This window comes from Nicotiana tomentosiformis, chromosome 2 (assembly GCF_000390325.3).
Source record: "Nicotiana tomentosiformis chromosome 2, ASM39032v3, whole genome shotgun sequence".
NCBI lineage: Eukaryota > Viridiplantae > Streptophyta > Magnoliopsida > Solanales > Solanaceae > Nicotiana > Nicotiana tomentosiformis.
Window position 1 is genome coordinate 85251409 of NC_090813.1, and position 72089 is coordinate 85323497.

The window sequence follows — 72089 nt, forward strand, 5'->3', positions numbered from 1 at the left end:
GTATCAGTTTGCAACTCTCGAGCCATGCATATTTTAATATCATAATCGAGCCCCTCAATGAATCTACGTACCCGTTATCTGATTGTAGGAACCAAGATAGGTGCATGACAGACTAATTTACTGAACCTGACAGCATATTCTGACACTGTCATAGTGCCCTGACGCAACCGTTCAAACTCTGTGCGCCACGCATCTCGGAGAGTCTGGGGAACAAACTCTTTCAAGAACATTTCCGAAAATTAGGCCCAAGTTGGTGGTGTTTCATCGGCTAGTCTACCTTTTTCATAGATTTGCCACCACTGATACGCTGCGCCTGACAGTTGAAATGTAGTAAAGGCAACTCCGCTCACTTCCATAATACCCATGGTGCGGAGAATACAGTGACAATTTTCTAGAAATCCTTGGGCATCCTCTGTAGTTGTGCCACTGAAAGTAGGTGGACTTTACCTCTTAAACCTCTCAAGTCTCTTTTGTTCTTCTTCTATGCCTCTGACCTAACCTCAGGCCGAACTGGAATAATAGGTTGTACCGGTATTACGCCCGAAACTGACCAATGTGAACTTGTTGCTCTAGAGTTGTGGTAGGAGTCTGAGCTATTCCCCCAATCTGCGAAATATTTGGTGCAACAAAGATCAATCTCGCCTGAGTTAATATACCAAACATACTCAGGAACTGTGCTAAAGTCTCCTGAAGTCCGGGGATAACAACAAGTGCTTATGGTACCTGTCCCCCAACTGGAAATTATAGCGGCTCCTCAACTGCTATTCTTACAGGTGCTCTAGCCGCGGCACATGCCCTTCCTCGGCCTCTACCTCGGCCCTGGCCTCTTGCGGCCCTAGCAGTATGCACGGGTTTCTGCTCCGCTGACCCGGTAGCACGTGTCCTCACCATCTGTGAGAAAAATGGAGATACAAAGGCTCAAATTTCAAATCCAACAAATTCCGCACTACAAGAATGAAAGATGTGGAAATTTCCTAACAGTTCTGTAGCCTCTCGAAGATAAGTACAGACGTCTCCGTACCGATCCGCAAGACTCTGCTAGACTCGTTCGTGACTCGTAGAACCTATGAACCTAGAGCTCTGATACCAACTTGTCACGACCCAAAATTCCATCACAGGCGTCGTGATGGAACCTAGTCTCTAAGACTAGGTAAGCCGATTTCCATTACATTTCGAAGCTATTTTTTTTAATAGAATCTGAATTAAATAGATTATAAAAACCAACAGCGGAAAAAATATGAATATAACAACCTCCCAAGACTGGTAGTACTGAGTCACGAACTCTAACTGAATACATGAAATGATCTCAAGGATCGAATACTCAATACTGTATGATTAATAATTAACAGTACAATAAAATGAAAAGACTTCAAGGGACTGCGATGACCAAGCAGCTCTACCTTGAATCCTTGCGATCACACTTTAACTCTGTCCGAGTTCGATAGCTCCAATACCTGGCTCTGCACAAAAATATGCAGAAGTGTAGTATGAGTACACCACGGTCGGTACCCAGTAAGTATCAAGACTAACCTCAGTAGAGTAGAGACGAGGTACAATCAAGACACTCACTAGTCTAATAGCCTGTGCAATAAGATATACAAAATAATAGGAAATAAATAACAATAAGTGCAACAAGAACACCATTAATAATTCTCAACAATTTATAAATATAAGTACATCCAATTAAATCAAGTATTTCAAATAAATATCTTTCACATATAATTCTTCCGAATAAATCCCTTTCAAATATAATTCCTTCAAATAAATATCTTTCAAATATACTTCCTTTAAATAAATCTCCCCTAAATATAATTTCTTCAAATAAATACCTTTCGAATGTAATTCTTTCAAATAAATCTTTTTGAATAAAAATCCTTCCAGATAAATATTTTGTATATAATTCTTTAAATTAAAAAGTCACTATGTGACACTTCATTTCATAATTATACAACTACAGGTCTCAGCCCATTTTTATATTTTTCATAAACACGGGTCTCAACCCACTTTCATATTTCCAAGGCACTTCGTGCCTATAATTAAATCATCATATTTATCCGGCACCTCGTACTCTCATTTCATATCACAATTGCACGGACAATTCACGTGCCAAAATCATCATTATTTACTCACGACACTCGTGCCCACATTTCATATCATAATCCGCTGGCAATGGCCACAGACCCCAATTTCAACATAAATCAGACTATTACCAATTTACCAACAACAAGACCAATTGCACAAGATATAAAAATAAACACAATGAAAATCACAACAACACATAAATATTTCCAACACAACAATCCCACATCATCACATATCATCCCTGACAATAGCCACCCTTATCTCTCATATAGCCACCCTTATCACTCCTATAATAGCCTCCCTTATCCCTCCGCCCTGACAATATCAATAGCCACCCTTATCGCTCTTATAGCCACCCTTATCGCTCCGCCCAGACAATACCCCAACACACATAACAACAATGAAATGCCTCCCTTATGCCCATATAATATCAACAGTGAGATGCCACCTTTATATCCTCAAAATGATAACTCAATTAACACAATAATTTACACGGAATATTATCACGGCAACGTAACAAAAATCAATTCATATCATAATTTGCCCAATGGCCACAACCAATTCCAAGGATATAACAAAATTAATTAATTTCACAAAAAATAGCCAATGGGTCCACACAATGTATATAAAACCTCAAAAACAATCAACAGAGATAGAAAAATAATCAACATAGGGCACACCTTCATTAATCCAAATTTAGATATTTATATTAACACTTCTTCTTAAGCTTGTTTAATTAATTATTTGCATAGGGACAATTCATAATGAAATCAAATTCCAAGAAATATCAAACCATCAAACTCACAGAAATCGCATAACTATACAAGTAATAATTACATCGAATTATCATATAAAAACAAGTTCAATAATTGTGATTTGAGGTATGCCAATTAGATGATTAAATATATACCAACAATTATCCAATTTACTACACAATATGCCCAAGACTTTAACTCAATAAATTTTGCACATATAAGCCCGAGTACGTACTCGTCACCTCGCGTACACGGCTTTTCACATTTCACAAATGGCACATAAGACTCGATGCCTAAGGGGTAATTCCTCACTCGAGGTTAAGCAAGACACTTACCTTTTTGAAGTTAGGCCGATATTCCAAAATAGCCTTCTTGTTTGAATTGACCTCCGGACAGCTCAAATCTATCTAAATTAATTGTATAACTTCATTAAAATTCATCGGAAACAATTTCGGATAATAAAACGTCGACTTGAAAATTTATTCTAAAAAGTCTACAAAAGTCAACGCGGGGCTCGCCTCCTGGAACCCGATATAATTTTCACGAAATCCGAACACCCATTCCGATACGAGTTCAACCATACCGATTTTATCAAATTCCAATAACTACTCGACCTCCAAATCTTAAATTTTTGTTTTTGGAAGATTTTGCCAAAATCTTGATTTTTCTTTTATAAATTCACGGATTTATGATGTAAATGAGTATGGAATCATGAAATATAATCAATATAGGATAAGGAATACTTACCCCAATATTTTCCCGTGAAAATCACCCAAAATCGCCCAAGAATCGTGCTCCAAAAATTCAAAACGAAATGAAGGAAATCACCATTTTTTGGTCCTTAAGTTTCTGCCCATCCGTCACTAAATGTCCATTTTCCGTCACTAAAAGTCCACACCAGAACTTGCTTGCACTAGCCTTCATTCAATCGATCATAACTTTATGTAAAAATGTCCAAATTATGAATGGTTTAACTTTCTAGAAACTAGAATCAAAAGACTACAATTTTGTGTTTTGATAATTTTCGGATTCCTTATGAATTGCAAGATATAAGCTTCTAAAGTCGGCTCCACGTATCAGAAATTTCTGGCAAAACTGCTCTACTAGCATTAATTCAATCCATCATAACTTTCTGTACAAATATCCAAATTATAAATGGTTTAACTTTTTGGAAACTAGAATCAAAGGGATACAACTGTGATGTTTTGTAAATTTTCAGATTCCTTATAGATTGCGAGATATAAGCATCCAAAATTAGCTCCACGCACCAGAAATTTTTGGTGAACAGCTCTGCAACAGAAATTTTCAGCAACCCTCTTTGTCCGAAATCCATTCCGTTTACCTTCCGAAATCCACTCGAGGCCCTCGGGACCTTAACCAATTATACCAACATGTCCCAAAATACAATATGAACTTAGTCGAGGCTTCATACTTTTATATTTTGCGCCGAAACGTATCAAATCAATCCGGAATGCAAGCCCCTTCCATTCGGCCCAAGCTTTCTTTCGATTACGTCTGCTTCTGATATTTTGCACACAAGTCATAATTGACATAAAGAAGCTATTTCAAATTTCCAGAATAGGATTCTGGCCCCGATATCAAAAAGTCAACCCTCCGGTCAAACTTTTCAAAAATTCATCTTTCGCCATTTCAAGCCTAATTCCACTACAGACCTCCAAATAATTTTTCGGATACACTTCTAAGTCCATAATCACCATACGGAGCTATTGACATCATCAAAATTCTATTTCGAAGTCGTTTGCTCAAAAGTCAACTTCCTGATCAACTCTTTCCATTTAAACTTCTAAATAAGGATTGTTCTTTTAATTTAATTCCGAATCTTCAGTAAATCATACTCGACCACACCCGTGGGTCATAATACATATTGCGAAGCTGCTTGAGACCTAAAGTCACTGAACAAGGCGTTAATTCTTAAAACGACAAGTCGGGTCGTTCCAGCTCGCACCTGCGCATCTCCTTTTGCGGATGAAAATGCGCGCCTGCGGACACAGCCAACCTTCCAAATCCTCGCATCTGCGACGCCCTTTTCGCATCTACGGGCTCACAGATGCCCATTCCTCTTCGCACCTACGTACGCCCCAAGCCAGCCCCAGTCTCGCATCTACGCCAACCCCGCCACACCTGCGGCATCGCACCTGTGGTCAAGACCCTCGCAGGTGCGATCACACCAGAGGCAGCAGTTTCGGCATTTTTCTTATGTCCGAATTTGATCCGTTAACCATCTGAAACTCACCCGAGACCCCAGGACCTCAACCAAATACACCAACAAGTCCCATAACATAACACAGACCTACTCACGGCCTCAAATCACATCAAACAATATCAAAATGACAAATCGCACCTCAAATCAAAATCTATGAACTTTGAAACTTCAACTTCCACAACCGATGCCGAAACATATCAAATCACATCCGATTGACCTTAAATTTTGTACACATGTCACATTTCACATTATGGACCTATTCCAATTTCCGGAATTGGAATCCGACCCCGATATCAGAAAGTCCACTCTCGGTCCCTTTCCAAAATTTTAACTTTCGCCATTTCAAGCCAAATTCAACCACGGACCTCCAAATCACAATCCGGACGCGCTCCTAAGTCCAAAATCACCCAACGGATATAATGGAGCCATAAAAATTCTAATCCGAGGTCAAATGAGAAAAAGTCAAACTTGGTCAACTCTTTCAAATTTAAAACTCCCTAGTTGAGAATCATTCTTCCAAATCAGTCTAGAATAATATGAAAACCAAAACCGATGATTCACTCAAATCAAAATACATCATACAGATCTACTCACGCCCGTAAACTATCGAGCGAAGTACAAATGCTCAAAACGAACAGTTGGGTCGTTACACAGCCAACTAATGCCTCCTTACTGTACCACCAGTGCATCTCTGTCAAAGGGTTACCCCTGTTATGAAGTATAGCTCTAATAGCATGAGGACATGGGATTCCTGTAAGGTCTCATGCCCTGTAGGTGCACTTCTTCATGCTTAAGTTGACACAATGCTTGTCAGACCATTCACTAACTTCATATCCTCCTTCTCCATTGAAATTAACTTTACACACTTGAGCAATCTCCATGAATTCATTGTATAGTTCTAGGCTCTTTGGACTGAACTCATTGCTCCATGTCCTAGCTTCAGCTTCATGTTTTGTCATCATGTTCATAACTTTGAGTATAATGTCTTCCAACATCTTAATGATTGGCTTTTGCCTTGCTTCCAAAATCCATGAATTGAAGGATTTAGTCAGATTGTTATCAACTGACTGATTCTTGCAAACTGTATCTAGATAAGCTCTGCACCAAGATTGTGGTGGGTACTTTAATAAACTCTCTGCTGCATCTTTGTTCAACTCTCCTAGCTTGCTTAGTTGGTCTTTGAAGTCTTCTTCATAAGTGCACCATGAACACCACCTAAGCAATTTTTTTGCTTTCCCCAGTATTATATGTCTTGCACCAGTTAGCCTTGATATGTCTAACACAAAACCTATGATGTGCTTGTGGTAGAACAATTTTAATTGCCTCAATTAATCCCTATAACAAATTCAGAAAATATGCAGTTAGAAATTGACAAAAACAAAAACTGGACAACATATAGTAAAGACAAAAATAGAAAATTGTACAGCAATAGATGACAGAAAACTGGACAACAATAGAAGTAGAAAAAAAATCAGAATGACAACAAAAACATTACTGAAGACTGGACATCAATAGAAATAGCAAAAAAAAGAAGAAGAGATGGACAGAAGTAGATGACACAGAAACATTACTTAAGACTGGACAACAATAGAAATAGCAAAAAAGAAAGAGATGAAGAATGGACAGAAGTAGATGACAATAGAAAAATATTCAGAAATATTACTATGAGCACCTAATTTTTTACCATAATCGGATTTTCACCACTTTTTAGTATGTAAATATTCTTTGAGTTTAATCTACATATTTTACCTTTTGTTTTACCTTTTATAGATTTTTCTTAGGAAATTCAAACTCACAAAAGATTCATATTTTTGAATTACTAGCTTTGTTTTAATTTAAAAAAGAAAAAAATTCACAAAAATATGTTTTTCCTGCTAATTTTGGTAAGACTAGCAATTTTAAAACTTTTTCCTTAATTGTTTTTTTTTTTATATATTTCTAGCTTTTAGTTTTAGTGTAGTATCTTTAATTTTGATTATCTTTAATAAATAAAAAGGAAAAAAAAGAACCAATGCAAAAATGCCACCTAGCAAGATTCTTCTATATCTTTTGTTACAAACTCACATGCTCTCACTCAAAAATAACATGACATGCTTGCGGACTTCACGCCCAGATTCTAAGACGCTGTCAGACCCCGAAATAATGAATCAAGAAACAGAATATTTTGAAGACAAGACTTGTAAGAAAATAAATAGAAAATTGGAATGAAGTTGAGATTCCCTCTGTTCGGATCATTGTTGAAGCCGAGATTGAGGATAAAGATTGGGTCCAAAACCAATTGGAATAATTGACACTAAATGATAAAAAATAATTAGCCGCAGTTTTCCACGGGCAGTTGAACCAACAAAGAATGGATCGTGTCTACAACAAGAAAGTGAGGCCGAGGAAATTTGAAATAGGACAACTCATTCTGAGACGTATCCTCCCACCCCATGAAGAAGCTAAAGGAAAATTGGCTCCAAATTGAAAAGGTCCACACATGACCCTCTACGTAACATTAATGTTCTCTGATTGGGATGACGAAGGCTTTCATTCTCGCTATCCAAAACTCATTAACCCTTTTGCTAACCCTTTTGAGCTGGTTACCTTTCTTTGATTACCCTCTTTGGAACCTGAAGATGTTATTAAAAAAAAGAAACAAAAAGAAAAAAGAGAAGAAAAACAAAACAAAGAAGAAGAAAAAAGAAGAGAAGAAGAAAAGAAGAAAAGAAAAGAAAGAAAAAAAAATAGAAAGAAGAAGAAAAAGAAAATAAAAAAAACAATATTCATTGAACTACGTTCGACTTGATTCCGAAAGGATACGTAGGTAGCCTCTCTCTGGGGTTCAGTCACAGCAAAACAAAAATTCACATTCCCCCAAAAGTTGAAACTAAGGCAGATGTTACAATGATTCGATAATGGTTTCGCCTGAAAGGTTCCAAAGTTGTAACTCAATCCTAATTCTTTTTACCCAAATCCTTTTCAAGTCCTTCCGATCAATTGACGAGAATGTTCAAGAATCGGAGAATACAGTTACTTGGATCTGATGCAACCAAAATGAGAGAAATAAAATGAGAGAGTCTTATTGGTGAAAACCCTCACGGGCACTGTAAGGCGATGGTGAGTAAAGAAACCAAAATGAGAGTCTTGTTGGTGAAAACTCGGAAAGAGAACTATAAGGCAATGGTGAGAAGAGAAATGAGAGAGGTCAGCTGGTGAAAACCCGCAAAGGGCGCCACTGATCGAAAAGAGGATCCTCACAGCCATTGGCATCGACACAGTCCTGGTCAAGGTTTCTCGGTTTTGAGGCAAATGTTGTGATGAATTTCTGAGAGTCGGACGGTTTACACAGATCAGGCATCCAGTCCAAAAGGCATGTCATGTTCATTGAAGTCCGCATGTACTCCAGATAAGTCCTTCTTTCCTTTCCCCGAAAGGGATACCTCTTGTCAAAATTCGTTCTCCATTCTATTGCTTGTTTTTCTTTGAATCCTCTCGGTCTAACTTTGTTCCAAAAACTAAGGCAAAGAAGAAATGGCAAGACTGATTTACAGGGCTCTCGTTTGATACATGCTAATATGCAAAAAAGGCACCCAGCCTCAGCAAGGGCATCAAGTCGACCTCGACTGGCCATGGCGGCCGATGCTTCGAAATCAGAAACTCTTGGAAGAAGGAAATCAAATTGAAGTGCCTACAAGGGAAAAATAAAGTTAAAAAGGTTAAGTACCAAGTGGCTAACCGTCTTGGCATAGTTTGAAGAGCCAAAGGTTCCCTAATGCTCTGAAATTAAAAATCGGAAGAAAGAAGTCAAATGCCCACAAAGGCAAAATAAAGTTAAAAAAGGTTAAGTTCCACACGACCAACTGGCATGGTAAAGTTTTGGAAAAGCCAAAGGTTCTCTGGGGCCAGAAATGCAATCGGTATTCAGGAAACTATCAGTTGCAGGTGAAATTATCATAAAAGAAACCGGCCAAGATCAAGCGACTGAAACACTCAAGGCCGCAAAACCAACCACCGTTTAAAACTAACAATTGTTCTTTGTTTGAAAAATAGGAAACATGTGCAATCCAAAAGCAACCTTGCAAGAAGCAGGTGCAACCAAAAGAAACTGCGCGGGGGCTAGAAATAGCTCTACAACAGCAACAACTCCAAAAGGGAAGTCTTCTCCAAATTCTTTCCCGCATTTACTCATTCTCTAGAAAAAAAGAAAATGATGAAAATGATGGGGAAAAAAGAAAGAAAAGAAAGAAAGTTCAAAATCATGGTAGTATAGGGTACACCAATCCCTAACTGCGTTTTCCAACATAGGGTCTCTACTCCCTAGTTGATCTTATTTTAGACATAGGGTCTCCACTCCCTAGTCTTCTTTTCCAACATAGGGTCTCCACTCCCTAGTTGATTTTATTTTAGACACAGGGTCTCCACTCCCTAGTTGATTTTATTTTAGACATAGGGTCTCCAATCCCTAGTGTTCTTTTCCAACATAGGGTCTCCACTCTCTAGTTGATTTTATTTTACACATAGAGTCTCCACTCCCTAGTATAATTTTCCAACATAGGGTCTCCACTCCCTAGTTGATTTTATTTTAGACATAGGGTCTTCACTCCCTAGTCTCTTTTCCAACATAGGGTCTCCATTCCCTAGTTGATTTTATTTTAGATATAGGGTCTTCACTCCCTAGTCTCCTTTTCCAACATAGGGTCTCCACTCCCTAGTTGATTTTATTTTAGACATAGGGTCTCCACTCCCTAGTCTCTTTTCCCACATAGGGTTTCCACACCCTAGTTGATGTTATTTTCGACATAGGGTCTCCACTCCTTAGTCTCTTTTCCAACATAGGGTCTCCACTCCCTAGTTGACGTTATTTTAGACATAGGGTCTCCACTCCCTAGTCTTCTTTTCCAACATAGGGTCTCAACTACCTAGTTGATTTTATTTTAGCCATAGGGTCTACAATCCCTAGTCTCTTTTACCAACATATCCACTCCCTAGTTGATTTTATTTTAGACATAGGGTCTCCACTCCTTAGTCTCTATTCCAACATAGGGTCTCCACTCCCTAGTCTGCTTTTCCAACATAGAGTCTCCATTCCCTAGTTGATGTTATTTTGGACATATGGTCTCCACTCCCTAGTCTCCTTTTCCAATATAGGATATCCATTCCTTAGTTGATTTTATTTTAGACATATGGTCTCCACTCCCTAGTCTTTTTTCCAACATAAGGTCTCCACTCCCTAGTTGATGTTATTTTAGACATAGTGTCTTCACTCCCACGTCTCTTTTCCAACCTAAGGTCTCCACTCCCTAGTTGATTTTATTTTAGACATAGGGTGTCCACTCCTTAGTCTCTTTTCCAACATAGGGTCTCCACTCCCTAGTTGACGTTATTTCAGACATATGGTCTCCACTCCCTAGTCTATTTTCCAACATAGGGTCTCCACTCCCTAGTTGGTGTTATTTTAGACAAGGGTCTCCACTCCCTAGTTGATTTTATTTTAGACATAGGTTCTTCACTCCCTAGTATCTTTTCCAACATAGGATCTCCACTCCCTAATTGATTTTATTTTAGACATAGGGTCTCCACTCTCTAGTCTCTTTTCCAGCATAGGGTCTCCACTCCCTAGTTGACGTTATTTCAGACATAGGGTCTCTACTCCCTAGTCACTTTTCCAACATAGGGTCTCCACTACCTAGTTGATGTTATTTTAGACATATGGTCTCCACTTCCTAGTCTCTTTTCCAACATAGGGTCTCCACTCCTTAGTTGACGTTATTTCAGACATAAGGTCTCCACTCCCTAGTCTCTTTTCCAACATAGGGTCTTCACTCCCTAGTTGATTTTATTTTAGACATAGGGTCTCCACTCCCTAGTCTCTTTTCCAACATAGGGTCTCCACTCCCTAGTTGATATTATTTTATACATAGGGTCTTCACTCCCTAGTCTCCTTTTCCAACATAGGGTCTCCACTCCCTAGTTGGTGTTATTTTAGACATAGAGTCTCCACCTCCTAGTCTTATTTTGCAACATAGGGTCTCCACCCCCTAGTTGATTTTATTTTAGACATAGGGTCTCCATTCCCTAGTCTCTTTTTCAACATAGTGTCTCTATTCCCTAGTTGATTTTATTTTAGACATAGGGTATACACTCCCTTGTCTCTTTTCCAACATAGGGTCTCCACTCCCTAGTTGACGTTATGTAGACATAGGGTCTCCACTCCCTATTCTCTTTTTCCACATAGGGTCTCTACTCCCTAGTTAAGGTACCTTTTTGATACTCAGGGTACACCATTCCCAAAGAATCATGTTTCCCAGGGTATGCCAATCCCGACCCTTTTATTGCTTTTAATAAAGAAGTAGTATATAATTTTGTTACAATAACTCACAAAATTTTCCTAGTGAAAACTGGGGCAGAAAAATTTTGTTCGTTTGTTTGTTTTGGTGTCTGAGTAGGTTTTACCTCAAGGCACAGGGTTCAAGATGACCAAAAGAAGAAGTCTCAATCCAGAATAAAAGAAAATGAAAAAGAAAAAGAAGTGAATCCAAAATGCAGAAGCAGATGAAATGATGTGGACTACTCAAGACATGACTGAAGTCACGAGCATTGCATTTCCCGTTTTGATCAGAAGAAGCCTTAGAAGAATGAACTAACACATGCAACTAGCAAGCATCAAGGTTCATATCAGAGTATGCATGAAGAACCAGTCAAGACTTAAGATCAAGTTTTAGAAGACTTATAGATAGGAATCTTGTAACTCATAGCTGATAGGCTTGTTTAGTTTTTTTGGTTATGATTTTGATGTAATAATAGGACCACGGACCGGAGCCTCGACAGAACCTCAATCGACTCTCGAATTCATCATTCCATCATTCTCCTTGAACTACTGTGACCCGGTTCCCTTGTAACCCGGGATATGTAGGCTGTCCAAAACCAGGACTCGGTTGCACTCTCTTCCTTTTTCTTTGTTTCTTTCCTTTTTGAATAATGGTATGCTCAAAAATTAGTCATACGACTCACCTTGTCTTTGCCTGAAAACTCTTCATGTTTCCAAGCAAAGAGGGGCATGCTGTGAGTACCTAATTTTTGACCATAATCGGATTTTTCACCACTTTTTAGTATGCAAATATTCTTTGAGTTTAATCTACATATTTTAGCTTTTCTTTTACTATTTATAGATTTTTCTTAGGAAATTAAAACTACAAAAGATTCACATTTTTGAATTACTAGCTTTGTTTTAATTTGCAAAAGAAAACAAATTCACAAAAATATGTTTTTTCTGCTAATTTTGGTAAGACTAGCAATTTTATAACTTTTTCCTCAATAGTTTCTTATCTTTTTCTAGTTTTTAGTTTTAGTGCAGTATCTTTAATTTTGATTATCTTTAATAAATTAAAAGGGAAAAAAAGAACCAATGCAAAAATGCCACCTAGCAAGATTCTTCCATATCTTTTGTAACAAACTCACATGCTCTCACTCAAAACTCACATGCTCTCACTCAAAACTCACATGCACATACACACTCTTATTTTCTTGGCCACCTATTAATCCTATAACTACACCTATATATCTTCCACTCACTCACACAATTAAGGCAACACACACGAAAAGGGATGGGGAAAACAGAGTAGAACACTCGATCGGAAAAGCAAAAAATTGAGTCTACTCGAAAATGCAGACATTTCCAAAATCAGCTTTTTAAAACTCCCCGAAACAGCCTTGCTCCATGACCAACCTTCAGTATCTTTTTCTCCATTGAAACAGTTCTTAAATCTCTTCAAACCCACCCGAAAACACCAAAAATCAGCAGCAAACCCATCTGCAAAAATGCACCTAAACTCCAACCAAAAACAACCCCCCTAAACTCAGCTAAATTCCATCCCCAAACTGCACAAAAAATGTAACGACCCGACCGGTCATTTTGAGACCTAGCGCATCGTTTGGTAGTTTAAGGGCATGGGTAGCTTCACTTCAGGTATTATGACTGGTACGCGTGATCAAAATTGAAATTTCGGAAGTTCAGAGTTGATTTAAAAAGAAAATTCTCATTTCAGAAGCTTTAAGTTGGAAGAAATGACTAAGGTTGGATTTTTGAGTAAACGATCTCAGAATCAGGATTTGAAGGTTTCAACAGGTTCGTATGATGAATTCGTACTTGGGCATATGTCCGGATCGGATTTTGGATGACCTGGGAGCGTTTCGGCGCCTATTGTGGAAGTTGGCATTTTGGAAGAATTTCATAAATTTGGGTTGAAGTGCATTTCAATATTATCAATGTTCTTTTAGGATTCCGAGTCTGGGAATAGCTCTGTATGGTGATTATGGTATTGGGAGCGCATCCAGAAGTGGATTTGGAGGTTCGTAGGTCATTTTGGGGTCATTTGGCTAAAGCTAGAAATTTGAAGGTTTTTGAGAAGTTTGACCGGAAGTGGACTTTTTGATATCAGGGTTGGAATTCAATTCCGAAAGTTGAAGTAGGTCCGTAATGTCAAATGTGACTTGTGTGCAAAATTTGAGGACAATAGGACGTGATTTGATAGGTTTCGGCATCGATTGTAGAAGTTGAAGTTTCAAAGTTCATGAAGTTTGAATTGGGGCGCGATTCATGATTTGGATGTTGTTTGATGTGATTTGAGGTCTCGAGAAAGTTTGTGTTATGTTATGGGACTGGTTGGTATGATTGGACGGGGTCCCAGGAGCCTCGGGTGTGTTTTGGGGTGGTGTCGGATCATTTGGAGCTGCTTGGGAACTGCTGTTGCTGGTGTCTGGTGTCCTTCTTTGCGAACACAAAGGAAGTCCCGCGTTCGCGAAGAGGAAAATTGTGGGGCTGTTGAGATTGGCCTTCGCGAACACGGTGAGAACTTGAGGAACCTACGCGAACAAGAGTGGGGAGTCGCGAACGCGTAGAAGGAAATGAGGACTGGGCCTGAGGATATTTGGCCTACGCGAACGCGAGACTGGGTATGCAAACGCGAAGCAGTGAGGGCAGAAAACTTTGCGAACGCGAAGGAGGTTTTTTGGGCGAGGGTTGGCTGAAGAAAGAGTCGGACTGGGCAGTGAGATGTTTTAAAACGGGATTTTTGGCCATTTTCACTTCATTTTCTCCATGGGAGCCGGTCTTGGGGCGATCTTGGAGCTCCATCTTCATTATCTATGTCGAGGTAAGTGATTCCCACCTATTGCAAGTTAAATACATGGTTTATATATGGATTTAGACATGGAAATTTGTAGAAATTGTGGGGTTTTGGTAGGAAACCTAGAAATTGGCATTCTTGGATTTTGATCACGAATTTGGGCATGAAATGGAGAATAGATTATATATTTGAGTTCGTGGGGTTATGGGTAAAGTTTATTTTCGAACATATTCGGAATCCGGGCACGTGGGCCCGAGGGTGATTTTATCAACTTTCGAACGAAGTTGGAAATTGTTATAAAATAATTAATTACGAGTATTAGAGTATATTTTGATTCGGTTGCATCATATTTGACTAGTTTTGGAGCGACGGGCATCAGTTTGAATTGTCGGAGTGGCCTTGGAGCCGGTTATGGAATTTCGGAGCAACGTAAGTCTCTTTTATAACCTTATAAGAGGCAATTAACCCCATAGGTGAAATAAATTAATATATGCTTCTAATTGTGGGGGCTACGTACCCATAATTGTGCCGAGAGTCCGTATGTAGCTACTAGTTATGCCTATGTATGCACGAGGTGACCAGAGTCCGTACGTAGCTACTAGTTATGCCTATGTCCGGGTAGTCTAGGTTTACATCATGCCTTGTTAATATTGCTATCGATTTATGTTATTGTTTTCCTTGAGAAGAAGCAAGATTGAGGTAGAGTAATAATTGTCTTGAAAGAACGGAAATATGAAGAATTTAAGATTTAAAAGGTTTCATTTGAACTTCGTAATTTCGAAAAGAATTGAGGAATATTATAATAGCTTAAGAAATCTATGTGTAACCGCGTCGCATGTATGATTCGCGAGCGGGGTAATTTCCTTAAAAAGCTTCAAGTTGAATTTTCCTTATTTTGAAAAGAATCAAGAAGGAAATATGGTTTAAATGATAAATGTATGTTTGACCGCGTCGCAGGTATGATTCGCGAGCATGGTAATAGATGCATCTATGGTTCGCGTCGTTCGACCCTCGGCAGTGCACAATTTATTTTTATTGTTGGATCGGGACGTACGACCTTGACATGACTTGCACATGATTGTATTAATTGCTTCGGAAATTATAATCATTGATATTGCCTCATTGTCCTGAGATATAAAGTGTTAAAATGATGAAAATGAATTTGGGAAAAACTTCTTGTTAACAAAAGAATTGTTTACTTACTTCATGATATCGGGCTTACAACCATTCTACGTGATCCATGCTTAATCATATCATTGGTATATTAATTATAGCCCATAGTAAGTGTCCGAGTTGACCCCTCGTCACTACTTCTTTGAGGTTAGGCGGGATACTTACTGGGTACGTGTTGATTTACGTACTCATACTACACTTGCTGCACATTTTTGTGCAGGTACATATATGACTAGTGGCCTTGTGGGCGCGGAGGCGCGGTTATTACGAGGACTTAGGTGAGATGCACTCTATACTACGATCCGCAACCAACACAGTCTCCTTCAGGGGTATTTATATTTCTCTTGTCCAAAATTTATATTCCGGACAGTTATTGTATTTTATTTTAAATTCCTAGAAAATGCTCGTGCAATTGTGACACCGGGTTCTGGGATGATTATGGGATGTTTACTATTGGAATTGGAAAACATTATTATTTATTCTGTAAATTCATCTTTTACTAGATAAATTGAAGTAAATTTATGATTTCAAAAATATTAAAATGAGAATTTAATTAACTATTTAGCGTTGGCTTGCATGACAGTGGTGTTCGTGCCATCATGACCTTTAACGGATTTAGGGTTGTTACAACATGGTATCAGAGCTCTAGGTTCACTTAGGTTTCATGAGTCATGAGCGAGTCTAGTAGAGTCTTGCGGATCGGTACAGAGACGTCTGTACTTATTTTCGAGAGGCTACAAGGCTGTTAGGAGAACTTCCCTTCTTGATTCCTCATCGTGCGATTTGATTCCTTTGAGGCTTATGCTTTTATCTCTTTGTCATTCAATCTTATGCGACGTGAAGCGCTGGTTATAAATCGGGAATTGAGGAATTGTAATGGTACTATAGATGTGGTGCGGGATGTTTCTCCCTGCGTAGTTGATTGGGCTATTGTCGTCGCCTTGTGGAAGGATATTCTATCATTTCAGCCAAGTAGTTGTACTTCTGAGAGCTTTGAGGCTATGCAAAGGTTGCTATGATGCTCATGAGTTGTTATCGCATAGTATTGATGTGAAGGTAGGACGCTTGCCTATGTCTCAGGGCAGTGAATGAATTGAAAGGAGGTTTACTCAGTGCATGATTCAGATTAGGTATTTTACTTCCGACGAAGGAAAGGCAATTGAACTAAGAATGTTCAGACTTGGGTTGATGGAGTAGCGGGACTCGATATTTTCGAGCGTGGCAGAATCTTCGCCTGTGATGTGGCGTCATCGTCCTTGATCGGTTATAATGTGTTAAGTTAGACGGTGTTATGGTTTCCTTCAATTCGCCTTGGGGCCGAGTATTATAAATGGTAATGAGAAAGCGGCTGTCAGAGGTCGCAGTGTGCAGGGGTTCAGGATCGAATCGGCATTCCTGGTATTGATGGCTCGAGAAATATGATTTTTGGAAAGGTTTAAAGTTGGTAGCAATCTATCGGTTCAAGTTCTACAGAGGTAGATTTTGATTTAAGGAAACAACTGTGCAGGGAAGGATGAGGAAGGGTATGTGGGAGGTGCCTTGTGGTGGATAAACTTACAGAAGGCCAAGCGTGAGAAACAAGAGTCGGGTAGTTACTTAAAAGAGTGAGTTTGACCAAAGTGGGAGAGTGGCAGAGTAGCATGTGGGTTCTGTGGTAGGATGACTACACGCCTTGAGAAAGTTTAGAGTGATTTGGGATTCATGGTGGACCGTGACTAGGTCTACAGACTTAATTCAAAATATTGGCTATTATACAGCGGGAGATTTGGATACAACAGAAAGGAGTTGCTTGATATGAAGAAGGATACACCATGACTTTGGATTTGAAGGTATTGTCGCACCTTCAGTTGAAGTTCGTGAGGAGTGGACGAATTTGTACTACTGGTGAATGAGGACAGGCTCAGATGGGTTATCTCTTGTGAGCAGGTTAGCGGTTGCATGGTGTTGATGGGGCTATTACGAAAGAATTCTATTGGTTATACAGCAAGAGGTCCAATATGTGAATGTGATTAGTGATTCAGAGTGTTCATGAAAGGTCAAATGGAAGGATTTCGAGGAATTTGGCGAGTTGGTTGTGCAAGATCAGTTCAAAGATGAAGAAAGAATCTTGGCGGGTTCTAGAGTTATGCAATGGTAGCTTCATGCTAAGTTGGAGAGTTCCACCGCCTATGGTTGGATTTCATGGTCGGCTAATTGTGAGATTTTTGGTTATCGACATATTGGTGGGATATTATGACTAAGGAAGAGGGTTATCAGTGGTGATTTGGGCAAAGAATTTGAGGAATGTGTGCTATAATTGGCCTTATCGATTCATGTTCAGGCTTTGGGAAGACTCGGAGTTTATGTTTCGTGTAGATGTGATGTACAAGCAAAGAGATTCAGTCGGATGCTTATTGAGAGAGTGTTCATGTGCTAGCAGAGGCTTGGAGTTGATTATATTCGGGACCAAGTCAGAATGGGTGACTCTCAACAACGGTCCTAGTGGATTCAAAAGTTAAAGTGCGGTGCCTAAGGATTTCGAGCCAGTAGTATGGTTGAGTATCGAGCTTTTGCAGATTATGAAAAGGGGCTTGGAGTGTTCTATGTTACCTTCGGTCTGCGGTGTAGTATTGGAGGAATGAGAGAAAATAACTTCGGACTCATATAGGAATTATTAGAATGGGTGTACCAGTTGAAGATGTGAATATGCGCACAAGGAGGGTATGAGATGGTTCGTGGGATTTGAGACAGCATGGTCTCGTGATTCAAGGCCACTCAGGATGAATGCGGATTGAGTTTGTTATATGTTGACTGAAGTTATTATTATTTCTAAGACAAGTTAAGGATAAGTTAGAAGTAGTCAGATCGGTTAGCCATGGTTGAATTGGCATGATAGTGGCAGTGATTTATTCCTCCAGCACGATTAGATTATGCATGTGATTTATGGCGGGACGTGCGAGGCTTGACAGCCGCCGTAATTGATTGTATTTGGATGCATTCGAGTATTATGGCATGTTATGTGTAGGCGGATCCTGGAAGGGTTATGGTGGTTTAGACCACTACTTGAGGATTTGTGTGTTCTACGGTTATGAGAATTCAGTCATGTGTTGCAATGATTCTCTTAAAACGAGTAAAGTGAAAGGTTTCTACAAAGTGAAGTGTGCATCCTATTAGTGGTTTAGGAGCTATGATGCAATTCTTGGGTCCTCGCGTATTGGTAAGATAGGTGCGGTGAACGACATAAAATTTGAAAGATTAGGGATTAAGGTTGCAGTTCGGTATTGACAAGGATGTCACGAGCTCGGATGAGCAGGAAAAGGAATTTAGATATTTAGAATAAGCTGGTATTGTCTCCAGCATCACCTGAGATCTGTGTCCTGTGTAAGAGGCTTTGCGTACTGATTGCAGATTCTTGATATGCTTTACAGCATTAGTGTGACTGGAAGTATGTATGTGCTGATTTGTTACCTGATGCGGAAGGTCGTGGGAGCGTGTCCCACGAAAAGATTGTGTAAGAGTGGCATGTAGTCACTTGATTGAGTGAAGATTGAAACCAAGTATGAAGATTGTGGTAATATTGCTGATTCGAGAATTTATGCCTGGAGGGCGCTCGGTTCACTTTGTTGTGGACTGTGGAAGTTTGTTCCGGTTATGATGGCTGCTCTTGTGTGTTATGGGGAAAAGGGTTATTATGGATCCTTGAAAGGTTATTAGCCTAGTACGGTGCGATCAGAATCGGCTTGAGGTCTGTGGATGGATTTAAATATGAATATGGGCTCTATATCAGGCCGGATGTGTTCATTTCAGCATAGCGCTCCTTATGGAGGAGTATTCAGACGTTGGATGTCGTTTCGTCGTCGGCTATTTCATGTAATACTATATTGTGCCGTGTGAGTTGTGAAACGGCTTGGTAAATTTCTTATGTGTTGAGGTTCCGCATAGCGATAGTGTTATGTGAGAAGGATGGCTCTCGAGATTCAAATCATATATCGCACCTTAGTTGTGCTTGAGTTTTGTAGCGTATGGCGCTATCTGTCTCCCCAGGGATGGTATTATGCACTTAGTGTGCTTGTGGCCGATATTCGGGTATTTTGTAGTAATGAGCATTCTAGCTCGGTAAGTATCTCTTTATGTAGATTTTATGTGTGGATCGGGTGGCACGCCGCCACAGGTATGTTGTTTGGATCGGGTTACACGCCGCAATAGTGGGATGTTGATTACAATCCCCTATATCTATTTTCGTGTGTTTTGTTTTCCATTTTCTAGGGAAGGTTCATAACACCTTTTCGATTGTCTAATTAGTTACGCTGGTTGAGTAATCCTTTCTAGAGTTCATTTTCCTTATGTATCACGTTCGGGTTCGTAGCTTATTGGCACATTATGGCATCATATGAGACTTTTGGCAGTGCCTGAGGTGGCTTATTGCTTGGGAAACTTATACTAGGTGAGACGAGATTTTTGGATCTGGGATCAGTGCGATCAGATTTCATATGAAGCACATTAGAGAGCAAATATTGTTAGTCAGTCTTGAATGAGGTAATGGCTCTTGTCGGGAGGAGAGACTCCATACCTCGTGAGTCGGCAGGTGATCATGAGTTCTACACATCTTCTCTGTCATGGTAGTATGGAAAGAGTTAAAGCAAGGCTTAATTAGTCATGAGGTACGCTACAGGCTTCGGTCAGTGGAAATTTTAGTTGTTGTGCTTTGGAAAGATTGCCTTGGGCAAATGGGTTATGTGGTGCATGGTATGAATTCAGTAAAGGTATGCAATCATGTATTGGTGCATCGCGTAGTGATTGAAATAGTGTTCTTATGTTGGAAGCAGGCCTAGTAGAAAATTTCGGATGTTGGAAATTGGATCTAATGCTTATTTGCCTAAATAAAAGGGAGGATCTTCTGAATTGCTCGAGCTAATATGCTCAGCTGGGTTGTGGTAGCACAGGTAGGTGCACGAGGTGTTAAATAATGATTTCAGACATCTTCAGAGCAGTTCTTAGCACGTTCGAGGATGAACGTATTTTTAAGTGGGAGAGAATGTAATAACCCGACCGGTCGTTTTGAGCCCTAGCGCGTCGTTCGGTGGTTTGAGGCCATGGGTAGTTTCACTTCGGGTATTATGACGGGTACGCGTGGTCGAAATTGAAATTTCGGAAGTTCAGAGTTGATTTGAAAAGAAAATTCTCATTTCGGAAGCTTTAAGTTGGAAGAATTGATTAAGGTTGAATTTTTGAATAAACGATCTCGGAATCGGGATTTGAAGGGTCCAACAGGTTCGTATGATGAATTCGGACTTGAGCGTATGTCCGGATCGGGTTTTAGATGACCCGGGAGCGTTTTGACTCCTATTGTGGAAGTTGGCATTTTGGAAGAATTTCATAAATTTGGGTTGAAGTGCATTTCAATGTTATCAATGTCCGTTTGGGATTCCGAGTCTGGGAATAGCTATGTATGGTGATTCTGGTATTGGGAGCGTGTCCGGAAGTGGATTCGGAGGTCCGTAGGTCATTTTGGGGTCATTTGGCAAAAGCTAGAAATTTGAAGGTTTTTGGGAAGTTTGACCGAAAGTGAAATTTTTGATATCGGGGTTGGAATCCGATTTCGGAAGTTGGACTAGGTCCGTAATATCAAATGTGACTTGTGTGCAAAATTTGAGGACAATCAGATGTGATTTGATAGGTTTCGGCATCGATTGTAGAAGTTGAAGTTTCAAAGTTTATTAAGTTTGAATTGGGGTGAGATTCATGATTTCGATGTTGTTTGATGTGATTTGAGGTCTCGAGCAAGTTTGTGTTATATTATGGGACTGGTTGGTATGATTAGACGGGGTCCCGGGGGCCTCGGGTGTATTTCGGGTTGGTTTCGGATCATTTGGAGCTGCTTGGGAACTGCTGTTGCTGGTGTCTGGTGTCCTTCTTCGCGAACGCGAAGGAAGTCCCGCGTTCGTGAAGAGGAAAATTATGGGGCTGTTGAGATTGGCCTTCGCGAATGCGAAGGTTGAGACGCGAACGCGGTGAAGAACTTGAGGAACCTACGCGAACGCGAGTGGGGAGTCGCGAACGCGTAGAAGGAAATAAGGACTAGGCCTGAGGATGTTTGGCCTACGCGAACGCGAGGCTGGGTATGCGAATGCGAAGCAGTGAGGGCGGAAAGCTTCGCGAACGCGTCGTGAGGAACGCGAACGCGAAGGAGGTTTCTCGGTCTGGGTTGGCTGAGCATCGTGAACGCGAAGGGGTTGCCACGTTCGCGAAGAAGGAGTCGGATTGGGAAGTGAGATGTTTTAAAACGGGATATTTGGCCATTTTCACTTCATTTTCTCCATGGGAGCCTGTCATGGGGCGATTTTGGAGCTCCATCTTCATCATCTATGTCAAGGTAAGTGATTTTCACCTATTGCAAGTTAAATACATGGTTTATTTGGGCTTGAAATGGAAAATAAATTATATATTTGAGTTCGTGGGGTTATGGGTAAAGTTTATCTTCGAAATTTTTCGAAATCCGGGCATGTGGGCCCGAGGGTGATTTTATCAACTTTTCGAACGAAGTTGGAAATTGTTATAAAATGATTACTTATGAGTATTAGAGTATATTTTGATTCGGTTGCGTCATATTTGACTAGTTTTGGAGCGACGGGCATTAGTTTGAATTGTCGGAGCGGCCTTGGAGCCGGTTATGGAATTTCGGAGCAAGGTAAGTCTCCTTTATAACCTTATAAGAGGGAATTAACCCCATAGGTAAAATAAATTAATATATTCTTCTAATTGTGGGGGCTATGTATGCACGAGGTGACCAAAGTCCGTACGTAGCTACTAGTTATGCCTATATCCGGGTAGTCTAGGTTTACATCATGCCTTGTTAACATTGCTGTTGATTTATGTTATTGTTTGCCTTGAGAAGAAGCAAGATTGAGGTTGAGTAATAATTGTCTTGAAAGAACGGAAATTTGAAGAATTTAAGATTTTAAAGGTTTCATTTGAACTTCGTAATTTCGAAAAGAATTGAGGAATATTATAATAGCTTAAGAAATCTATGTATAACTGCGTCGCATGTATGATTCGCGAGCGGGGTAATTTTCTTAAAAAGCTTCAAGTTGAATTTCCCTTATTTTGAAAAGAATCAAGAAAGAAATATGATTTAAATGTTAAATGTATGTTTGACCACGTCACATGTATGATTCGCGAGCGGGGTAATTTCTTAAGTTTACATTTGACCGCAGCGCAGGTATGATTCGCGAGCGGGGTAATAGATGCATCTATGGCTCGCGTCGTTCGAGGCTCGGCAGTGTACAATTTATTTTTATTATTGGATCGGGCCGTACGACCTCGGCATGACTTGCGCATGATTGTATTAATTGTTTCGGAAATTATAATAATTGATATTGCCTCCTTGGCCTGAGATATAAACTGTTAAAAAGATGAAAATGAATTTGGGAAAAACTTCTTATTAACAAAAGAATTGTTTACTTACTTCATGATATCAGGCTTACAACCGTTCTACGTGATCCATGCTTAATTATATCATTGATATATTAATTATAGCCCATAGTAAGTGTCCGAGTCGACCCCTCGTCACTACTTCTTCGAGGTTAAGGCGGGATACTTACTGGGTACGCGTTGATTTAAGTATTCATACTACACTTGCTGTACATTTTTGTGCAGGTACATATATGACTAGTGGCCTTGTGGGCGCGAAGGTACGGTTATTACGGGGACTTAGGTGAGCTGCACTCTATACTACGATCCACAGGCAGCAAAGTCTCCTTCAAATGTATTTATATTTCTCCTGTCCAAAATTTATATTTCGGACAGTTATTGTATTTTATTTTAAATTCCTAAAAAATGCTCATGCACTTGTGACACCGGGTTCTGGGATGATTATGGGATATTCACTATTGGAATTGGAAAACACTGTTATTTATTCTGTAAATTTATCTTTTACTAGATAAATTGAAGTAAATTTATAATTTCAAAAATATTAAAATGAGAATTTAATTAACTATTTAGCGTTGGCTTGCCTGACAGTGGTGTTCGGCGACATCACGACCTTTAACGGATTTTGGGTTGTGACAAAAAACGCACCAAAACGGCTATGAAAACCACCTCTAAATCCAGCTGAAAATTCGCCAGAAAACCCCGTTGAAACCAGCCAACAACCACCAAAAAACAACCTCCAAAACTCAGCAAAAATCCTAGCCAAAAACTCCATTGAAACAGGACGGAGAGATTGAGTCGAGGTCATTGTTCGAGCTCCGGCCGACGATCTTGGTTGGAACGTGTCGGTGTCCATTTTCAAAGTTGAAGCTTTTCTTGAAAAGGTTAGAAATCCTTCAAACTGAAAGGTCCACTCATGTCTTATCTTATTTTTCATTAATGCAGAACTTTGAATCCTTATGTATCTGGATGAAATTTTTCTTTGGTTTCATAATTATCTCTTCTTGTTGCTGCTTATAATAATACTTATCATGGATTAATATGCTAAAAATAATTTTTAAAATTTGAGGCTCAAAATAGTAAAAGGGCATATGTGTTTGAGCGGGATTTATATGGTATTCACAAGTTGCTATTTCTTGTTGAATTTGTATGATATTGAAGTTTTGCCGTGAAATTGTTTCCCTTTGCTTCGTGTTTATTTTTAGTGTTTTGATTTCTTTTGTTTATAGTGTTCTTCTCCAGATGATTCTTTTATTAGGTGTTTAGTTTAATTGAACAATAAAAATTTAGTTTTCGATATTTATGGGCATTTGCAGCCATACCCTATATTTGTGCTTCTTTTTAACCAGTGTCCTATTTTTAAAAATTATTGATTTGGTAGCCAGCTTACAAAACATCCGTTGTAAAAAGACAATTATACCCCTGACAAAAGATATAAAAAATGCATCACGCATTAATCGCGTTACCGTTCTCCTCCATCATTCCGTCCCTCCTCAGATCTCCTCTCCTCTCAGCAGCTTTATCAAAAAACCAGAAAGTGTTGAATCGGATTCAAATTCCGAATTCAAAATTACATTGTAAGTATTGCAATTCATTTTCAGAATACGAATTAATTTTTTGAAACTGATTGATCTACAATTATTTTCGTAATTCATCATGCTGTTTAAGTTTTAAACTTAAAAAACAAAATCGGAATTCAATTAACTCCTATCGATATTTTCACTAATACTCATTTAATTACACTGGCATGAAGTTGTTTGACGGAGGAAACATGAAGTTTTCACTTATAGATCTTCAAAAATATTTTACATAGGGAATATAGAATAAAGTTGTTTCACGTTGAATTATGAAGTTTCAATCAGATATAAGCTAAAAATTTGATACTAATGTAGCGTGGAGTTGTTTCACGTTCAAGCTAAAAATTCATGCTAATGCATACTGAAGTTATTTAGTTCATTTGCTTAAATTTCAGACTAAACATTCTTAAGCTTTTATCATGCAGCATGTAATTTTCTAAAGAATTTAGCTAATGCATGCTGAAGTTATTTAGTTCATTTGCTAAAACTTCATACCAAAACATGCTGAAGTTTTGTCCTGCATTCAACAGTTTTGTCATGAGCTTTTTCCTAAAACTTCAGTATAAACAAGCTGAAGCTTTTTAGTTCATTTGCTAAAACTTCAAGACAAACAAGCTGAAGCTTTTTAGTTCATTTGCTAAAACTTCAAGACAAACATGCTGAAGTTTTTTAGTTTATTTGCTAAAACTTCAGACTAAACATGCTTAAGTTTTTGTCTTACAGTATGTAATTTTCTAAAAAGTTTTGTCCTACATTCAACAGTTTTGTCATAAGCTTTTTCCTAAACTTCAGTCCAAACAAGCTGAAGCTTTTTAGTTCATTTTCTAAAACTTCAGGACAAACATGTTGAAGTTTTTGTTCTGCAGTATGTTAATTTCTAATGAATTTCTGCTAATACATGCTGAAGATATTTAGTTTATTTGCTAAAACTTCATACTAAAACATGCTGAAGTTTTGTCTTGCATTCAACAGTTTTGTCATTAGGTTTTTCCTAAACTTCAGTCTAAACAAGCTGAAGTGTTTTAGTTCATTTGCTAAAATTTCAGGACAAACATGATGAAGTTTTTCTCCTGCAGTATATTAATTTCTGAAGGCTAAAACTTCATACCAAACATGCTGAAGTTTTTTAGTATGCTGAAGTTTTTAGTTCATTTGCTAGAACTTCAGACTAAACATGCTTAAGTTTTTGTCATGTAATATGTAATTTTCTAATGAATTCTTTTGTTCATTTTCCTAACACTTGACACTAAACATGCTGAAGTTTTCATTCTGAAGGATGACTTCGACTTGCCTTGTTATTACTTTCAATGGGAGGTGGACTTTTGATTACAAATACTTGAATCGTGATACAAAACTTGTTCCGCTTAATAAACAAGTATCATTCAATACTTTCCTGAAGAAAATTAGTGAAGTTACAGATTTTGATTCAACCAAATATTCACTAAAAATATGGTTTGATATCAAACTAAATACAAGTAAAGGAATGCTTGTAACTTCAGATGAAGAACTCAGAACCTGTATACATTTGCTAACAACTGATTCAGCCTTCAAGAATTGCCATTTTGTCGTCGAAAACATTCAACTACTTTCTGACAATATAGCTACATCAGAATCTGCAACATTCATACCATCTCTTACACATACAATAGATTCAGAACAACTTGCTGGTTATCAACATGAACTAGAACAGCCAATAATGGAAGTCGACAATGAGCGACAACCTTCTAACATTACAGCTGCTTCAGAATATGGAACGCTGCAAGAATTACGTGCCGCTACAATAAATTCATACCACTTTGGTGAGGCCCAAGAAGAAGAACGACAACTAATAATGAAAATAGACAACTAACACCAATCCAACAAAGTTTTTTGTTATCTCCTACAATGATAAGCAACAACGAAGATGAAGCAAATACAGAAATTATACCGATAATATTAGATACAATTGAAGAAATTGCTGAAACTTCTACTGCTTCTAAGAAATCAAGAAAAAGAGTGAGGAGAAAGCTGAAAGAATCTCCACCATGTAAAATACTTAGGCACGATGCATTGCCTGAGGAAGTAAAAGTAGGATCAATTTTTGAGAACAAAAAGAGCATGACTAAATTTTTCTGCAGCTTGGAGATAAACCAAAAAGTTGAATTCACCGCTGTTAGATCATGTTCAAAGAGATACAAGCTGAAATGCATCGTGGAAAAATATGATTGGAATGTACGTGCTACCAGAATAAAAAATTCCACACTTTTCTGGGATAAAATTTCATAACAACCATGAATGCTCGGTTGATGCAAGATAATCGGATCAAAAGCATGCTACATCAAATTTTATAAGTGAGCAAATTCGGGATAAAAAGATTGAGGTTACACCAGCCTTTGTACAAAATGAAATGAAAAAGAAATTTGGAATTGACATTGGATATCATAAGGCATGGCGCGTAATTCAAAGAGTTATTGCTTGCATAAGAGGAACACCGGAAGAGAACTACCAGTTTCTTCCTTCATACCTACTGTCATGGGCTACTTTCCATCATCGACCCATGACCCCTTGGACGCATCCCGTGGCATCATGGCAAGCCTCCCAACGCCTAGCACCACAGTTGGCCACGTGGTCTCGGCAGCGCCAAGTGATAAGCGCGAATGCGCCTCTGTCGCCCCACCGATAATCAGTGCCAGCGCCCATCGGCTAGCGAATGCCAAAGTGTCACGTGCACAGACAATGCCGCGCGCACAGACCATCATGTTGCCAACAGTGTCACGCGCACAGAAAGTGCCACACGCACAGATCCAATGCCAAGAGCCTGCATTCAGCCGCAGGCAGATCCAAATAGTGCCGCGCGCGCCATTAGCACAACGCGCGCAGACCTTGATGCTTAAGACAAAGTTGCTGCCATCGGACTTGCTTCTACCTTGTAGAAGATTAAGTCCTTTTCATTGTAATTATAGAGTAGATTTACATCATTTTCCTTCAGTGTGATTTTACAGCTTTCATAGGTCAACTCATGTAACTTTGGTTTATTTTTTTTAAGCATTATGAAGGGGGACCAAAGCATTCAAACATTCAAGCAATCAATCATTTCTCTGTATTGGTGTCTCTCCCCCCCGACACCGCATAGCATTTTGTAATAGCTTTAATCATCATCAATACAATCATCAGCTTTTATCATCAATTGCTCATATCCGCTGCTCAATTGATCACGACATTGGTTTTCTCGTACGGCACTGACAATCTAGTCTAGCGTACGGAGGGGACCTCAGTGGACGGACAGCAACCGCACTGACATCGATTTCTTAGCCTTACGTCGCCCTTCCAAGGAAATTCAGGAAGGCGTCGCGTAACAGTTGGTATCAGAGCCTAAGCTCGACATCGGATGAGGGAACTCATTGCCATCATCACCATTTCTGACCATGGTGAATTACGGGGATCACATCGCGACCCTTCAAGAGACGGTTGACGTATTACAGCCCATCGTGGATATGGTGCCTGATCTAAAAACCAGCCTAGTGCAAAGGTTGGATGACCTGGACCGCAGAATGCGGCATGCTGAAGTTGACATAGCAAACATTAGTCGTGACTCTGAGGAAGACCGGAAAACGACAGCTGTCGAGGCAGCCAAAATTCATGGCAAATTCGAGGACCTCCAACAAGAGTGTGCCGAGGATTTAGCCCATCGGGAACTAGAGGCAGACAAACTGACTGCCATGCAGCAAACCATAGATAACTTGACAGGTCAGCTCAATATTGCCAATGCTTCCCTTCAAAGCCTCCTCAAAGGAGGCAAAAACCAAATCAGGGGTGCCATGAACATTGCCCCAATGCCACAAAAGCTGAAAATTCCGGAGCCAAAGCCATACAACGGAGCCCGGGATGCTAAAAAAGTGGAAAATTTCATCTTCGACATCGAACAATACTTCGATGCCGTAGGACAATTGGAAAAAGCCAAAAAGGTAGCAACTACTGCCATATATCTTCAGGGTGATGCAAAACTCTGGTGGCGAGTGAAATATGAAGCCATCAGGGTCGGTGATGATACTCTCCAGACATGGGCAGAACTGAAGGTAGTCATACACCTGTAGTTCTTCCCCGAAAACGTGGAATACAATGCACGGAGAAATTTGCGTGAACTCCGCCACACCAGGTCAGTGTGGGATTACGTGCGAGAATTCTCCGCACTCATGCTAAACATACGGTATATGGGGGACAAAGACAAACTATTCACATTCATAGAAGGTTTGAAGCTGCAAAGACAAAGGGTAGATACCCTGCCCAAGGCCATTCAAGCTGCAGAGTGCCTTGGGGATTATCATTTGGAAACTCAGAAGGATAGGTCCCAGCCGCCTGTCCGAGGGGGATATAACGGGAGCTAGCCTAGCAACGGTGGCCCTAACAGAAACGGAGGAGATCGAGGTGCATCCAAATCCAAGACTCCTTCCTCAAGCAGCAACAGTGCTGCATCAATCAACAACAATCAGGGGAGAAAGCCCCCTTCAGAATGCCGTCATTTTGGCGGGGAACATTGGAACAATCAATGCCCCAATGCACAGATCAATGCTTAACAGACTGTTGAAGATGAGTCAGATCCTAACGACTCAGACGGCGCAGAGCAAGTAGGTGCCTTCAACGCATTAGTTGGCTCCATTCATAATACCTTAGCGGGAACCAGTGCTGGTAACCCTAAGAAGAACGCATGCCCAATCACCAAGAAAGGGAAAGAAAAGGCAGATGGAAGGCCTCCCACCACACAAAAGAGGACCTTAATGTTCGTCGACATGAAAGTAAATGACAAACCTATTCGTGCATTGATAGACATGGGTGCTACCCATAACTACCTAGCCTCAACTCAGGTACATCGCCTCGGTCTAGCGATGGAAAAGAGTAGGGGTCGTGTCAAGGATAAAAACTCTCCCTCTCAGCCAGTGAGTGGAATCGCCAAAGAAGTGCCAATGAAGCTTGGCCCATACAAGGGAATATTCAACTTACGCATAGCTATCATTGATGACTTCAAATTGATAGTGGGATTGGAATTCCTTAGGCAGACCAACACCATCCCGGTATCATATGCCAACATGCTCCTAATGATGAGAGACAACGGGGCCAAACCCCGCACCATACCATGTATACCCATAAAGATGGCCACTAAAAACATCTCGGCCATGCAGTCAAAGAAGGGAATCAAAAGACCTGAACCTACGATTTCGGCTGCCCTCAACATTATCAATCAAACATCAGATCACCGGCGTCCAACAACTCATAGCGCCCCTCAGTGTGTGAAGACTTGTCAAGCATGCCAAAAGGACAAGTCGGATCACTCAGCACAAGTGGGACTCTTGGAACCGCTACCTGTTCCAGAGAGACCTTGGGAAAGCATTTCCCTGAATTTCATCACAGGATTACCCAAGGTCGGAAATCTTGCAACCATCATGGTGGTAGTAGACCAGTTTTCCAAGTATGCTACCTTCATAGCAGCCCCACAGAACATATTGTCAAATATTGGGGCATGCCCAAAGACATCATTAGTGACTGCGACTCACGCTTCACTAGCAAATTTTGGACCTATCTCTTCAGGTGCCTCGTATCCAAATTGAGTCATAACTCAAACTTCCATCAACAAGCAGATGGACAGATAGACCGGTTCAATGACATGTTAGAGGAATATCTTCGCCAATTTGCAACCGGGTCACAAACAAATTGGGTGAAGCTTCTGGATGCTGCTCAACTGTGTTTCAATTCTCAAAAGTGCTCCATTTCAAACAAAAATGCCTTTGAAATTATTATCGGATAGCAACCGCTACTCCCACAGACGGTGAATGCACCAAACATGCCAACATCACCTCGAGCCGCCAGCTTCTCAAAAGAATGGGAGAAAACCTTGGAGATAGTGCAGAGCTATCTTGCTAAAGCCCAAGAGAGATCAACGAAGCATGCTGAACAAAACCTTCGCTTTGTCCAACATCAAGCAGGAGACAAAGTGATGGTAAGAGTCCCAAAGAGATACTTGTTTGTAGCGAGGACCCATGACCCTCGCCTATTGTAAAACTACATCGGACCCATGTCCATCGAAAGATGCATTGGGAAATCCACATACCAGGTAAATACTCCAGCATGGTGGGAAATCCATCCAGTCTTCCACGTCAGCCGCCTCAGGTCATTTCAGAAATACACAGAATGTCATTCAGAAAGCCACCTCACAACACCGAGGGGAACAGACCTCCCAGCCAATAAGAGCCTGACCAATCATCATCATCCTGCAGGTAAGGCTCCGAAGACGTCGCCAACTCAGGTGGGGGAGAATGTCATGGACTGCTTTCCATCATCGAACCATGACCCCTTGGATGCGCCACATGGTGTCCTAGCAAGCCTCCCAAGGCTTAGCGCCACAGTCGGCCCCGTGGTCTCAGTAGCGCCAAGTGACAAGCGCGCATGCGCCTCTGTCGCCCCACCGATAATCAGTGCCAGCGCCCAGCGCGCACAGACAATGCCACGTGCGCAGATCATCATGTATCCAACAGCGCCTCACGCACAGACAGTGCCGCGTGCACAGATCTAATGTCAAGCGCTTGCGCCCAGCCGCAAGCAGATCCAAATAGTGACGCGTGCGCCATCAGCACAACGCGCGCAGACCCTGATGCTCAAGACAAAGTTGCTGCCATCGGACTTGCTTCTACCTTGTAGAAGACTAAGTCCTTTTCATTGTAATTATAGAGTACTTCTACATCATTTTCCTTCAGTGTGATTTTACAGCTTTCATAGGTCAACTCATGTAACTTTGGTTTATTTTTTTTAAGCATTTTGAAGGGGGACCAAAGCATTCAAACATTCAAGCAATCAATCATTTTTCTGTAGTGGTGTCTCTCCCCCCGCCACCGTATAGCATTTTGTAATAGCTTTCATCATCATCAATACAATCATCAGCTTTCATCATCAATTTTTCATTTCCGCTGCTCAATTGCTCACGATATTAGTTTTCCCATACGGCACTAACAATCTAGTCTAGCGTACGGAGGGGACCTCAATTGACGGAGAGCAACCGCACTGACATCAGTTGCTTAGCCTTATGTCGCCCTTCCAAGGAACTTCCGGAAGGCGCCACGTAACACTACACATGATGGTGCATAGAAACCTAGGGACATACACTAGCATAAAGAGAGATGAACAGAATCGGTAAGCAAAGAATTAGTAACCATCAGTCTAAAGTTTGAAATGTTTCTATTTGAAAACTTCACACCTTATGATTTGTTTTTATGTGTTTCACCTGTACAGTTTTACTTACATGTTCTTTGCTCATGCGACATCAATAGCTGGTTGGTGTTACTGTAGACTCGTCATCGCAGTTGATGCAAAATTTTTAAAGTCAAAATATCGTGGTGTTCTATTTGTTGCTGTATATCTATATTTCCTATGCTACAGAAGGAAAATAGCATCTCTATACACCAGAGTCAAATAAAAGGAATACAGAAAGTGTTTGACATAGAAGAGAATAAATGGGGACTCCTAGGTTTGCGGACACGAGATGATGTACCTTGAAGTCTCCGAAACATCAGCAAATGCACAATTAATAGTGAGGCTGGTATGATGAACCTGGATCTGCACACGAAAACATGTGCAGAAGAATAGCATGAGTACACCACAATGGTACCCAGTAAGTGACAAGCCTAACCTCGATCAAGTAGTGATGAGGTTAGGTGAGGCCCATTTAAATAATAAATAGGGCAGGAGAATATACAGTATAATGAGACACTAGAATTTAACAAAAGGAAACACAACGAGACAAACATACAACACATAGGGGTAAATAACAGGGGATCTCCCGAGATACCATATCTTAGTCCCAAAATAAATATACAGGGAGAACTTCCGAGGTACTGCCTCGTAGTCTCAAAAGTAAATATACAGGGAGAACTCCTGAGGTACCGCCTCGTAGTCTCAAAAGTAAATGTGCAGGGAGAACTCCCGGGGAACCGCCTCATAGTCTCAAAAATAATGTGCAGGGAGAACTCTCAAGGAACTGCCTCGTAGTCTCAAAAGTAAACACACAGCTCAAACCGATAAATACAACAGTTAACAACAAGATTTCTACAGTTATACTGATAAAGAACAAGGAAAGGCAGGAAATCAACTAGGCATGTGTAACGACCCGCCAGTCGTTTTGAGTATTATAACCCCGTTCCCCCATTTACTACTCAATTTATGCTTTAAAGTTGTTTTATCACTTACCAGGTTAGTTGGTTCAGGTACAGAAGGATTTGGGGTGAAATGAGACACTTAGTCTCATGATTGAAAACTTAAGTTGGAAAAGTTAATCGGACATTGACTTATGTGTAAACGACCTAGAATTTGAATTCTGATGATTCCAATAGCTCTGTATGGTGATTTTGGACTTAGGAGTGCGTCCGAAAAATTATTTGGAGGTCCGTAGAGGAATTAGGCTTGAAATGAAAAAAGTTAAATTTTTGGGAAGTTTGACCGGGGGGGGGATACTTTTTGATATCAGAGTCAAAATCTGATTATGAAAATTTGAATAGATCCGTTATGTCATTTATGACTTGTGTGCAAAATTTAAGGTCAATCGGACGTGATTTGATAGGTTCCGGTGTCGTTTGTAGAAATTGGAAGCTTCAAAGTTCATTAGACTTGAATCTATATGTGATTCATGTTTTTAGTGTTGTTTGATGTGATTTGAGACCTCGAGCAGATTCGTGTTATGTATTGGGACTTATTGGTACGATTGGACGGGGTCCCGAGGGCCTCGGGTTTGATTCGAGGTGGTTCTGGACCAAGTTTGGGTGTTTTGATGCTGTTGGTTGCTGGTTCTGGTATTGTTCTTCGCGTTTGCGAGGAGCCTCTCGTGTTTGCAAAGAAGGATTTTGCTGTTGGGACTATGTTCTTCGCGTTCACGAGGAGCCTCTCGTGTTCGCGAAGAAGGATTTTGCTGTTGGGACTTTGTTCTTCGCGTTCGCGAAGAGGCTCTCGCGTTCACGAAGAAGGAATTTTTGTTGTCCGTCATTTGAATTTGGAGGCTCATATCTCATAATCTATAAGGTATTTGGAGCTGATCCAAATATGAAAGTTGTAGCCCTTTGTGTCTAGTTTTCAGAAAGGTAAACCATTTATCATTTAGAGTTGTGTACAAAACGTTATGGTGGATACACTACAGGTTGTCGGGGAAGAGTTTGAAAATCTCTGTTGCACAGGGCTGACTTTGAAAGGATATATATCGTAATCTATAAGGAATTGGGAGATGAGAAACAAATTAAAGTTATAGCCCTCGGTGTCTAGTATTCAGAAAGTTAAACCATTCAACATTTGGAGTTTTGTACAAAATGTTATGAACATTATACTAGAGGCTATATGAGAAGGGTTTGAAAATGGCTGTTGGAGTTTTTGTTCATCGCGAACGCGAGGGGAGGGTCGCAAACGCGAAGAACAAACCCCTGGGCAGCAGAATAAAGTCCAAATTCATTTCATTCTTCCATTTTTGGACAAAGGAAGCTCGGGTGAGGCGATTTTTCGAGAGATTTTCAAGGAAAACATTGGGGTAAGAATTCCTAACCTGATTTTGGATAAATTACATGAATCTATTATTGTTTTTATCACTAAATTAGTGAATTGAGTTGAAAAATTTAGAAAGCCCTCTTGGTTTAATTTGAAGATTTGAGGGTTGAGTTGAGGTCAGATTTTGGTAAAATTGGTATAGTTATATTCGTGGTTGAATGGGCTTTCGGATTTTGTAACTTTTGTCGGGTTCCGAGACATGGGCCCCACAAGCAATTTTTGAGCTAAATTTTAGATTTTGTTGGAAAATTTGTATTTTCTTATGAAATTAATTTTAGTAATTTTTATTTACTGAATCGAATTATTTGTGACTAGATACGAGGCTTTCAGAGACTAATTCTAGAGGCAAGGGCATAACAGAGTGAGAAATTACACGGGTTAAGGTAAGTAACACTTTTAAAAGTTTTCAGAAAGGTAAACCATTTGTCATTTGGAGTTGTGTACAAAAAGTTATGGTGGATACACTACAGGCTGTCTGGGAAGAGTTTGAAAATCTCTGTTGCACAAGGCTGACTTTAGAAGCATATATCTCATAATCTATAAGGAATTGGGAGATGATAAACAAATGAAAGTTATAGCCCTTGGTGTCTTGTTTTCAGAAAATTAAACCATTCAACATTTGGAGTTTTGTACAAAATGTTATGACCATTATACTAGAGGCTGTCTGAGAAGGGTTTGAAAATGGCTGTTGGAGATTTTTTTCATCGCGAACGCGAGGGGAGGGTCGCGAACGCGAAGAACAAACCCCTGGCTAGCAGAATAAAGTCCAAATTTGTTTCATTCTTCCATTTTTGGACCAAGGAAGCTCGGGTGAGGCGACTTTTCGAGAGATTTTCAAGTAAAACATTGGGGTAAGAATTCCTTACCTGATTTTGGTTAAATTACATGAATCTATTGTTGCTTTTATCACTAAATTAGTGAATTGAGTTGAAAAATTTAGAAAACCCTCTTGGTTTAATTTGAAGATTTGAGGGTCGAGTTGAGGTTGGATTTTGGTAAAATTAGTATGGTTAGACTCGTGGTTGGATGGGCTTTCGGATTTTGTAACTTTTGTCGGGTTTTGAGATGTGGGCCCCATGAGCGATTTTTGAGCTAAATTTTGGAATTTGTTGGAAAATTTGTATTTTCTTATGGAATTAATTTTAGTAATTTTTATTGACTGAATCGAATTATTTGTGACTAGACACGAGGCTTTCAGAGACCAATTCTCGAGGCAAGGGCATAACAGAGTGAGAAATTACACGGGTTAAGGCAAGTAACACTTCTAAAATTGGTTCTCAGGGTATGAATCCCCGAATTGGTGTTATATAAATTGTTTGGAGGTGACACACATGATAGTTGACGAGCGTGTGGACGTGCACCATATAAATTGACTTGAATAAATCCTGTGAAGTTGCAAAGTTAAAAAATTATGTTATTATCTGAACGTGCCACACGTGTTAGAGGAATTGAGCTGAGACTCATAATAAAGATCATGTTTAGGCTATGTGCTGATATTTTGGGACCCATAGGGTCGTGTTGCTGTTGAATTAATTATTTTAAAATGTACATTTCATACTCAGTCATGCTCATCCATTGTAAGGATATTTATTGAATCGGGGATGCCCGCCTGCAGTAGGCCATATCAGCTTTATATATATTATTATTATTATAGGATCGGGCTGCACGCCGCAACAGGCTTTATAGGCTTTATTACTATATGAATCGGGGCTGCCCGCCAGCAGCAGGCCTTATAGGCTTTATTATTATTATGGGATCAGACTGCACGCCGCAGTAGGCCATATCGGCTTTATATAGTGCTTGGGCTGAAGGAGCCCCTACAGAGTCTGTACACACCCCTAGTGAGCGCAGTTGATTTATAGAGCTTGGGCTGAAGGAGCCCCTCCGGAGTCTGCACAAACCCCTAGTGAGTGCGGTTGATATATATTGAGGGATGGATCTTCCATGGGCATGGATCTTGCCCGAAGCATTTATATTGAGGGATGGATCTTCCCCGGACATAGATCTTATCCGAATCATTGATATTTGGGGATGGATCTTCCCCTGGGCTGGATTGGCCTTATACAGTACTGAGTGACTGACTGTCAGTTGATAGATATACATATATATTTGGGATGGATCTTCCCTGGGCTGGATTGGCCTTATACAGTACTGATTGACTGACTGTCAATTGATGGATATACATATATATTTGGGATGGATCTTCCTTGGGCTGGATTGGCCTTATACAATAGTGAGTGACTGACTGTCAGTTGATGGATATACATATATATTTGGGATGCATCTTCCCTGGGCTGGATTGGCCATATACAGTACTGAGTGATTGAGTATTTTAGACTGTGAGTACATAGAATTTTCACTAAGGTGCATCACATACAATATGTACATTGGCATGTAGATACAGAGATGTCATATTCCTCATATTGTTCAGAATTGATCTATTTTATTTGTACTGAAAGCAACTGTTGAACTTGAAAGCATGCTTACATTTCTGTATTGTCATTATTTATACTAGATTGTACCTGCGGAGCTCGTCATTACTTTCAGCCCAAAGGTTAGTCTTGTTACTTATTGAGTTAGTTGTACTCATACTACACTCTGCACCTCGTATGCAGATCCAGGTGCTTTCGGACACGGCGACCGTTAGATCTCAGAGTGCTATCAGTTGGAGACTATCAAGGTAGATGTATGGAGTCCGCTGACCTTGACTCCCTTTCTTTCAGTTATTGTACTGTTCTATACTTTCAGACAGTGTTTTGCCAATCAGACTTTGTATTCATATTAGATGCTCATGTACTCAGTGACACTGGGTTTTGGGAGTGTTTATATATGTAATTATGAGATTTTTTTTGCTGAATTTAAATATTATGTTTTCAAACTTAAATGATATGGTGGTTTATTGAGATTGTCGGCTTGCGTAGTATTGAGATAGGCGCCATCACGACAGGTGAGATTTTGGGTCGTGACAGCATGCTTCACAGAGTTCAAATAAGCAGTTAAAGCATGAAGACATGCGATATTAGACTAAACAGGGTAACTACACATATTGGAATAGCTCAATTAAGAATGAAAATAGACTAATACTCATTTAAACGGTATAACTTAAATTAAAGGAAAAACAGGTTGCTACTCAGTAAAACAAATCATGTTTTACAACAAATAGCTCATGTACGTACTCGTCACCTCACGTACACGATGCTCACATATCACAAAAGTACCAAATCCTAACGGGATTTTTCCCACACAAGGTTAGGCAAGCCACTTACCTCGAACCAAGCTCAATCAATCGATAACAATACCTTTTCCACGAATATCCGACTCCGAATGGCCCAAATCTAGCCAAAATCAATTACATACCATAAATACAACTATAAGAAACTAATCTAATTAATGAAATCAAAGCTAAAGCAAGAAATTACAAAATTGTCCCAAAAAGCCTCCCCGGGCCCACGTCTCGGAATCGGGTAAAAGTCACAAAATATGAAAACCCATTCACTCATGAGCCCGGTTATGTAATTTGTTTTGGAATCCGACCTCAATTTGAGGTCTAAATCCCCATTTTACAAAAATCCCTAATTCTACCCCAAAACCCCCAATTTCCACCATGAAAACACAAGAATTTTGGTTGAAATCTTAGGAAATGTAGTGAAAGATTGAAAGAAACTAGTTTAGAATTACTTACCAATGATTTGGGGAAGAAGGGTTCTTTGAAAAATCGCCTCTAGGGTTTCTTGTTTTGAAAATTTGAGAAAATGAACCAAAATCCCGTCTAAGTCCCACTTTGATCAGTTGTAGATGTCGCATTTGTGACGATTTGCGAACCCCGCAAATGAGAAGAATCAATCGCAAATGCAAAGACCTTCACATCTCTGCTTTCATCGCCTTTGCAATGAATTATTCTCAAATGCGAACTCTGACCTTCCACAAATGCGACCACCTGATCGCAATTGCGATCTTGTACCCCCTGACCCACTTCGCAAATGCGAACATAAGGTGGACCAGCTACTCTTCGCAAATGCGATGAGTTGCTCGCAAATGCAAACCCATCAAAGGTCGCAAATGTGATGCCTGATCTCGCAAATGCGAGATCAGAGGCCTGCACCAAAACTGAAACAACAGTTGAGTTTTCTAAGTCCAAACCACTCCGTAGACTATCCGAAACTCACCCGAGCCCTTGGGGCTCTAAACCAATTATGCACACAAGTCTAAAAATATCATACAAACTTGTTCGCGTGATCAAATCGCCAAAATAACACCTAGAACTATAAATCGGACACCAAAATCAAATGAAATTTTCAAGAAACTTTAGAATTGCTATATTAACAACCGGACGTCCGAATCACGTCAAACCAACTCCGTTTCTCACCAAATTTGACAAATAAGTCATAAATGTAGTATTGGACCTATACCAGGTTCCATAACCAAAATACGGACCCGATATTAATAAAGTCAAATATTGGTTAAACTTTCAAAGTCATTAAGCTTTCAAACTTTCAAATTTCAACAAAGTCCGATAACTCGGGTTAAGGACTTCCGAATTCGATTCCGAGCATATGCCCAAAGTCCCAAATCATGATACGGACCCACCAGGACCATCAAAACATGAATCTGAGTCCGTTTGCTCAAAACATTGACAGAAGTCAACTCAAATGGATCTTAAGGCAAAACTTTCATTTTTTTAAACATAAAAGCCTTTCGATAAAACACCTGGGCTGTGGACGCAAATCGAGGAAGGCTAAAATGAGGTATTTACGGCTTCAAAGCGCAGAATTAGGTTCTAAAACATAAGATGAACTATTGGGTCATCACATTCTCCATCTCTAAAACAACCGTTCGTCGGACGGGCATAGAAAAGTACCTGGGCTGGTGAAAAGGTGGGGATATCTACTCCGCATGTCCGACTCGGACTCCCAAGTAGCTGCCTTAATGGGCTGACCTCTCCACTGCACTTGGAATGAAGGACAACTCTTGGACCTCAACTGACGAACCTGCCGGGCTAGAATAGCCACCGGCTCCTCCTCGTAAGTCAAATCCTTGTCCAACTGGACAAAGCTAAAATCTATCACGTGGACCCGGTGGAAACGCAAGCCTGTAAGCCACCCCACTCTCTCAAGAATCTCAAAAGGCCCGATATACCTAGGGATCAACTTGCCCTTCTTTCTGAACCTCATCACACCCTTCATGGGTGACACCCGGAGCAAGACCTGTTCCCCAACCATGAATGCAACATCGCGAACCTTCCGATCTGCATAACTCTTCTGTCTGGACTGGGCTGTGCGAAGTCGATTCTGAATCACCTTAACCTTTTCCAAAGCATCCTAAACCAAGTCTGTACCCAATAATATAGCCTCGCCCGGCTCAAACCAACCCACTGGAGACCGACACCACCTACCATACAGCACCTCATACGGTGCCATCTGGATGCTCGACTGATAACTGTTGTTGTAGGCAAACTCCGCAAGTGGAAAGAACTGATCCCAAGAACCTCAAAAATCTATCACACACGCACGAAGCATATTCTCTAATATCTGAATAGTGCGCTCAGACTGTCCTTCTGTCTGAGGGTGAAATGTTGTGCTCAGCTCCACTCGAGTACCCAACTCATGCTGTATGGCCCTCTAGAACCGTGATGTAAACTGCGTACCCCAGTCAGAGGTGGTAGATACTGGTATGCCATGAAGCCTGACAATCTCGCGGATATAAATTCGAGCCAGCTGCTCGGAAAAATAGGTAGTCATCACAAGAAGGAAATGAACTGACTTAGTCAGCCTATCCACAATCACCCAAACTGCATCAAACTTCCGTTGGGTCCACGTAAGTCCAACCACGAAATCCATAGTGATCCGCTCCCATTTCCACTACGGAATCTCTAACTTCTGGAGTAATCCGCCTGGATGCTAATGCTCATACTTTAACTGTTGGCAATTCAGACACCGAGCTACATATTCCACTATGTCCTTCTTCATTCTTCTCCACCAGTAATGCTGTCTCAAGTCCTGATATATCTTCGTAGCACCCGAATGAATAGAGTACCACGAACTGTGAGCCTCCTAGAGAATCAACACATGCAACCCATCTACATTGGGCACATATAGCCTTCCCTGCATCCTCAATGCACCATCATCCCCAATAGTGACCTCTTTAGCATCGCCGTGCTGAACCGTATCCTTAAGGACAAGCAGATGGGGGTCATCATATGGACGCTCCCTGATACGATCATAAAGAGAAGACCGAGAGACCACACAAGCCAATATTCGACTCGGCTCAAAAATATCCAATCTTACAAACTGGTTGGCTAAGGCCTGAATATCCAACGCCAATGGCCTCTCTGCTGCTGGTAGATATGCTAAACTCCCCAAACTCTCTGCCCGGCGACTCAAAGCATCGGCCACCACATTGTCCTTCCCCAAATGGTACAAAATGGTGATATCATAGTCCTTAAGTAGCTCCAACGACCTCCGCTGACGCAAGTTAAGATCTTTTTGCTTGAACAGATGCTGCAAACTCCGATGATCAGTGTAAATCTCACAAGGGACACTGTACAAATAGTGCCGCCAAATCTTCAAGGCATGAACAATAGCTGCTAACTCAAGGTCGTGGATAGGATAGTTCTTTTCATGCACCTTCAGCTGTCTGGATGCGTAGGCAATCACCCTACCGTCATGCATCAACACTGCACCGAGACCAATCCGTGACGCATCACAATATACAATATAAGACCCCGAACCTGTAGGCAATACCAATACTGGCGCCGTAGTAAAAGCAGTCTTGAGCTTCTGAAAGCTCTCCTCACACTCCTCTGTCTACCTTAACGGAGCACCCTTCTGGGTCAGCCTGGTCTGGGCCAAATCTGAACATGCCACACGTGTTAGAGGAATTGAGCCGAGGCTCATAATAAAGATCATGTTTAGGCTATGTGCCGATATTTTGTGACCCATAGGGCCGTGTTGTTGTTGAATTAATTATTTTAAAATGTACATTTCATACTCAATCATGCTCATCCATTGTGAGGATATTTATTGAATCGTGGATGCCCGCTTGCAGCAGGCCATATCGATTTTATATATATTATTATTATTATAGGATCGGGATGCACGCCACAACAGGCCTTATAGGCTTTATTACATATGGATCGGGGCTGCCCTCCTGTATGCCTTATAGGATTTATTATTATTATGGGATCGGACTGCATGCCGTAGTATGCCATATCGGCTTTACATAGTGCTTGGGCTGAATGAGCCCCTACAGAATCTGTACACACCCCCAGTGAGCGCGGTTGATTTATAGCGTTTGGGCTGAAGGAGCCCCCCGGAGGCTGCACACACCCCTAGTGAGCGCGGTTGATATATATTGAGAGATGGATCTTCCATGGGTATGGATCTTGCCCACAACATTTATATTGAGGGATGGATCTTCCCCGGGCATGGATCTTGCCCGAAGCATTTATATTGAGGGATGGATTTTCCCTGGACATAGATCTTGTCCGAATCATTGATATTTGGGGATGGATCTTCCCCTGGGCTGGATTGGCCTTATACAGTACTGAGTGACTGACTGTCAATTGATGGATATATATATATATATATATATATATATATATATATATATATATATATATATATATATATATATATATATATATTTGGGATGGATTCCTTGGGCTGGATTGGCCTTATACAGTACTGAGTGACTGACTGTCAATTGATGGATATACATATATATTTGGGATGGATCTTCCCTGGGCTGGATTGACCTTATACAATACTAAGTGACTGACTGTTAGTTGATAGATATACATATATATTTGGGATGCATCTTCCCTGGGCTGGATTGGCCATATACAGTACTGAGTGATTGAGTATTTTAGATTGTGAGTACACAGAGTTTTCACTAAGGTGCATCACATACAATATGTACATTGGCATGTAGATACAGAGATGTCATATTCCTCGTATTATTCAGAATTGATCTATTTTATTTGTACTGAAAGCAACTGTTGAACTTGAAAGCATGCTTACATTTCTGTATTGTCATTATTTATACTAGATTGTACCTACGGAGCTCGTCACTACTTTCAGCCCAAAGGTTAGTTTTGTTACTTATTGAGTTAGTTGTACTCATACTACACTCTGCACCTCGTATGCCGATCCAGGTGCTTTCGGACACGGCAACCGTAAGATCTCAGAGTGCTATCAGTTGGAGACTATCAAGGTAGCTGTCTGGAGTCCGCTGACCTTGACTCCCTTTCTTTCAGCTATTGTACTGTTCTATACTTTAAGACAGTGTTTTGCCAATCAGACTTTGTATTCATATTAGATGCTCATTGTAACGACCCGACCGGTCGTTTTGAGAATTAGAGCCCCGATCCCCTAATATCTGCTTTCCCCATATCTATTTTATGCTATTGTGACTTGCCGGGATGATTGGTTTTGAGTTTCAGAGTGTTTTGGGACACTTAGTCCCTAAATGAGAGCTTAAGTCTTAGAATTTGGACCGTAGTTGAAACTATGTGAAGATGGTTTTGGAATGGAATTCCGTCGATTCCGTTAGCTCCGTTGGGTTATTTTGGGCTTAAGGGCTTGTTCGGAATGTGTTTTGGGGGCCTGTAGCTCATTTAAGCTTGAAGTGGCGAAAGTCAAAATTTTTGGAATTTTGGACCGGTAGTGGAAATGTTTGATATCGGGGTCCGAATCTGATTTCGGAAGTAGGAGTGGGTCCGCAATGTTGAATATGACATGTGTGCAAAATTTGGGATCAATCGAACGTGGTTTGGTTGGTTTCGGCATCGGTTGTTGAATTTGGAAGTTTCATGTTCTTTAAGATTGAATCGGAGAATGATTTGTGATTTTTGCGTTAGTTGATGTGATTTGAGGGCTCGACAAAGTTTGTATGGCATTTTAGGATTGGTTGGTATGTTTGGTTGAGGTTCCGGGGGCCTCGGGTGAGTTTCGAGTGCTTAACGGATCAAAAAGATGGATTTGTGTTGCTGCTGAAGCCTTCAGGCATCTGGTATTTTCGCACCTGCGGTGGAGAGACCGCAGGTGCGGGATCGCATGTACGGAGAGGCAAGCGTAGAAGCAGAAAAGTGGAGGAGTTCCAGGGGTCGCAGGTGCGAGGTGAATTCCGCATCTACGATGCCCGCAGATGCGTTAGGGTCATCGCAGGTGCGCAAAGTCCGCAGAAGCGGAAGGGATTTCTGCAGGCGCGCACGCGCAGGTGCGGCCCTTTAATCTCAGGTGTGGTGGCAGAGGAGGTATGTGATTTGCGCAGATACGCTGTTGGACCGCAGGTGCAAGGATCGCTGGGCTGGGCAGAAAAGGGGATTTCGAGGGTTTGAAATTTCATAACACAAAAGTCGATTTAGAGCTCGGTGGGAGACGGTTTCTCGAGGGATTTTGAAGGATAACTATTGGGTAACTAATTCTAACTCTATTTTGATCGTAATACATTAATCTATTGTTGTTTTCCTCATCTAATTAAGAAATTTGAGGGTAGAAATTTGGAAATGGGGGAAAAGGTTCCCCAATTTAAAATCTGAGATTTGAATGGGAATTTGATGTCGGATTTAGATGATTTTTGTTCAACTGAACTCGTGAGTGAATGGTGTTCATAATTTGTAATTTTTACCCGATTCCGAGACGTGGGCCTGGGGAGACTTTTGGGCGCTTTTTCTAATTTCACTCTTTAGCTTCGAATTGATTAGTTAAATTAGTTACTTGTAGTTATATTTACATTATGCAATTAATTTGAATAGATTCGGGCCATTTGGCGTCGGATACTCATGGGAAGAACGTGATATCAAGTTGATTTGAGCGGTCGAGGTAAGTGGCTTGCCTAACCTTGTGTTGGGGACTTTCCCCTTAGGATGTTTGATATTAATTGATGTGTGGGCGCCGTGTACGTGAGGTGACGAGTACGTACACGGGCTTTTATTGCAAAAATCCCATTTTTCCTTTCTAAATCATAAACTGTTTTCCTTTATTAAATTGCAATAATACGTTTAATTGTTTAGCTTAGATTAGAGAAGCATGCTTACGTGTTTTAACTGCCTATTTGACATTTTGTGCGCCATGCTTAGTTAAGTCCCTACTTTCCTTATCTGTGTTCAGTGTAAACTGTATAACTCGATGCCATACCTATCATTTCATCTTGCGTTGCATATTTAAATTGGGACTACAGACGTATTCCGGGAGATCACCCTGACTTGCATATTTAAATTAGGACTACAGACGTATTCCGGGAGATCCCCCTATCTTGCATATTTAAATTGGGACTACAGACGTATTCTGGGAGATCCCCCTATCTTGCACATTTATTTTGGGACTACAGACGTATGCAGGGAGATCCCACAGCACTGTATATTTACTTTGGGACTATGGACGTATTCCGGGAGATCCCCCTGTACTGCATATTCATTCAGAACTACGGGACGGTATCCCGGGAGATTCCCCATTGTGTTTACCTTGTTCTGAGCCGAGGGCTCCCTTAACTATTAAATTTTGAAAATTTCTTTAACCGTGTTACCGTAAACTTTACTTATATCTTTTACTGTTTAATTTATTATATTTACTCCGGTAGGGCCTTGACCTGACCTCGTCACTACTCGACCGAGGTTAGGTTTGGCAGTTACTGGGTACCATTCTGGTGTACTCATGCCCTTTCCTGCACATGTTTTCATGTGCAGATCCAGGTGCGAGCTCTCAGCCTCGGGGTTAGTGCGTGCTGATGATTCTATGAGACTTCAAGGTACTTCTGCTTGCGTCCTCATATCCTTGGATTTCCCTTCTACTCCCTCACCTAGAGACTTTCTTTATTATATTCAGACTGTTATATAGAGCTACATAGATTATAGCAGCTTGTGACTTAGTGATATTCTGGGTCTTGGGAAATTATTTTGTATATGCCGAGTGGTACTACTTTTGGTTATTCACAATATGTTGTTTATCTTTAAAAATATTGTGTTTTCTTTATATTTTTTGTAATATTAGTCTTACCTAGTTGTAAAGACTAGGTGTCATCATGACACCTTACGGAGGGTTAATTTGGGTCGTGACAAGGTTGTATCAGAGCACTAGGTTCATAGAAGTCGCGAGTCACAGTGTTGACCACTTATTCTTCTGAGAGGTTTGCTGAGATTTATATCAGAGAGATTGTCTGCCTTCATGGTATTCCAGTATCCATCATTTCAGACAGAGGTACACAGTTCACATCACGCTTTTGGAGAGCGGTACAACAGGAGTTGGGTACTAGGTTAGAGCTGAGCACAACCTTTCACCCTCAGACGGACGGGCAGTCCGAGCGCACGATTCAGATTCTTGAGGATATGCTCTGTGCCTGTGTGATGGAGTTCGGAGGGCCATGAGACCAATACTTGCCACTTGCAGAGTTTGCTTACAACAACAATTACCAGTCCAGCATTCAGATGGCACCGTATGAGGCTTTGTATGGTAGGCGGTGCCATTCCCCACTAGGATGGTTTGAGCCAGGCGAGGCCTGATTGTTGGGTGCAGACTTGGTCCAGGATGCCCTGGATAAGGTGAAGGTGATTCAGGAGAGACTTCGCACAGCCCAGTCCAGGCAGAAGAGTTATGTGGACCGGAAGGTTCGTGATTTGGCATTTGTTGTGGGTGAGTGGGTCTTGCTTCGGGTATTCCCAATGAAGGGCATCATGAGATTCGGGAAGAAGGGCAAGCTGAGCCTGAGGTTCATTGGTCCTTTTGAGATATTGCGGCAAGTTGGGAGGTTTCTTATGAGCTTGCCTTGCCTCCAAGCCTAGCAGGAGTTCACCCGTTATTTCACGTGTCTATGCTTCGGAAGTATCACGGTGATCCGACTCATGTATTGGATTTCAGCTTAGTCCAGTTGGACAAGGATCTATCTTATGTTGAGGAGCCAGTAGCCATTTTGGACTGGCAGGTCAGAAAGCTCAGATCAAAGAATATTGCTTCAGTTAAGGTCCAGTGGAGGGGTCAGCCGGTCGAGGAGGAGACTTGGGAGACCGAGCAGGATATGCGTAGCCAGTACCCTTATCTTTTCATAGTTTCAGGTATGTCTTTATACTCGTTTGAGGATGAATGGTTGTTTTAAGAGAGGGAGGATGTAACGACCCGGCCGGTCATTTTGAGAATTAGAGCCCCGATCCCCTAATATCTGCTTTCCCCATATCTATTTTCTACTGTTGTGACTTGCCAGGATGATTGGTTTTGAGTTTCGGAGTGTTTTGGGACACTTAGTCCCTAACTGAGAGTTTAAGTCTTTGAATTTGGAATGTAGTCGAAACTATGTGAAGACGGTTCCATAATGGAATTCTGTCGATTCCTCTAGCTCCGTTGGGTGATTTTGGGCTTAGGGGCGTGTCCGGAATGTGTTTTGGGGGCCTGTAGCTCATTTAGGCTTGAAATGGCGAAAGTCGAAATTTTTGGAATTTTGGACCGGTAGTGGAAATTTTTGATATCGGGGTCGGAATTCGATTCCAGAAGTGCGAGTGGGTCCATAATGTTGAATATGACTTGTGTGTAAAATTTGGGATCCATCGGACATGGTTTGGTTGGTTTCGACATCAGTTGTCGAATTTGGAAGTTTTAAGTTCTTTAAGTTTGAATCGGAGGATGATTTATGATTTTTGCATTAGTTGATGTGATTTGAGGGCTCGACTAAGTTCGTATGGTGTTTTAGTATTGGTTGGTATGTTTGGTTGAGGTCCCGGGGGCCTCGGGTGAGTTTCGAGTGCTTAACGGATCGAAAAGCTTGATTTGTGTTGCTGCTGAAGCCTTCAGGCATCTGGTAATTTTGCACCTGTGGTGGAGAGACCGCATGTGCGGGATCGCACGTGCGGAGAGGAAAGCGCAGAAGCAGAAAAGTGGAGGAGTGCCAGGGGTCGCAGGTGCGAGGTGAATTCCGCATCTGCGATGCCCGCAGATGCGTTAAGGTCATCGCAGTGCGCAAAGTCCGCAGAAGAAGAAGGAATTTCCGCTGGTGCGCACATGTAGGTGCGGCCCTTTCATCACAGGTGCGGAGGCAGATGAGGTAAGTGATTTGCGCAGATGCACCGTTGAACCGCATGTGTGAGAAACGGCCACAGGTGCGAGGATCGTTGGGCAGAAAAGGGGATTTAGAGGGTTTGAAATTTCATAACACAAAAGTCGATTTAAAGCTCGGTGGGAGACGATTTCTCGAGGGATTTTGAAGGAGAACTATTGGGTAACTAATTCTAACTCTATTTTGATCGTAATACATTAATCTATTGTTGTTTTCCTCGTCTAATTAAGAAATTTGAGGGTAGAAGTTTGTAAATGGGGGAAAAGGTTCCCCAATTGAAAATATGAGATTTGAATGGGAATTTGACGTCGGATTTAGATGATTTTTGTTCGAGTAAACTCGTGAGTGAATGAGTGTTCATAATTTGTAATTTTTACCTGATTCCGAGACGTGGGCTTGGGGAAACTTTTTGGGCGTTTTTCCTAATTTCACGCTTTAGCTTCGAATTAATTAGTTAAATTAGTTACTTGTAGATATATTTACATTATGCAATTAATTTTAATAGATTCGGGCCATTTGGAGTCGGATACTCATGGCAAGAACGTGATATCAAGTTGATTTGAGCGGTCGAGGTAAGTGGCTTGCCTAACCTTGTGTTGGGGTACTTTCCCCTTAGGATGTTTGATATTAATTGATGTGTGGGCGCCGTGTACGTGAGCTGACAAGTACGTACACGGGCTTTTATTGCAAAAATCCCATTTTTCCTTTCTAAATCATAAACTGTTTTTCCTTATTAAATTGCACTAATACGTTTAATTGTTTAGCTTAGATTAGAGAAGCATGCTTACGTGTTTTAACTGCCTATTTGACATTCTGTGCGTCATGATTAGTTAAGTCCCTACTTTCCTTATCTGTGTTCAGTGTAAACTGTATAACTCGATGCCATACCTGTCATTTCATCTTGCGTTGCATATTTAAATTGGGACTACAGACGTATTCCGGAAGATCACCCTGACTTGCATATTTAAATTAGGACTACAGACGTATTCCGGGAGATCCCCCTATCTTACATATTTAAATTGGGACTACAGACGTATTCCGGGAGATCCCCCTGTCTTGCACATTTATTTTGGGACTACAGACGTATTCGGGGAGATCCCCCAGCACTGCATATTTACTTTGGGACTACGGACGTATTCCGGGAGATCCCCCTGTACTGTATATTCATTCAGAACTACGGGACGGTATCCCGGGAGATTCCCCATTGTGTTTACCTTGTTCTGAGCCGAGGACTCCCTTAACTATTAAATTTTGAAAATTTCTTTAACTTTGTTACTACTCGACCGAGGTTAGGCTTGGCACTTACTGGGTACCATTGTGGTGTACTCATGCCCTTTCCTGCACATGTTTTCGTTCTTCTGCTTGCGTCCGCAGATCCTCAGAGTTCCCTTCTACTCCCTTGCCTAGAGACTTTATTTATTATCTTCAGACTTTTGTATAGAGTTACATAGATTATAGCAGCTTGTGACTTAGTGATATTCCGGGTCTTGGAAATTATTTTATATATGCCGAGTGGTACTACTTTTGGTTATTCACAATATGCAGTTTATCTTTAAAAATGTTGTGTTTTCTTTACATTTTTCGTAATATTAGGTTTACCTAGTCATAAAGACTAGGTGCCGTCACGATACCTTACGGGGAGTTAATTTGGGTCGTGACACTCATGTACTTAGTGACACCGGGTTTTGGGAGTGTTTATATATGTAATTGTGAGATTTCTTTTGTTGAAATTAAATATTATATTTTCAAACTTAAATGATATGGTGGTTTATTTAGATTGTCGGCTTGCCTAGTATTGAGATAGGCGTCATCACGACAGGTGAGATTTTGGGTCGTGACAGCATGCTTCATAGAGTTCAAATAAGGAGTTAAAGCACGTAGACATGCGATATTAGACTAAACAGGATAACTACACATATTGGAATAACTCAATTAAGAATGAAAACAGACTAATACTCATTTAAACGGTATAACTCAAATTAAAGGAAAAACAGGTTGCTACTCAGTAAAATAAATCGTGTTTTACAACAAATATCTCGTGTACGTACTCTTCACCTCACGTACACAGCGCTCACATATCACAACAGTACCAAATCCTAAGGGGATTTCCCCCACACAAGGTTAGGCAAGCCACTTACATCAAACCAAGCTCAATCAATCGGTAACAATGCCTTTTCCACGAATATCCGACTCCGAATGCCCCAAATCTAGCCAAAATCAATTACATACCATAAAAACAACTATAAGAAACTAATCTAATTAATGAAATCAAAGCTAAAGCAAGAAATTAGAAAATCGCCCCAAAAAGCCTCCCCGGGCCCACGTCTCAAAATCGGGTAAAAGTCACAAAATATGAACACCCATTCACTCACGAACCCGATTATGTAATTTATTTTGGAATCCGACCTCAATTTGAGGTATAAATCCCCATTTTACAAAAATTCATAATTCTACCCAACACCCCCCCCCCAATTTCCACCATGAAAACACAAGATTTTTGGTTGAAATCTTAGGAAATGTATTGAAAGATTGAAATAAACTAGTTTAGAATCACTTACCAATGATTTGGGGAAGAAAAGTTCTTTGAAAAATCGCCTCTAGGGTTCTTGTTTTGAAAATTTGAGAGAATGAACCAAAATCCCGTCTAAGTCCCATTTTGACCAGTTGCAGATGTCGCATTTGCGACCTGGGGTTCGCAAATGCGAACCCCGCAAATGCAATGAATCAATCACAAATGCGAAAACCTTCACATCTCTGCTTTCATCGCATTTGTGATGAATTGTTCGCAAATGCGAACTTTGACCTTCCGCAGATGCGACCACCTGATCGTAATTACGATCCTGTACCCCCTGACCCACTTCGCAAATGCGAAGCATTTTTTTGCAAATGCGAACATAAGGTGGCCCAGCTACTCTTCGCAAATATGATGAGTTGCTCGCAAATGCGAACCCATCAGAGGTCGTAAATGCGATGCCTGATCTCGCAAATGCAAGATCAGAGGCCTGCACCAGAACTGAAACACCAACTGAGTTTTTCTAAGTCCAAACCACTCTGTAGCCTATCCGAAACTCACCCTAGCCCCCGGGGCTCTAAACCAATTATGCACAAAAGTCTAAAAATATCATACAAACTTTCTCGCACGATCAAATCGCCAAAATAACACCTAGAACTATGAATAAGACACCAAAATCAAATAAAATTTTCAAGAAACTTTAGAATTACTATATTAACAACTGGACGTCCAAATCATGTCAAACCAACTCCGTTTCACACCAAATTTGATAGATAAGTCATAAATGTAGTATTGGAACTATACCGGGGTCTGAAATCAAAATACAGACCCGATATCAATAAAGTCAAACATTGGTCAAACTTTCAAAGTCATTAAGCTTTCAAACTTTCAAAGTTCAACAAAGTTTGATAACTCAGGCTAGGGACTCCCAAATTCGATTTCGGGCATACGCCCAAGTCCCAAATCATGATACCGACCCACAGGGAACGTCAAAACATGAATCTAGGTCTGTTTACTCAAAACATTGACCGAAGTTAACTCCAATGGATCTTAAGCCAAAATATTCATATTTTCTCATTTTTTTAACATAAAAGCTTTCCGAAAAAATACCCGGACTGTGCACGTAAATCAAGGAAGGCTAAAATAAGGTATTTAAGACTTCAAAGCGCAGAATTAGGTTCTAAAACATAAGATGGCCTATCGTGTCATCGCAAATTTAAAGCATAGACATGCAAAAAGCATGGTAATAAATCTTTTCCAAAGCACTGCAAGGTCATACATACGTGAAGATTTAAATCAGTTAATGTCCCAAATTAAAGTGTTGACAAGAAAACATATAATTACATAATGGAAGAGCCGCCAAAGAGATAGGCTCGATCGTGGTTCCCACGACGACGTTATGATATGCTGACAACAAACATGGTAGAATCAATGAATTTGGTGTTACTAAAAGCGAGAGAGATGCCTATTTTAAGAATGCTAGATTTCATCCAAGAAAAGTTGGGAGAGTGGTTTTATGAACGGAGAAAAAAAGTACATGAAACTTTTCACAAAGTATCAATATGGGCAGAAGAAGAGATGAATAAGAAGATGGACTTGGCTTGCAAAATATTTGTAAGTATATTTATTAACTTCAAAATTTACCAATGCGTAATCACTTTAGATTTTAATGTCTGCTGAAGTGATTTACTACTTACATATAAAAAAACTTCATACTTTTTCTTTTTGAAGCAATAATATACTAATATAGTTTTTTTTACTTTTTTATTCCTTTTTAGGTGTTCAACCTTGATTGAATATTGTTTAGAATAAATAATGAAGGAATGGAATTCATTGGGGACTTAAAGACGAGAACTAATGACTGCTTGGAATTCCAACTTGATGAATTTCCCTATCCACACGCAATTGCTGCCATCAATAAGAGATATTTGCAGAAATCTGATTACTGCTCAAAATGGTATTCAAGGGAAACATGTTTCAAAACATATGAAGGACATGTGAATACTGTGGGAGATCAAAATTCATGGGATATACCACAAAATATAGAATCTGAAATTACAAAACCTCCCGATGTAGAGATTCTACAAGGAAGAAGACAAAAGAAGAGGTATATCCCTACGACTGAATCAGTATCATTGAAGTCTACCAAATGCAGTCGCTGTAAACAAATTGGGCATAACAGAACAACTTGTTTGTCTTCTCTAGCACCTCATCCATATTCCAAGAAACACGCTGAAAAATACTCAAACGTTTAATAATCCTTAGAAAAAAATTCATTCTAAAGGAAGATAGATATGCTGAATTTAGACTTTCATTATTGAATGATATATGTGAAATGTGATTATTTTTATATAAATAAGAAAATTAGCTCTTGGATTGAAAAATATTCGTTTATATATTGCTAGAAGAACAAACCACTCATTTTTGTTGGCGGCTTACAGGTTTGGTTGCATTCTAAAAAAGTACGCAATCACTTCAGCGAGAAAAAACTATAAGTGAAATACATATCTTTAACACACACACACACACACACACACACACACATATATATATATTAAAAAACTATACCTTTCTGCATGAAATATTCATACTGCAGGACAAAACTTCAGCGTGTTTAGTCTGAAGTTTTAGCAAATGAACTAAATAACTTCAGCATGTTTTCTCTGAAATTTCGGAAAAACTCATTACAAAAATTGCAGACTTCTGGACAAAAACTTCAGCATGTTTAGTGTGAAGTTTTAAGAAATGAACAAAAATATTTTCGCATGGATAAGTCAAACTCTTAAAAGATATAGTTACAGCCTTATATATGCCTATTAACAGGAAATATTTGCAAAAAAACTTCAGCTTATAAAGTGTGACTATGAAAAGCTATAGATGATAACTTCAGATAAAAAAGGTTCAAGTTTCTAACTTATATATGCTAACTTCAGCTTATAAGGCATGGAGTTTTACGTTGAAGCGTACTATATTATTACATTAAAATGAGAATGCAGCCTTTAAAATTGAAAAAAATTATATACAAAAACGAAACAAAATTTTTATTTATATAACATAATACAACATAAACATTAACAAAAGACCACTATCATCAGAACATTAACAAAACAAAAGAAGAGCCACAAAATATATTAACAAAAACACAGAAAAAAACATAAAAAAGAGATTACAAAAACTAAGCATTACCACCATCATCAGAATAGTATTCCTCAATTTCTCGATATATCTCATCATCATCCGAATCAGAGATAATTATAGGATACTCGGGCAAAAGACCACTAAGTCTAATGAGATCGCACTTCAGCTTGTTGAATTGATGACACAATCGATTTTATTCAATTATTACTCTGTCCATAAGATAAGGAAGACTGTTCAATCTATTTTGCAGCTTGGCATAGTCATTCCGAATGGGAAACTTAAAAAAATCAAATTGCTGGACAACCTTGTCGAACGAGGTTGAATAGCCTTCACAACTACGTTCGAAGTTTAGCCTGTTCTGGAATGATTCATCGGCAAAACACTGTGGTCTGATTCTTTCCCAATCAGCCTTTATTTGATCCCACGTCTGCATAAGATTAGCCATTGGTACATTACTATTCCAATCAGACTTTAAACTCTCCCACCTCTGCATAATTCATCCATTGTAAGCTTCCTACTTTCGCTAGCATCAGATATTGTTTCTTTAAAAAAGCTAAATGGCTAAGGATGAATATAAATTTGAAGAAATATGATAGAAGTCTATGGATAATTATGAAATTTTCTAGTGAAGAGATTATTAATATAGCCAAAGAGTGCACCTAATCAATTTAATATCTATAAATGCAACGGTAACTTTTCACGTCTGTTTACTGTTTTACGTTCAGAGAAATTGAATGTAACAAGATAAGTAGGTGGTAAAACACAACAAGTAGGTGGTAAAAGCAAAAAGAAATGTAATTTCGGCTTATAGTAAAAAAAAAATAACTTCAGCCTGAAAAACCAAAGTTTTCATATAATCAAATCGAAAAGACTTCATTTACTATTTATAAATACAAAAGTAACTTTTCAGGCCATTTACTATAGCGCCAGACAAATTTAAATGTAAGATGAAGTAGGTGGTAAAAGACAAAAAGTAGCTGGTAAATACAGAAAAAATAAGTTACAAGTTAAAAAATATCAAAACATGCTGAAGTTTTGTCCTGCAATCTACAGTTTAGCAATGAGTTTTCCCTAAAAACTTCTGACTAAATATGCTGAAGTTATTTAGTTCATTTGAAAAAACTTCAGCCTGAACGTTCTGAAGTTTTCTCCTACAGTACATAATCTGTAAAGTTTTCACATAATCAAATTGAAAAGACTTCATTTACTATTTGTAAATGCAAAAGTAACTTTTCAGGTCATTTACTATATGGCCAAACAAATTTAAATGTAAGATAAAGTAGGTGGTAAAAGACAAAAAGTAGCTGGTAAATATAGAAAAATAAGTTTCAAGATAAAAATACTAAAACATGCTGAAGTTTTGTCCTGTAATTTGCTGTTTAGCAATGAGTTTTCTCTAAAAATTTCAGACTAAATATGCTGAAGTTATTTAGTTCATTTGAAAAAACTTTAGCCTGAACGTGCTGAAGTTTTCTCCTATAGTACATAATCTGTAAAATTTTCACATAATCAAATTGAAAAACTTCATTTACTATTTGTAAATGTAAAAGTAATTTTTCAGGTCATTTACTATATGGCCAGACAAATTTAAATGTAAGATGAAGTATGTGGTAAAAGATAAAAAGTAGCTGGTAAATATAGAAAAAATCAGTTTCAAGTTAAAAAATACCAAAACATGCTGAAATTTTGTCCCGCAATCTGCAGTTTAGCAATGACTTTTTCCTAAAGACTTCAGACTAAATATGCTGAAATTATTTAGTTCATTTGTTAAAACGTCAGCCAAAACGTGCTAAAGTTTTCTCCTATAATACATAATCTGTAAAATTTTCACATAATCAAATTGAAAAGACTTCATTTACTATTTGTAAATGCAAAAGTAACTTTTCAGCTAATTTACTATATAGTCAGACAAATTTAAATGTAAGATAAAGTAGGTGATAAAAGACAAAAAGTAGCTGGTAAATACAGAAAAAATAAGTTTCAAGTTAAAAAATATCAAAACATGCTGAAGTTTTGTTCTGCAATCTGCAGTTTAGCAATGAGTTTTTCTTAAAAACTTCAGATTAAATATGCTGAAGTTATTTAGTTAATTTGTTAAAACGTCAGCCAGAACGTGCTGAAGTTTTCTCCTACAATACATAATTTCCTATTGAGTTTTTGCTTAACTTCAAACTTATCCATGCTAAAGTTTTTTTGTTCATTTCCTAAGACTTCACACTAAACATGTTGAAGCTAAAAACTTCATGCTAATGTAGCTTGAAGTTATTTTACATTGAAGCTAAAACTAAATGCTAGTGGATGCTGAAGTTTTGTCCGACAGTCAATAGATTTGTTATGAGTTTTATACGTAACTTCAGTTTAAACAAGCAGAATTTTTTAGTTCATTTGCTAGAACTTCAGCCTAAATATGCTAAATTTACACAAAACATGCTTAAGTTCATGATAAAAGACACAAAAGTATTTGATACAATCCAAGACAACTTTAGACTAATTAACGCGAATAGAACAAATATTTAAAAGATAGACATCACATAATTCACAAAAATTAATGTATATTCACAAATTCAATTTTGTTTTGACTTACATCATTGAAAATATAACAAAAAATAATTCTTTTTCTTTTACAAAGTTATTCTCTATCAAAATAATTCACATAGAGTGTCTTTATATTCTCCATAGTCATGTCCTAGTTGCTCTTCTGGAGTTTCATAATCACTATCTTCTTTCCATTTTTCATGAGCCCAAAAGTTTGCAGCCAATTCTCTCCTGAATGTCAACACATCACTTTGCTTGAATTTGAAGACATCATCTTGCTTCAATAGCATCTCAAGGAACTTAAGAGCAAATATATCACAATCAACACTACAAAAACAACATGAAAAAAATTGAAGATTAGTTAACACAATCACAAAAGAGAAAAAATGATAAAGATAAGATGCATGGTAAACATATGCCAAACACGTACTTGTTCTCCCGTAGGGGTGTCTTCATCCACTTAATCGCAAAACTTTCCACATGATTTTCCCGATAACTTTTATTGTGTGTGGCGAAGTTCAAGCATTTGAGCAAGTGTGGGATCAACCGGGCATAATTTTGGACATGCTCAACCGCACGCTCATATGGTGAATTTCTCAAGGAATCATACACATATATAGTTTTGCTTTCAAAGTGCAGAATTCTAAGAAAGTAGTGTGTAGATAACTGGCCACCACTTGGCCTAAGTCGAAATGAAAAGAATACTTTTTCAACAGATGCCCATGAGATACCACATGAAAGTTCAATACCTCTTACGTAGTTGGCCACCTTTTCAGTAGTTGATTCTTCAATAAACCAGGTAAACTCGGTAAGTTCCTCAATCTCTACTTCTTCTTCTTCATAATCCACACGATCCTTTTTTTGACAACCCGCTTTCTCTTTGATTTGCTCTTTTTCTCTTCCATTTTTTTCTCCTCCATTCTCTTTTCCTTCCTTATTCTAATTTTCTCCTTTTGTTCATCTGAAGGATGAACACTAGCCAACTTAGTCATATACTGATCAAAAATTAAATTTGTTACAACACATTTTGATTTTGGATAACTTGGAAGGTGATAGCAATATTTTTTGTACAAGAAATATGTAACGACCCGATCGGTCGTTTTGAGCTCTAGCGTGTCGTTCGGTAGTTTGAGGCCTTGAGTAGCTTCACTTCAGGTATTATGACTTGCACGCATGGTCGGAATTTAATTTCGGAAAGTTCGGAGTTGATTTGGAAAGAAATCTCTAATTTCAGAAGCTTTAGAAGGAAGAATTGACTAAGGGGTGACTTTTGAGTAAACAACCTTGGAATCGGGATTTGAAGGTTCCAACAGGTTTTTATGATGATTTTGGACTTGGACCTATGTCCGGATCGAGTTTTGGATAACCCGGGAGCATTTCGGCGCCTATTGTAGAAAGTTGGCACTTTAGAAGGATTTCATAAGTTTGGGTTGAAGTGTATTTTAATGTTATTGATGTACGTTTGGGATTTTGAGCCTGGTAATAGCTCCGTATGGTGATTCTAGTCTTAGGAGTGCGTCCGGATGTGGATTTGGAGATCCGTAGGTCATTTCGGGGTTATTTGGCGAAAGTTGGAAATTTGAAGGTTTTTGGGAAGATTGACCGGGAGTGGACTTTTTGATATTATGTTCGGATTCCTATTTTGGAAGTTGGAGTAGGTCCGTAATATCAAATGTGACTTGTGTGCAAAATTTGAGGTCAATCGGACGTGATTTGATGGGTTTCGGCATCGAATGTAGAAGTTTGAAGTTCTAAAGTTCATTAAGCTCGAATTGGGGTGTGATTCATGATTTTTATGTTGTTTGATGTAATTTGAGGCCTCTAGAGAGTTCGTGTAATGTGTTAGGACAGGTTGATGTGATTGGACGGGGTCCCGGGGGGCCTCAGGTGTGTTTCGGACCAAGTTGGGCTGCTTTGGAGTTGTTGTGTTGGTGTCTGGTTTCTTCCTTCGTGAACGCGAAGCATCTCCTGCATTCGCAAAGAGGAATTTTGGGGCTGCTGGGATCTTGACCTTCGCGAAGGCGAGGTAGTGGACACGAACGCGAATCCGAGGCAGGAGCCGGGAAAGCCTTCACGAACGCGACACAGGGGTCGCGAACGCGAAGAAGGAATAGGAATGGGGGACCTGGAGACATTAAGCCTTCGCGAACACGGAGATTCAACTGCGAACACGAAGCAGTAGGGCCTGAAGGCATCGCGAACGCGAAGAGTAAATTGGAGGCAGTGCATTTTTGGCCTTCGCGATCGCGATGGTCTTTCCGCGAACGCGAAGAAGGACGGACCTGGGCAGTGAAGTTTTAAAACGGGAATTTGGCCATTTTCATCTCATTTCCTCCATGGGAGCCAACCTTGGAGCGATTTTGGAGCACCATTTTCAGCATCAATCACAAGGTAAGTGATTCCCATCTATTTCAAGTTAAATACTTGGTATATATATAGATTTAAACATAGAAGTTTATAGAAATTTGGGATTTTGAAGAAAAACCTAGAAATAAGTATTTTTGGATTTTCACCACGAATTTGGGCATAGAATTGAGAATAAATTATAAATTTGAGTTAGTAATGTTATGGGTAATGTTTATTTTCGATTTTTTTTGGAATCGGGCATGTGGGCCCGAGAGGCTAGATACTTACTGGGTACGCGTTGATTTACGTACTCATGCTACACTTGCTGCACATTTTGTGCAGGTACATATATGTCGGTGTCATGACCCAATTTTTCCTCCGTGTGACGTCGTGACGACACCTAGTCTCTACAACTAGGTAAGCCTAACATTTTACGGAATAATGAAATAAAAATATAAATTTAACCAATTATTGAAAAATACACAACAAATCCCAAAACCCGGAACATAGTGAATCACAAACTACAGTATGAAAAATCTAGTGTCTCTATACATTAGAGTCTAACAAGGAAAAATACAAAAGATAATTGACACGAGAAATAGTAGAAGGGGACTCCGAGGTCTGCGAACGCGGCAGATATACCTTGATGTCTCCAAAGCTGTCTCGGCTCACTGATAGTGCGGCTGATAAAGTGCACCTGGATCTGCACACGAAAAATATGTGTAGAGAGTAGCATGTATACACCACAATCGGTACCCTGTAAGTGCCAAGCCTAACCTTGGTCGAGTAGTGACGAGGTCAGGTCAAGGCCATACTGGTAAATATGTAATAAGACAATATAGAATGTAATACCGCAATAAAATAAAGGCTGAAATTTAACAACAATGAAATCATAAAAGGTAACAGCTTAGTACACAGAAACACAATAGGAGATCTCCTGAGATACCGTCCCGTAGTCCTAAACGTAAATGTGCAGGGGATCTCCCGGAATACCGTTCCGTAGTCCCAAAATAAATGTGCACGGAGATCTCCCGGAATACCGTTCTGTAGTCCCAAAATAAATGTGCGGGGGGGATCTCCCGGAATACCGTTCCGTAGTCCCAAAGTAAATATGCAAGACAGGGGGATCTCCTGGAATACCGTTCCATAGTCCCAAAGTAAATATGCAGTATAGGGGGATCTCTCGGAATACCGTTCTGTAGTCCCAAAGTAAATATGCAGCGCGAATGATATAAATACAACTACATCACAAAATTCTTACAATTTAGACTAAATACCAGTTAGGGAAGAAGCAGGAAATTCATTAAGCATGCTGCACATAATTCACATAAACAATTAAGACACGTAGACATGTTGTATTAGACTAAACATGATAGCTACACATATTGGAATAACTCAATTAAGAATGAAAATAGATTAGTACTCATTAAAATGGTATAACTTAAAATAACAGGAAAACATGTTGCTGCTCAGTAAGAAAATCGAGTTTTCCACAACTAGCCCGTGTACGTACTCGTCACCTCACGTACACGGCGCTCACATAGCATAATAGTTCCAAATCTTAAGAGGATTTCTCTCACACAAAGTTAGGCAAGCCACTTACCTCGAGTCAAGCTCAATCAATCCGTAAGAATGCCCTTTCTACGAATATCCGGCTCTGAATAGCCCAAATCTAGCCAAAAGCCATTACATATCATAATTACAACAATAATACACTTATCTAATTAACGAAATCAACATTTTAACGAAAATTCCGAAATTAACTCAAAATTTGCCTGTGGGGCCCACATTTCGGAATCGGGTAAAAGTCATAAAATACAAAAGCTCGTTCACTCACGAGTCTAACCATATCAAATTTACTAAAATCCGACACCAAATGGTCCTCCAAATCCACAAATCAAACTTCCAAATCCCTAGCCTCCAATTCTCAATTTCTACCTTAAATACACACTAACTAAGTGGGAAAATACATGGGGAAGCAAGATTATTGATCATAAATAAAAACAATGGACTTACCTCAAGAAATCTCTCGAAAATGCTCTCAAACATCGCCCTAAACCGAGTTGCAAAGTCCAAAAATGACAAAAATCGTGAAGCCCTTCGGTTTTAACCACTGCCTAGGTATTTCCGCACCTGCGGAGCCTGGGCTCGCACCTACGGGTGCGCTTGTGCGGCAAAATGTGTGAACTTAGTCGAGCACCTAAGTTCGTACACCATACGAACTTAGTCGAGCCTTCAAACCACATCGAACAACACCAAATATCATTAATTAAGTACGGATTCAAGCCTAAGAACTTAGAATATTCCAAATTCTACAAACGACACCGAACCACGTCAAATCTAGTCCTAATTACGTCAAAATTTACACATATGTCACAAATGACACTACGAACCTACATGCCACTTTCGGAAATCCATTCCGAGCACGATATCAAAATTTCCACTATCGGCCGAAATCGCCGAAAATCTAAATTTCGCCAATTTAAGCCTAAATCTACTACAGACCTCCAAAACACATTTCGGACGTGCTCCTAAGCTCAAAATCACTCAACGGAGCTAACAGAGTCGATGGAATTCCATTCCGGATCCGTCTTCACACAGTTCCGACTACGGTCCAAATTCTAAGACTTAAGCTCTCATTTAGGGACTAAGTGTCCCAAAATACTCCGAAACTCAAAACCTATCATCCCGGCAAGTCACAATAAAAGAATTAGATATGGGGAAAGCAGTTATTAGAGGTTCAGGGCTCTAACTCTCAAAACGACCGGCCGGATCGTTACATCCTCCCCCTCGTAAAACAATCATTCGTCCTCGAACGAACATAGAGACATACCTGAAGTGGTGAAAAGATGAGGATAACGGCTGCACATATCCTGCTCGGTATCCCATGTCGCCTCCTCGACCGGATGTCCCCTCCAATGAACCTTCATGGAAGCAATGTTCTTTAATCTTAGCTTTCTGACCTGCCTGTCTAAAATAACCATTGGCTCCTCAACATAAGATAGATCCTTGTCCAATTGAACTGAGCTGAAATCCAACACATGGGACGGATCGCCGTGATACTTTCGGAGCATAAAAACATGGAATACCGAATGAACTCCTGCTAGACTGGGAGGCAAGGCAAGCTCATAAACAACCTCCCCAACTCGACGCAACTCCTCAAATGGACCAATGAACCTTGGGCTCAGCTTGCCCTTCTTTCCAAACCTCATAATGCCCTTCATAGGCGAAACTCAGAGAAAGACTCGCTTTCCAACCATGAATGCCACATCGCGAACCTTCCGGTCCGCATAACTCTTCTGTCTGTACTGGGCTGTGCGAAGTCTATCCTGAATCACCTTCACTTTTTCTAAGGCATCCTGAACCAAGTCCGTACACAATAATCTGGCCTCACCGGGTTCGAACCTACCTACTAGGGACCGACACCACCTACCGTACAGAGTCTCATACGGTGCCATCTGAATGCTGGACTGATAACTGTTATTGTAAGCAAACTCCGCAAGTGGTAAGAACTGGTCCCAAGCACCCCCAAAATCTATCACACACACACTGAGCATAACCTCTAATATCTGAATAGTGCGCTCGGACTGCCCGTTCGTCTGAGGGAGAAATGTTGTGCTCAACTCAACCCGAGTACCCAACTCATGTTGTATAGCTCTCCAGAACCGTGATGTAAACTGCGTACCCCGGTCAGATATAATAGATACCGGTACGCCATGAAGCCTGACGATCTCACGGATGTAGATTCGAGCTAGTTGCTCGGAAGAATAGGTAGTCATCAAAGGGATAAAATGAGCTGACTTGGTCAGCCTGTCCATAATCACCCAAACTGCATCAAACTTCCTCTCTAAGTCCGTGGGAGACAAAAAATGAAGTCCATAGTGATCCGCTCCCATTTCCATTCTGTAATCTCTATCTTCTGAAGCAACCCACTCGAACGTTGATGCTCATACTTCACCTGCTGGCAATTTAGACATCTAGCCACATACTCTACTATGTCTTTCTTCATCCTCCTCCACCAATAATGTTGCCTCAAGTCCTGATACATCTTCGCGGCACCCGGGATGAATAGAGTACCGCGAACTGTGAGCCTCCTGGAAAATCAACTCACGCAAACCATCCATATTGGGCACACATAGCTTGCCCTGCATCCTCAATGCACCATCATCTCCAATAGTGACCTCCTTAGCATCACCGTGCTGGACCGTGTCCTTAAGGACAAGCAGATGAGGGTCATCATACTGACGCTCCCTGATACGATCAAAAAGAGAAGACCGAGAGACCACACAAGCCAATACTCGATTCGGCTCAGAAATATCCAATCTCACAAACTGGCTGGCTAAGACCTGAACATCCAACTCCAATGGCCTATATACTAGCTACACATATTGGAATAACTCAATTAAGAATGAAAATAGATTAGTACTCATTAAAATGGTATAACTCAAAATAATAGGAAAACATGTTGCTGCTCAGTAAGAAAATCAGATTTTCCATAACTAGCCCGTGTACGTACTCGTCACCTCACGTACACGGCGCTCACATAGCACAATAGTTCCAAATCTTAAGGGGATTTCCCCCACAAAATGTTAGGCAAGCCACTTACCTCGAGTCAAGCTCAATCAATCTGTAAGAATGCCCTTTCCACGAATATCCGGCTCTGAATGGCCCAAATCTTGCCAAAACCAATTGCATATCATAATTACAACAATAATAGACTCATCTAATTAACGAAATCAACATTTTAACGAAAATTCCAAAATTAACTCAAAATTTGCCCGTGGGGCCCACATATCAGAATCGGGTAAAAGTCATAAAATACAAAATCCCGTTCACTCACGAGTCTAACCATATCAAATTTACTAAAATCCGACACCATATGGTCCTCCAAATCCACAAATCAAACTTCCAAATCCCTAGCCTCCAATTCCCAATTTCCACCTTAAATACACACTAACTAGGTGGAAAAATATATGGGGAAGCAAGATTATTGATCACATATAAGCACAATGGACTTACCTCAAGAAATCACTCGAAAATGCTCTCAAACATCGCCCTAAACCGAGTTGCAAAGTCCAAAAATGACAAAAATCATGAAGCCCTTCGGTTTTAACCACTGCCCAGGTATTTCCGCACCTGCGGAGCCTGGGCTCGCACCTGCGGGTGCGCTTATGCGGCAAAATTTGCGCATCTGTGCAAATCACTTACCCCCTCTACCTTCGCACCTGCAATGAAAGGGCCGCATCTGCTCGTGCGCGCCTGCGGAATTCCCTTCCGCTTCTGCGGACCTTGCGCACCTGCGAAGACCCCTAACGCATCTGCGGGCATCGCAGATACGGAAATCACCTCGCACCTGTGACCCATGACACTCCTCCATTTTCCTGCTTCTACACCAATTTGCTCGCACCTGCGGGCAGCCTTGCGCAGGTGCGATTACAGTAGAACTAGCAAAAGCACCAGATTTTCCTAAGTCCAATTTCATTCCATTAAGCATCTGAAACACACCCGAGGCCCCCGAGACCTCAACCAAACCTACCAACCAATCCTATAACACCATACGAACTTAGTCGAGCCTTCAAACCACATCGAACAATACCAAAAATCATGAATTAAGCACGGATTCAAGCCTAAGAACTTAGAATTTTCCAAATTCTACAAATTATGCCGAACCATGTCAAATCTAGTCCGAATTACCTCAAAATTTATACACATGTCACAGATGACACTACGAACCTACAGCCACTTTCGGAAATCCATTCTGAGCTCGATATCAAAAATTCCAATATCGGCCGAAATCGCCGAAAATCTAAATTTTGCCAATTCAAGCCTAAATCTACAGACCTTCAAAACACATTCCGGATGCGCTCCTAAGCTCAAAATCACTCAATAGAGCTAACGAAGTTGACGGAATTCCATTCCGGATCCGTCTTCACACAGTTCCAACTACAGTCCAAATTCTAAGACTTAAGCTCTCATTTAGGGACTAAGTGTCCCAAAACACTCCAAAACTCAAAACCAATCATTCCGGCAAGTCAAAATAGCAGAAATAGATATAGGGAAAGCAGTTAATAGGGGTTCGGGGCTCTAACTCTTTTAACGAACGGTCGGGTCATTACAGTCGGGTGGTCTTTTGGGAACAGAGGCGCGGCTATTGCAGGGACTTACCATGAGCTTCATTTCATGTTACGATCCACAGCCAGCAGAGTCTCTATCAGAGTTATTTATATTCTCCTATCTAATTTGTATTCCAGACAAAGGTTGTATTGTATTATATTTCCTAGTTGATGCTCAAGCACTTGTGACACCGGGTTTTGGGGGTGCTTATGGGTTGTTCTTTATTGTAATCGTGAAACATTATCATTTACCCTATAAATCCTATTTCTTACTATTTAATTGATGAAAATTATGATTTCAAAATACTAAAATGAGTAATTAAGTTAATCATGGCTTGCCTGACGACGGTGTTAGGCGCCATCACGACCTTTGTGGATTTTGGGTCGTGACAGCTTGGTATCAGAGCCTTAGGTTTACTTAGGTCTCATGAGTCATAAGCAAGGGCTGTTAGGAGCACTTTCCTTCTTGATTCCTCATCGTGCAATTTGATTCCTTTGAGGCTTATGCCTTTATCTCCTTCCTACTCATTCTTATACGATGTGGAACGCTAGTGTCGATTGAGCATCGAGGAGTTACAGTGGTACTACAGATGTGAGGCAGGATGTTTCTTCCTGCGCATTCGAGCAAGTTATTATCGTCTTCTTGCAGAAGGATGTTCCGTCATTTCAGCTCAGTAGCTATGTTTTCAATGGTTTCGAGGCTGCGTGCAGATGGCTATGATGTTCAAACATGTTATCGCACAATATTGGTACAATGGTAGGGTGTTTTTCTTTGTGTCGAGGCAGTGAATGACTTGAAAGGAGGATTTCTCGGTGCATGATTTAGGGGATTCAACATTTAAATCTAGTGGAGGAAAGTCAACTCGTCTATGAATGCTCAGGCTTTAGTCGATAGAGTAGCGAGACTTGTTATTCCCGAGTGTGGTTGGATTCTCATTTTGATGTAGTGCCGTTGTTCTTGTTGGAACATATTAAGGTTCTCCGGTGTTGTGGTCTTCTTTGATTTTTATCCTTCGAGGCAGGGTGTTGCGAAATGGTGCTTGAGAAGCGATTGTCAGAGATAGCGGTGTGTAGCGGTCCAGAATAGAATTGGTATTTCTAATATTGATGGCTCGAGAAAGAAGATCTTCTAGGAGGTTTAGAGTTGGTAGCAAATTATCAGGGCAGGTGCTACAGTGATGGATTTTGCTTTGAGGCAGTATTTGGGCAGCGTAAGATGAGGAAGGACAAAAGCGGAAGGTGTCTCGTGGTGGTTGAATTACTAGCAGGTCAAGTATGAAAAGCGAAAGTTGAGAATTTGCTTAAAGGAGAGAGTTTGACCAAAGTGGCAGAGTAGCATATGGGTTCTGTGGTAGGATAGCCACACGCCTTAAAGGAAAGTTTAGAGCAATTTAGGAATCAAGGCGGGCAGTGACTAGGCCCACTGATTTTAGTTGGAGGCAACATGACTTGAGTTGGAATGTATTGGTGGACTTCCAGTTGATGTCAATGGGGAAGAAGGAATCTTGGTGGGTCCCAGGGTTATGTAATTGTAGCTTCGAGCTAAGTGGGATAGCCTCACCGTCTATGATTTGGATTGCGTGGTTATCTACTTGTGAGGTTTCTGGTTATCAGCGTATTGGTGGGTTATTACGACCAAGGAAAGAAAAACATCAATGGTAATTCGAGAAAAGGATTTGAGGAATGTGTGATATATTTGGCCTTACCGGTTCATGTTCAGGTTTTGGGAAGACTCAGAGTTTATGCTTCTTATAGATGTGATGTACAAGGAAAGTAATTCAGCAGGGTGCTTCTTTAAGAGGGTGTTCATGTGCTAGCAAATCCATGGAGTTGATTATATTCGGGACCAAGTCAGAGTGGGTGACTCTCAACAACGGTCCTAGTGGGTTCAAAATAATTTAAGTGCGGTGCCTAGGGATTTCGAGTCCGTGGTATAGTTGAGTATTGAGCTTTTGCAGTGGATTATGAAAGGGACCTGGAGTGTTCTATGTTATCAACGGTATGCGGTGCATCATTGGAGGAATGGGAGAAAATAACTTTGGATTCATAGAGGAATTTTCAAAATGGGTGTACTAGTTAAGATGCTATCGTGCGCACAAGGAGAGTATGAGATGGTTTGTGGGTTTTGAGACGATGTGGTCTCGTAAATTAGGTCACTCAGGATGAGTGCGAACTAAGTTCATAATGTTTTGAATGGAACTATTATTATTATTTCTAAGGTAAGTCAAGCGTGAGTTAGAAGAAGTTGGATCAGTTAGCAATGGTTGAATCGGCATGATGGTGGCAACGATCAGTTCCTTCAGCGTGTTAAGTTATGTAAGTGATTTGTGGCGGCACGTGCGAGGCTTGACGGCTGCCGTAATTTTATTTATTTGGAGGTATTCGATTATAATGGCATGTTATGTGTAGATAGATCTCGGAAGAGTTATGGTGGTTTAGACCGCAACTTGAGGTTGGTATTTGATGTGGTTATGGGAATTCAGTCGCGTGTTGCAATGGTTCTCCAGAAATGAGTTAAGTGAAAGGTTTCAATATGATGAAGTGTTTATTCTATTAGTGGTTCTGGAGTTATGATGAAATTCTTGTACTCTCGCGTATTGGCATGTTAGGTGCAGTAAGCCGCATGGGAATTGGAAGCTGAGGATCAAGGTTGCGGTTCGGTGTTGACAAGAATGTTACAAGCTCGGAGGAGCAGGAAAGAATTCAGATGTTTAGAGTAAGATGGTATTGTCTTTAGTCTCACCTGAGATCAGTGTCATGTGTAAGAGGCTTTGTGTACTGCTTTATGGATTCTCGATTCGCTTTACAGCATTGTATGGCCGGTGGTATGGATGGGCAGACTTTGCTACCTGGTGCAGAAGGTCATGGGGGTGTATCCCACGGGAGGATTGTATAAGTGTGACGTGTAGTCACTTGACTGATTAAAGATTTAAACCAAGTATGGGGATTATGGTACTATCGCTAATGTGAGAGAGTCTAGGCCTGAAGGGCGCTCTATTCATTTGATTGTGGACTGTGGAAGTTCTTCCGGATTTGAGAGCTGTTCTTGTGGTCATGGGAAAGGGTTATTGTGGATCCTTGAAAGGTTATTAGCCAGTACAGTGCGATCAGAATTGCCCAGAGGTTCGCGGATGGATCTAGATGTGAATGTGTGCTCTATATCGGTCAGGATGTGTTCGTTTAAACATAGTGTTGCTTACGAAGAGTCTTCGGGCTTTGGATGTTATTTCGTCGTCAGCTATTTCAGGTAATACTCTATTGTGCCATATAGGTTGTGATACAACTTGATTATTCGCACATGTGTTGAGGTCCCGCGTAGCTGTAGTGTTATGTGAGCACGATGGCTCTCGAGATGCAAATAATATATCGCACCTTAACTGTGCTTGAGTTTCGGAGCGTATGGCGCTATCTGTCTCCCAATGATTTGTATTTTTGCACTTAGTGTGCTTGTAGTCGATATTTGGGTATTTCGTAGGTATACGCATTATGGTTTGATGGGTACTTCCTTATTTATTGTCATGTGTGGATCGGGTGGCACGTCGCCACGGGTATATTGTTGGATTGGGTGGCACACTGTCAGGGGTATGTTGTTTGGATCGGGTTGCACGCCGCAACGGTATCATGTGTGGATCGGGTTGCACACCGCAACAGTATCATGTGTGGATTGGGTTGCATGCCACAACAGTGTGATGTTGAGTACAGTTTCCTATATCTATTCTTGTGTGTTTTGTTTTTCATTTTCTGAGGAAGGTTCATAACATATTTTTGGTTCTTTAATTAGTTACGTGGGTTGAGTAGTTCTTTCCAGAGTTCATTTTCCTTATGTATCCCATTCGAGTTTGTAGCTTGTTGGCACATTGGGGCATCATATGAGACTTTTGGCAGTGTCTGAGGTGGCTTATTGCCTGAGCAGCTTGTACTGGGTGAGACGAGATTATTGGACATGTGATCAGTGCGATCAGATTTATATAAGGTATATTAAAGAGCAAATATCATTGTTCAGTTCAGAATGAAGTAATTTTTCTTGTTAGGAGGAGAGACTCCATGATTTGTGATTTGGCAGATGGTTATGAGTTTCTGTAAATCTCTTCCGTCGTGACAGTATTGCGAGAGTTGAAACAGGGCTTATATATATTATAAGATATACTACGGGCTTCGGGTCAGTGGAAATTTCAGCTGTTGTGCTTGGGGGAGATTGCCTTGGGAAAATAAGTTATGTGGTACATGGTGTGATTTCAGCGGAGGAGCATGGTCACGTTGGGTTCAATATCTGGTGATTAATATGGTGTTCGTGTGTTAGAATATGGTATCGTGGAGAAACTCCGGATGTTGGAATTTGGCTCTAAAGCTTGCTAGCTAAGGTAGCAGAAAGGATCTTCAGTCTGGCTCGAGCTAATGTTCTCAACTAGGTTGTGGTGGCACGGGTAAGTGCACGAGGTGTTAAATAGTGATTTTGGACAACTCCGGAGCAGTTCTTAGCACGTTCGAGGATGAACGTATGTTTAAGTGGGAGAGAATGTAACGACCCGATCGGTCATTTTGAGCTCTAGCGCGTTGTTCGGCGGTTTGAGGCCTTGAGTAGCTTCACTTCAAGTATTATGACTTGCACGCGTGGTCGGAATTTAATTTCGGGAAGTTTGGAGTCGATTTGGAAAGAAATCTCTAATTTTGGAAGCTTTAAGTTGGAAGAATTGAATAAGGTGTGACTTTTGAGTAAACGGCCTGGGAATTGGGATTTGAAGGTTCCAATAGGTTCGTATGATGATTTTGGACTTAGACGTATGTCCGGATCGAGTTTTGGATGACCCGGGAGCGTTTCAACGCCTATTGTAGAAAGTTGGCATTTTGGAAGGATTTCATAAATTTTGGTTGTAGTGTATTTTAATGTTATCGATGTCCGTTTGGGATTCCGAGCCTGGGAATAGCTTTGTATGGTGATTCTGGTCTTAGGAGTGCGTCCGGATGTGGATTTGGAGGTCCGTAAGTCATTTCGGGGTCATTTGGCGAAAGTTGGAAATTTGAAGGTTTTTGGGATGTTTGACCGGGAGTGGACTTATTGATATCGAGTTTGGATTCCGATTCCAAAAGTTGGAGTAGGTCCGTAATATCAAATGTGACTTGTGTGCAAAATTTGAGGTCAATCGGACATGATTTGATGGGTTTCGGCATCGAATGTAGAAGTTTGAAGTTCTAAAGTTCATTAAGCTCGAATTGGGGTGCGATTCATGATTTTTATGTTGTTTGATGTGATTTGAGGCAGTGGATGTGAACGCGAGGCAGGAACCGGAAAAGCCTTCATGAACGCGACACAGGGGTCGCAAACGCGAAGAAAGGAAGAGGACTGGGGGGCCTGGAGCCATTAAGCCTTCGCGAACACGGAGATTCAACCGCGAACGCGAAGCAGTAGGGCCTGAAGGCATCGCGAACACGGCCTAGCTGGCGCGAACACTAAGAGGAAATTGGAGGCACTGCATTTTTGGCCTTCGCGATCGCGATGGTCTTTCCGCAAACACGAAGAAGGACGGACTTGGGAAGTGAAGTTTTAAAACGGGAATTTGGCCATTTTCATCTCATTTCCTCCATGGGAGCCGACCTTGGAGCGATTTTGGAGCACCATTTTCAGCATTAATCACGAGGTAAGTGATTTTCACCTATTTCAAGTTAAATACATGGTATACATATAGATTTAAACATGGAAGTTTGTAGAAATTTGGGATTTTGAAGAAAAACCTAAAAATTGGCATTTTTTGATTTTGACCACGAATTTGGGCATGGAATTGGGAATAAATTATATATTTGAGTTAGTAATGTTATGGGTAATGTTTATCTTAGAAAAATTTGAAAATCGGGCACGTGGGCCCGAGGGATTTATCGATTTTTCGAGCGGAGTTGAAAATTGTTATAATTTGATTTAGAATTAGTATTAGAGTATATATTTATGGATTTGCACATTGATTGGCTAGTTTTGAAGCGACGGGCACCGGTTTGAGGTGTTAGAGCAGCATTGGAGCCGGTTATGGAACTTCGGAGCGAGGTAAGTCTCCTGTCTAACTCTGTGAGGGGGAAACTACCCCTAGGTGTTGTAATTTATACGTGCTACTTGTTGCGGGGGCTACGTACACACGAGGTGACGAGAGTCCGTACGTAGCTACATTCATGTTATTGTCCGGGTAGACTCAGGTTCACGTCATGCTATAACTGTACTATTCGAGTTATCTCTTGCCTATTAAATTCTTTTACTTCACATTACGACTTGAGACTAGACATGCGTAGAGTGATAGATTTGCTATTGCGGAGATTTGACGAGTTTCATGATTAGCCGCAGAACAATTGTGTTTCCTCTTACGGATTTCTCCCGTGCTATGCGTTTTCGTCGAAAGGTTTTCCTTAAAAATTATAACTTACACGTTTATTCGTGAGTGGGGTCAAGGACCCGTTTAAACTTCTTATTCTAATGGGATCGGGCCGTTCGCCTCGGCAGGATTATGTACCACACTCTCAAGGGAGCGAGCCGTTCGCATTGGGAGTATAATAGATGTATCTATGGTTCGTACCATTCGACCCTCAGCAGTGCACAAATTATGATGGGATCGGGCCATATGCCTTGGCATTTCTATAAAATACTCCCATGGAATCATGCTTAATATTTGACAAGAAGTCAGTGTATCTATGAGTCTTCCCAATTTGGATTATGACGACCTATCTGGTGAGATCCATTATTATTATATATATATATATATATATATATATATATATATATATATATATACCCGATTGAGGAGGAAATTGCTAATTGAGAGCTTGAGTTTATCATAGAGAGGAGGATTGTACCACGTGTTTACACTTGTTTATTTCGTTTGTTTACTCTGCCCCATATCTGTTTTACTTCTTACTGTATTTGTCTTATTGGACCACTAGTAAGTGTCGATGTCGACCCCTCGTCACTACTTCTCTGGGGTTAGGCTAGATACTTACTGGGTACGCATTGATTTACGTACTCATGCTATACTTGTTGCACATTTTGTGCAGGTACATATATGTCGGGTGGTCTTACAGGCACAGAGACGTGGCTATTGCGGGAACTTACCGTGAGTTGCATTTCATGTTACAATCCGCAGCCTGCAGAGTCTCCATCAAAGTTATTTATATTCTCCTGTCTAATTTGTATTCCAGACAGAGGTTGTATTGTATTATATTTTCTAGTTGATGCTCATGCACTTATGACACCGGGGTTTGGGGGTGCTTATGAGTTGTTCTTTATTGTAATCGTGAAAACATTATCATTTACCCTGTAAATCCTATTTCTTACTATTTAATTGATGAAATTTACGATTTCAAAATATTAAAATGAGTAATTAAGTTAATCATTCACTATTGGCTTGCCTGACGGAGGTGTGGCGCTATCATGACCTTTGGGGATTTTGGGTAGTGAAAAAATATACGCCCACTTCAATATGCTGCAAATGAACAACAACAAAAGAAAATATGTGAACTTAACCACAATATAATTCATAATAAAAAATAAGTTTAGCTAATGAACTAAAAAATTGCAGTATGCATAAGTATGAAGTTTAGAAAAAAGTCATTACAAAACTACAAACTGCATGACAAAAACTTAAGCATGTTCAGTATGAAGTGTTAGGAAAATAAACTAAAAACATTCAGTGTAACATTCCGAAAAATTTCTAAGTGTTTTATGACCATTAAGAAGATTGGCAGGTGCTAATTATATCAATTCGGGTATGAACAAGACTGGTAATTTGAATGATATCAATTGATCATGATAATATATGTATAAGGTGCATTAAGAATAGTTTAGGGTCTAAGAAGAGCCCTAAGGCTAAGTCAAGTTGAAAATTTTATGATGGGATAAAGTTTCAAGTGAGTTTGCACAAGATCTAACTTCAAACGAGCATAACTCTAAAGATATTAAGAGTTATATGGTGTATAACCTATCAAATTAAATCCCTTTGAGTCTAGTTTCCAATGCAATAAACCGTTCATCATCTGGACATTCCAACTAAAAGTTATGATCAAATTACTAAAGTTATACCACCCAGTTAATTTGGCGGACAGTGAAGCCAAGCTCGCTTCGCCAAACCAGACGCGGATTTTGTCTTCCCTTGCCCGCAGTGGACAGCGAAGTGAGGCACACTTCGCTAGAGTAGATGCGCCTTAGCTCTAGCTCTTTTAAGTCAATTCGAGGTTCATTTTCCCCATTTTATTTGGACGAATTTTGGAGCTCTTCTCCACTCTCTCAAGACCACCAACTCTTCTCTTCTTCAAGGTAAGCAATCTCCATTATCTTGGTGTGAAATTCCATCATTTCTACACTAATATTGATGAAATCTACACATAAAATACTTAGATCTTCAAGAAATTTCCTCAAGAACTCAAAGGAGGGTTTTGCAAGATTTCTTTCAAAAGGTAATCCTACACCCTTAGACTTACATGTATGGATATATTATGGGAATATGAGTATGAACTAGGTATTTGAACTTATGGTATGGTGATTGGAAGCCATAAGTTCCCA

General features: G+C 40.2%; 1 long non-coding RNA gene across 1 annotated transcript; it reads left to right on the forward strand.

The window, feature by feature from the left end:
• The first annotated feature begins 23458 nt into the window (after positions 1-23458).
• On the forward strand, positions 23459-36761 carry LOC117281007 (uncharacterized). Its single transcript, XR_011413496.1, has 2 exons — positions 23459-23632; positions 36490-36761. It is a non-coding gene; the product is annotated as an uncharacterized lncRNA (long non-coding RNA).
• The last annotated feature ends 35328 nt before the right edge of the window (positions 36762-72089 follow it).